The sequence below is a fragment of the Aotus nancymaae genome, unplaced genomic scaffold (assembly GCF_030222135.1).
Source record: "Aotus nancymaae isolate 86718 unplaced genomic scaffold, 86718_ANA_hifiasm-v0.15.2.pri h1tg000008l, whole genome shotgun sequence".
In the NCBI taxonomy this organism is placed as follows: Eukaryota; Metazoa; Chordata; class Mammalia; order Primates; family Aotidae; genus Aotus; species Aotus nancymaae.
The window spans coordinates 45,943,008-46,015,096 of record NW_026988419.1 but is presented as its reverse complement, the minus strand read 5'-3'; the positions used below and the strand labels follow the sequence as shown (position 1 = coordinate 46,015,096).

Genomic DNA, 72,089 nt, shown 5'->3' with positions numbered 1-72,089 from the left:
TCTCCTGCCTCAGCCTCCCGAGTAGCTGAAATTACAGGCGTGCACCAACACGCCCAGCTAATTTTTGCATTTTTAGTAGAGATGGGGTTTCAGTATGTTGGCCAGGCTGGTCTTGAACTCCTGACCTCAGGTGATCCACCTGCCTTGGCCTCCCAAAGTGCTGCAGTTACAGGCATGAGCCACAGTGCCTGACCAGGACTTTTATCTTTATCTTATCAAAGTAGAAATTTTAGTGTATAAAACCTTCAAGTGGAAGGACCACGTGTATCCACCTTTATGTCATTAGAGTCATGGGTGAATGTAAGGATGAGTTTTCCAGCTGGATTAATGACTCAGTACTGGGTCAGAGTTACTATTCTCAAAACAGATAAGGTAGGTCAGATGATGATGGGAAGATTTTTCTGTGTTAAATGGCTTGGTTTTATCTCGCTTTTCATGGAGTGCATTACTCTCCATGGAGAGATGGAGTGTATTACTCTCACTCCATCTGGTATGAAGTCAGGTACTAACAATGGAGGCTCTAATCTAAGACAAAGTACCTGCTTTTACAATCTACAAAGAATATTTAAATGTGCATCTCATGCACCTATGTTTTGGTATGTCTTTGGTATCTTCTAATATGTATGACTTCAGATATCATTATGTCAACTAAGGATTTATATCTTCTTTACACTCCAACTAGTTCCGGAAGACAGAGTTAATGGCATAAAATGGATGGGAAAGTCTTGTAAAGTTTCTTCCTTATTGACAGAAAAAGTGCAGGGAAAATAAAGTCTTATTTTGCAAATATGAAACAAAAAGCATATGGATTTTTAGTATCTTAAATCAATGTTGGCACGTAGTGTAAGAATGTTTCAGCCAGGCACAGTGGCTCACGCCTGTAATCTCAGCACTTTAGGAGGCCGAGGCAGGCAGATCACAAGGTCAGGAGTTTGAGACCAGCCTGGCCAACATAGTGAAACCCTGTCTCTACTAAAAGTACAAAAATTAGCCAGGCATGGTGTTGCATGCCTGTAGTCCCAGCTACTCTGGAGGCTGAGGCAGGAGAATCACTTGAACCTGGGAAGTGGAGGATGTGGTGAGCCAAGATGGCACCACTGTACTCCAGCCTGGAGAACAGAGTGAGACTCCGTCTCAAAAAAAAAAAAAGAATGTTTCAGATTTTTATATATCAATTAACTGCATATGAAAATTATATGTTAGATAATAGAAAATTTATGAGAAGTTGTATAGCCACTTCAAGATTATAGATTAGATTAAATCTTATTTAAAAGCATGATTCTCTTAAAGATACAAGAGTTCCAGGAAATTTGAAAATTAGACTATTAATAATCTCAAATACCTGAGAGAAAAGATTAAGGATTCGATCGAAAATAAATGTTTAATGCTGTCAAGCTTTCTATTGAATTTCTTGTTTTCTTTTCTGCTTACACTACTAGATTGAAGTTTTCTTGAAAGAAGGCCCCTCTCTTATTATCAATCTGTTCTCAGAATCAGCCCAATGCCTGCCTCATAATGGGTGCACAATAAATAGTTGTTAAATTAATAAAAGTGTAGAGGAGCTGGGCACGGTGATGTGTGCCTGTAGTCCCAGCTATTCAGGAGGCTGAGGCTGGAGGATTGTTTGATTCCAGGAGTTCTGGGCTGTAGTGTACTATGCCGATTGGGTGTTTGTACTAAGTTTGGCATCAATATGTTGACCTCCCGGGAGTGGGGGAGGACCAGGTTGCCTAAGGAGGGTGTGACCTCCATTGCCAGGTTGGAAATGGAGCAGGTCAAAACTCCTGTGCCGATCAGTAGTGGGATCATGCCTGTGAATAGCCACTGCACTCCAGCCTGGGCAACATAGCGAGACTCCATCTCTAAAAAAAGAAAAAAAAAGTGTAGAGGAATAAATGGAAGCTTTAAAAAACATTCAGATTGCTAAGAGCTTTCCATTGCAAAATGGGTGTAAATGCCATTCATGGGAAAGACATTTTCTCACCGAACAGCACACTGTCTTTGACAAGTTAAATTTATTTTTAATTGATTAAAATAAATTCTTTGAAAAACTAAAGCTATATTGATCAGTTTTTCCCTTTGTTTGAGGGTATGGATTTCCCTAAATTTTTTTTTCCTTGTATTTTCTTAATTTATTTTCAAATAGGTATTAATAACAATTCTTATTGTTATTTTAAAAACACAGTAAAAAGTTATATTTTAATAGGCTAGTTGTGTAACCAGTTATTTTATTAGCCACATTCAAATTCAATGAAAGATAAGTCTTTTTTCTTTTTTTGAGCCAGAGTCTTGCCCTGTTGCCCAGGCTGGAGTGCAGTGGCACAATCTCAGCTCACTGCAACCTCCACCTCCTGGGTTCAAGTGATTCTCCTGCCTCAGCCTTCCAAATAGCTGGGACTTCAGGCATGTGCCATCATGCCTGACTAATTTTGTATTTTTAGTAGAGATGGAGTTTCACCGTGTTGGCCAGGCTGGTCTTGAACTCCTGACCTCTGATCTGCCCACCCTGGCCTCCCAAAGTGCTGGGATTATGAGTGTGAGCCCCTGTGCCCAGCCAAAGATCAAGTCTTAAAAGTGATTTTAGATCAATGCTCTTGAAGTTTAATCCCACAATTCACTACAATCTATTTAATGTTGTTTCATAGTTCTCAAATCTTTGAGACGATAACTGAAAATAACAGCACCTTATTCTTACATTAAATATTTAGCTATAATATTTTAATCTTAAAAATTTTAAGATTTTAAAATTTATGTACAATATAAAATTTTAATCTTAAGTTTGGATGTTAGTTCATTATAATAATCACCACAATAAATATTTTTTATTCATCTAGAATGTAGACGTGCCTAGAAAAGAAAAATCTAAGAAACTTTTTCTGTAAATGATTGTCAAATAATAAAATGTCATTTAAACACTTGATCAAATCTATGAAAACACATTTCTGAGAATAATCATTTAATTTTTTCTTACATTTGTAGCAGGTAGTGAGTGAATATTTTATTACCAATATAGAAAGAGCTAAACATAGATTAACTCAATCTCCTTATAACACATCTGTTTGACTTGACAAGAAAAATTGAATGGATTGAGTATGACATGCAAGACCACCTATGACCTGTCTGTTTTCTTACTGTTCAAAGTAGACACTTCTAACATCATAAATAATCGGTGCAGTATGTTTCCACAAAAGCCTGAAGCACAGGTCTCTTTCTGGGGTTATAAGTATGTTTGAAGATGTCATCATTTAATTCCTTTCCTTTGTATAATAAAGTTGATAGCCTCAAATAATGTAACCAATTTTCTACTATTAACCTTACCTCATTTGCTTTCATGGAGTGGAAACTTGACATTCAAAATCTTTAGTCTAGTTATTTGCTCAGGCTCATTAAATCAGAGATGAAAGACACTGTGTCAATTCCAGAACGTGATTTATGAGACATGAAAACTTAAAACAAGAAAACGAGCAAGGCAGTCATTTTGGCATTTAGCTATTCATGCTTCCAGTCACTGGCTGCATTAGCAAAAGCATTTTTTTAGATGTGGGATGAAATTACATCAAACTATACACTCCTACACATACACACATATACAGATATAAATGCATGTAAGAATGGTGAAACTGAACAATGTCCTATAGTAGAGTTAACAATATTGTGCCACTGTTAATTTTCTGTTGCTATTGTTCTACAGTTATACACGATGCATCACTAGGTGAAGCTGGGTGAAGGGCATATGGTTCTCTGTGTACTGTTTTTATTTTTTTCACGTTCTAATGATTTTATAATTATTTCAAAATAAAAAGTTAAAAAAAAAAAAAAGGCTAAAGAAAGAGGGAGCATATATGATGAAAATGGTCCTAGGTGAAGAATCAGAAATCCATAAACGTTGGGCAAGTTGCTCAACCTCAGGTTTAGGTTTCACTCTCTGTAAAATTCTGTCAGATGAACTAAAGGATTGGTGGGGATACGTTTAGCTTATGATTAGAATTCTGGTTTGAAAGATAGAACTGGTGAATGTTTTCTGATCTAGAAAATATTTTTCAGCAGAAGTTTTTTTTTTTTTTTAAGACAGAGCCTTGCTCTGTCACCCAGGCTGGAGTGCAGTGGCTTGATTACAGCTTGCTGCAACCTCCGCCTCCCGGGCTTAAGCAATTCTCCTGCCTCAGCCTCCTGAGTAGCTAGGATTACAGGCATGCACCACCATACCCCGCTAATTTTTGTATTTTTGGTAGAGATGGGGTTTCACCATGTTGGTCAGGCTGGTCTCAAACTCCTGACCTCTTGATCCGCCTGCCTCAGCCTCCCAAAATACTGGGATTACAGGCGTGAGCCACTAAACCTGGCTGATAAAATAATTTTCTAAAGGTAATTTTCTAGAGGTAAGACATTTGAAATAAAATATTGTAAATATATAGCTATTCTGATATACATTTTATGAGCTTTTACCATATTTGCTATGTAGTTGAAAATGTGTATGAATGTGCTTATTGACTATGTTTGTCTTTGTAGTTTGATAACATAGGTAGCCTGTTAAGGTTGTGGCCACATATTATTAAAATGACATGTGATTAGAGAAAATTCACTAACCAGGTTTTAGTCTATATATAATGTAAGACTTGAAAGACATGTATGGCTTAAAAACAAACCCTACATACTTTTCAAAATTCAATGTTTAATTTTTAGAATAAAAATTTTCAATCATTTATTTTTAAAAGTTACTTTTAGAAATAATAATGCTCTTATGTTCTGTCAGTAACTTTATGTATATTGTGTCATTTAATCCTCATTACAAAATATGAAATACATTTTATTATTCCCTGAAGAAGTGGAAGCAAAAAAAAGTTTAAGTTCTGTTGGAAAAACCACCTTAAACTTCATATGGAACCATAGCCAAGACAGTCCTAAGCAAAAAAAGCAAAGCTGGAGACATCATGCTACCTAACTTCAAACTATACTACAAGGCTACAGTAATCAAAACAGCATGGTACTGGTAACAAAACAGAGATATAGACCAATGGAACAGAACAGAGGCCTCAGAAGTAATGCCACACATCTACAACCATCTGATTTTTGACAAACCTGACAAAAACAATCAATGGGGAAAGGATTCCCTATTTAATAAACGGTGTTGGGAAAACTGGCTAGCCATATGCAGAAAGTTGAAGCTGGACCCCTTCTGTACACCTTATACAAAAATTAATTCCAGATGGATTAAAGATTTAAACATAACACCTAACACCATAAAAACCCTACAAGAAAACCTAGGCAGTGCCATTCAGGACATAGGCATAGGCAAGGACTTCATGACTAAAACACCAAAAGCAATGGCAACAAAAGCCAAAATAGACAAATGAGATCTAATTAAACTTAAGAGCTTGTGCACAGCAAAAGAAACTATTATTAGAGTGAACCGACAACCAACAGAATGAGAAAAAATTTTTGCAATCTACCCATCTGACAAAGGGCTAATATCCAGAATCTATAAAGAACTTAAACAAATTTATAAGAAAAAAAAAAACCCTATCAAAATGTGGGCAAAGGATATGAACAGACACTTTTCAAAAGAAGACATTTATGCAGCCAACAAACATATTAAGCTCATCATCACTGGTCATTAGAGAAATGCAATGAAAACTACTTTGAGATACTACTTCACACCAGTTAGAATGGTGATCATTAAGAACTCAGGAAACAACAGATACTGGAGAGGATGTGGAGAAATAAGAACGCTCTTACACTGTTGGTGGGAGTATAAATTAGTTGAACCATTGTAGAAGACAGTGTGGCGATTCCTCAAGGATCTAGAAATAGAAATACCATTTGACCCAGTAATCCCATTACTGGGTATATACCAAAAGGATTATAAATTGTTCTATTATAAAGATATATGCACACCTTTGTTCACTGTGGCACTGTTTACAATAGCAAAGACTTGGAAATAGCCCAAATGCCCAACAATGATAGACACATGGTGGCACATATACACCATGGAATACTATACAGCCATAAAAAAGGATGAGTTCATGTCCTTTATAGGGACATAGATGAAGCTGGAAACCATCATTCTCAGCAAACTGACACAGATCAGAAAACCAAACACTGCATGTTCTCACTCATAAGTGGGTGTTGAACAATGGGAACACATGGACACAAGGAGGGGAGCATCACACACCAGGGCGTGTTGTGGGGGTGAGGAGCTAGGGGAGGGATAGCAGGGGGTGGTGGGACTGGGGTGGGATAACATTAGGAGAAATACCTAATGTTGGTGACAGGGGGATGGATGCAGCAAACCACCATGGCATGTGTATACCTATGTAATAATCCTGCATGATCTGCACATGTACCCCAGAACTTAAAGTATTTAAAAAAAAAAAAAGCTTAAGTTCTGTGACTAAAGATCTCACAGCTGGTAAATGGTAATGCTGAGAAGTCCTCTCTGACTTTGAAGGCAGTGCTTTTTCCACCGCACTACTTTGTCTCTGAGAGTTTGAAGACACAAACTTCAAACTTTGATTGATGTGAAAAAACTTCATTTGATGCGAAACTTCATTCAATATTCTAGACATTTATTGTCTATAGAAAATATGTGTCCCTAAACATTATAAGCTCTTAACCTACTGACAAGTTTTTAAGTTTGCATTGTGATTTTTCAGCTTTTGGTATCTCTTATGTGTCTGACCTGCCCGGACCCTCGTTGCTTGAACCCCAGAGAGCGACCGAATTACACCAGGCAAATAGACAGTTTAGGAGTTCAGGCTTTATTGGAGAGCCTCCGGGCGGACTGGACTCGTGCCGGGGGAAGAGTCAGCAGTCCCGCGCCGGCTCTCTTTGTTCTGTGGCTTTTATAGAGGTAGAGTGACTGGGGGAGTGGGAAAGCTGGCGTGTCGGGTGGCGATTGGGTAGGTGGGATGTCGTGCGGGAAGTTTGCTGGGCGGGAGTTAGTTGGGCGGGAAGCTGCTGGAGAGCTGACAGGCCAGGCCTGTTGCTGGGCAGAAAAGGAAGAGGGGCCTTTTAAGTGGAGAAGCCGAGTACTTTCTACATGGCTGGGACCTGGGTGAGGTGAGAGGGGGGCCCGAGGGTCTCCTGCTAGACATTATGTAGATAAAAGAGTGAAGCTAGGATTTATGTATAAGTTTTCAGATATTGTAGTTTAAATATTAGACTGATTTCCTTTAAGATACAATAAAGCATATCATTTAATGGTATAGGCTTTGTAGACATCAGACTTAGCATGAATTCCAGCCAGCAGTATCTAGTTGGGAGACTTGCTGGAAGTCTCAGTCTCAATTTCCTCATCTGTAATAGGAGAAATTGTATCTCCCTCATAGTATTGTTGTGAGGATTAAAACAGATTAGTTCATTTAAAGGACTTTATAGCTATCAAAGCTACTCACTGATAGCTGTGATTATATTTTTATAATATTTTAATTACAATTATAAATGAATAGTTAGAAAAGTACTGCAGTATATCTATTATGTAATTGTATCAACAGACATGAAATCTTTTACCAATATTTTCAGTTTTTAATTTTTCAATTTGTCCAAAACTCTAAGTATCTGATTATGAAGTTAATTATACACAGATATTAATGTATTTTTGATATAAAAAATGTGTAGTGTTAGGCTGAAATTCCACCTCTAGAAAATCCACAGCTTTCTCATTATTTAAGGGCCCCTTTCATGGATATAACTGCAAAATGAAGGACACATTTTCATTAACAGCTTGCATATTGTGGGCAGATGCCTTCTGTCCTTTAGTTTGCCTTAAGAAAGTCTTTATATGATTCAGTGAGTTCAGTGGCATAGGTTCCACCAGAGAAGCTCTGCATACGGATTCTGAGAGACACTGATGAAGACACATATGGCTCCAAAACGTGTTTCTGATAATCTGGTAGATTCAGTTCTATGATTTTATCTTCTAGAACAGTTATCTTTTTTAAACGCACATCACCATGCTATGGTTGTGTATCATGTAGATAATATTGGGAAATGATTTAATTTCCGAAGCAGTTCAGAGTCTTACATAGCAAGTAAAATTATCACAAAGTATCTTTCAGTAACAAGATGCACAGAAAGATCAATATTTCGGTGATATGTTTTAACCATGGAGTGCATTTCTATATGTGAACGTGCTACTCAACGGTAATTGAAGATAAAGGATTTACCCACCTGGCTTTACTCTACCGGTGTTAAACTCATGTCCTTACCAACCAGAATTGCCCAATTGATTTTTTTTTTTTTTTTAGACCAAGTTTTCCTCTTGTCGCCCAGGCTGGAGTGCCATGGCACAATCTCTGCTCACTGCAACCTCCGCCTCCCAGGTTCAAGTGATTCTCTTGCCTAAGCCTCCTGAGTAGCTGGGATTACAGACACCTGCCACCACGCGCGGCTAATTTTTGTATGTTTAGCAGAGACGGAGTTTCACCGGGTTGGCCAGTCTCATCTCAAATGCCTGATCTCAGGTGATGTGCCTGGCTCAGCCTCCCAAAGTGCTGGGATTATAGGGGTGAGCCACTGCGCCTAGCCCCCAATTGATTTTATCAAGCCAGACTTACCTAGTGGCATCACAATTCGTCTTTTTGTTGTTGTTGTTTTGAGGCAGAGTCCTGATTTGTTGCCAGGTTGGAGTGCAGTGGCGCCATCTCGGCTCACTGCAACCTCGGACTTCCGGGTTCAAGTGATTCTCCGGCTTCAGCCTCTCAAGTAGGTAGGATTACAGATCTGTGCCACCACGCCAGGCCAATTGTAATATTTGTACCTGGTTTCACCATGTTGGCCAGGCGGGGCTCGAGCATCTTGGGCTTACTCACCTACGGTATTCACTTGCCAGGCCTCAACCAGCATGATTTAATCTACTGGGCTCACAACCACCTGGTGTTGACCACCTTACTTCATTCAGCTGGCCTTCACCTCCCAGCCTTCCTCTCTCACTGTCGTCCCCATCCAATACTATTCTCCTGTTATTATTTAGCTGGCTTACTGACTTCACTTTAATGCTTTTGGCTGTTTCTTTAGTTCAGACCAAAAATAAATTGAGTGAAACCTTGCCTGCAAAGTGGGGGACCTCAGGGACACTGGGAGCTTGTTAGGAATGCAGAGTCTCCGCCGGGCACAGTGGCTCACTCCTATAATCTCAGCACTTTGGGAGGCCAAGATGGGCAGATCACTTGAGCTCAGGAGTTCGAGACCAGCCTGGCCAACATGGTGAAAGAACATCTCTCCTAAAAATACAAAAATTAGCTGGGCATGGCGCACCTGTAATCTAGCTACTCAGGAGGCTAAGGCAGGAGAATCGCTTGAACCCAGGAGGGGGAGGTTACACTGAGTCGAGATCATGCCACTACACTAGGACTGGGTGACAAGAGTGAGACTCTGTCTAAATAAAAAGGAGAACAAGAAAGAAATGCAGAGTCTCAAGTGGGTGCAGTGGCTCACACCTGTAATCTCAGCATTTGTGAGCCTGAGGTGGGTGGATCACTTGAGGCCAGGAGTTTGAGACCAGCCTAGCCAACATGGTGAAACCCTATCTCTACTGAAAATACCAAAAACATTAGCTGGGGTGTGGTGGTGAATGCCTGTAGTCTCTTTTTGACTGAGTGACTGGAAGGCCAGCAGGTATCACTTGCATAGGAGAGAAGGACAATGAGACAAAATGAGGCCAGTTTGGCACGGTGGCTTACAACTGTCATCCCAGCACTTTGGGAGGCCTGGGTGGGCAGATCACTTGAGGTCAGAAGTTTGAGACAATGAGACAAAGTTATTATTTTTTCATTCCCCTCTTCATTCCCCTCTTAAAAATATATTTGTTTATTGTTTTTCCCAACATGTTTAGTTAAACCCATGAAGGTATAAAATTATTTAGGTAATGTGTTCCTTTAGCTGAGAACCAAATAGGGGTAGTTCTTGGGGATCCCTGTCAGCAAAGCCCATGCTTGAATTTTTCTTTTTCTTTTCTTTCTTTTTTTTTTTTTTTTGAGATGGAGTTTTGTTCTTGTTGCCCAGGTGGGAGTGCAATGGCACGATCTTGGCTCCCTGCAACCTCCACCTCCCAGGTTCAAGTGATTCTCCTGCCTCATCAACCTCCTAAGTAGCTGGGATTACAAGCGTGCACCACTACACCAGGCTAATTTTGTATTTTTAGTAGAGACAGGTTTTGCCATGTTGGTTGGTCAGACTGATCTCGAACTTTTGACCTCCAGTGATCCCCCACCCCAACTCCATCTCAGCCTTCCAAAGTGCAGGGATTACAGGTGTGTGCCACCACGCCCAGCTGCATTGTCAAAATTTGATACGACAAAAGCGACTCTGTTTTCTCTCCATGTCTGTTTCATAGAGGTACAGTCAAGAAATTAACACTAAGAAGTTTTTTTTGGATGCTGATACTAGCTACTGGAAATCTTCAGTGGCATATTCAAGCAAATCTTTGTTTTCTCCCTGAAGGCCATTTGGGAGACTGAGGCGGGCAGATCATCTGAAGTCAGGAGTTTGAGACCAGACTGGCCAACATAGTGAAACCCCATCTCTACTAAAAATACAGAATTACCTGGGCATGGTGGTGCATGCCTGTAGTCCCAGCTACATGGGAGGCCAAGGCAGGAGAATCGCTTGAACCTGGGAGGTAGAGGTTGCAGTGAGCTGAGATCACACCACTGCACTTCAGCCTGGGCGGAAGAGCAAGACTGTGTCTCAAAAAAAAAAAAAGAAAGAAAGAAAGAAAGAAAAGAAAGGAAATGAAATGCAAAGCCTCATGCCCACTCAGAATCTGAGTCTACATTTCAACACACACCCCTATGATTTGTTTGATTACTGTTTGTGAAACAGTTATTAAAAAGCTACTGGGGACTGGGTGTGGTTGTCACACCTGTACACCTTAATTCTAGCACTGTAGAAGGCTCAGGCAGGAGGATCCCTTGAGCCCAGGAGTTCAAGACCAGCCTAGGCACCATCCCATCTACAAAAAATAAAATACAATAATTAGCCAGGTGTGTATGCCTGTGGTCCCAGCTACTTGGGAGGCTGAGGTAGGAGGATTGCTTAAGCCTGGGAGGTTGAGGCTGAGTCAGCCATGATCTTGTCACTGCATTCTAGCCTGGATGACAGAGTGAGTCCCTATCTCAAAAAAAAATAATGTGTTTGTAAACTATTGGATAGTTCACAGACTCTTCAGAGGCTAGAGAGCGAGATTTGGTAATGTTGTCATCAGGTACAACACCCACATCACATCACTCCGCAGGGGGATGATCACAGCGCCTGGGTCACCAGGCAAGAACAGACGCCTGCACTGCTAACAGTGGGCAGCCGATTTCACAGCAGAGCTGCCGTCTCCTTCTCACCTCACCTTGCAGCCCATGTGGGCCCAGCCCCTTCTTCATTCTCTAGCTTCTAACCCCAGGCAGATGCAGAAGGCTGCTGGGATGCGGCCCAGGCTACAGCCTGTCCCTCAACTTAGGGGAGACTCTGAGAGGGAGTGGCATTTTCACTTTAAGTAATGAGAGCACAGGTGTGACTCATAAAGGAAGAGAGGTTTGAAAACACAGGCAGAGGAGTTCAGCTGCTGTGTGGCCAAAAAGAATGACATGACACATGTCTGCTCCCTGCAATTTTTTTTTTTTTGGGAAGAATTGTGGAGTCCAGCTTTGCCACTACCTGCCTAGTCACCTTTACCAAAGTCAGAAACATCTCACACTCTGTTTCCTCATCTTTAGTATTACAGTATTTTCTTTTTTTCTTTTTTTTTTTGAGAAGGTGTGTTGTTCTGTTCCTCAGGCTGGAGTGGAGTGGTGCGTTCTCAGCTCACTACAATCTCCACCTCCCAGGTTCAAGCAATTCTCCTGCCTCAGCCTCCCAAGTAGCTGGGACTACAGGTGCCCATTACCACACCCAGCTGATTTTTGTATTTTTAATACAGATGGGGTTTTACCATATTGGATGGGCTGGTCTTGAACTCCTGACCTTATGATCCACCCGCCTCAGTCTCCCAAAGTGCTGAGATTAAAGGTGTGAGCCACCGCACCTGGCATAGTGTTACAGTATTTTCATATGATGCTTTCTATTGCTAAAAGGAAAACTTCAGCCAAATTAAATTTAAAGGAGTTTAATTAAGCAATGAATAATTTGTGAATCGGGCAGCCCCTAGAATCGCAGCAGATTCAGAGAGACTCCGAGGTGCCTTGTGGTCAGAACAAATTTATAGACCAAAAAAGTAAAGTGACGTACAGAAATCAGAAGTGAGGTACAGAAACATCTGGATTGGTTGCACCTGGGCGTTTGCCTTATTTGAACACAGTTGGAACACTCAGCAGTGTATGAGTGGTTGAAGCATGGTTTCTGGGATTGGCCAAGACTCAGTGATTGTTACAGGTTTACTCTAATAGTAACAGAGTTAAAATAGACACCTTATATGTGTATATAATTTTTTAAAGTTTTGAGGTATAATTTACATACCATAAAACCCATTCATATTAAGGGTATGATTCCATTATTTTGAATAAATTACCCAGTTGTGCAGCCATGACATTTTCTATTTTTTTTTTAGACGGAATCTTCCTCTGTCTCCCAGGCTGGAGTGTGGTGGTGCAATCTCAGCTCACTGCAACCTCTGCCTCCCGGGTTCAAGTGATTCTCCTGCCTCAGCCTCCGGAGTAGCTGGGATTATAGGCATGTGCCACCACGCCTGGCTAATTTTTGTATTTTTAGTAGAGACAGGGTTTCACCGTGTTAGCCAGGATGGTCTTGAACTCCTGACCTCGTGATCCACTCGTCTCAGCTCCCAAAGTGCTGGGATTACAGGCGTGAGCCACTGTGCCCGGCCACCATTACATTTTCATCCATCAGAACATTTCCATCATCCTAAAAAGTTCCCTCTTGCCCATTGATGGAATTCCCATTCCCACCCCTAGCCCTAGGCAAACACCAATCTACTTTCTGTCTCTATAGATTTGCCTTTTCTAGACACTTCTTACAAAGGGAATCATACAATGTGTGGTATTTCATGTCTGCCTTTTTTCTGTCACTTGGCATGATGTTTTCGAGGGTCATCCATGTTGTCACATGAATCAGTACTTTCTATTTGTCTGAAGAAGCAGGTTATGGTAGCGAAGGCTCAGCCTTCAGAGACTATCAGACTCGAGTTGCATTCAGCCACCTGGAAACCCAGAATATCAGTTCAGTTACTCCACACTCTCATACAAGAGAAACAGAATCCCTTAATCCCTTTGTCTGACCTGCCCAGACCCTCATAACTTGGACCCCAAGGCGTGACCGAATTAGACCAGATGAAAGAGGAGTTCAGGCTTTATTGGAGAGTCTTCGGGCGGACTGGACTCGTAACGGGTGAAGAGTTAGCAGTCTCGCACTGGCTTTCTTTGTTCAGCGGTTTTTATAGGGGTAGAAGGATTGGGGGAGTGGGAGAGCTGATTTGGCAGGTGGCAATAGGTCAGGTTGGCTGTCGGAGCGGGGGGGATGTCTGCCGGGCGGGGAGCTTGTCAGGCCGGAAGTTACTGGAGAGCTGATGGGGCCGATGGTGATTGGTTCAGTCGGTTGCCCGGCCGGAAGGCTGCTGGAATCGGGCCGAGCCAAGGCGGTAGACAGAGTGAGATAAGGGACTGGGGGGCGGGGGGATGTCTGCCGGGAATCGGGCCGAGCCAAGGCGGTAGACAGAGTGAGATAAGGGACCCTCCTTGCGAGGGAGGAGGGGCTTTCCTCATCTGGAAGCTAGGCACTTTCCATGTGGCCGGGGGGGGGGGTGCCCAAAGGTCCTCCACCAGACATTCCCAACTCCTTAAAGAGGAAAAAGGGGCGACGGCTTTCTTTCTGGCTACTTCCTGCTGATTTTGGGCAGTGAAAGGGAAAAAGGATAAGGAGTTAGGTTGGCTGGAGGAGGCTAGGGGTCTGGAATGAGTGGCTGCAGTAGCACTTGATTAACTGTGGCCTGAGTAAGTTCCTGGAAGCGCTGTTGTAGAAACTGTAGAAAACAAGGAGTAATGAGTGAAATTAGGCAGACAACTATTAGGGGCCTGAGTAACGGGGATAAAAGGGTGTATATTGAGGAAGACTACCATGCTGTGGCTTCAGTTGAAAACTTCTGATTTTGTAGGTTAGTTTTAATTTTTTGGAGGTTTTCAATTCGGGTTTCTACTAAGCCGGATTCATTAATGTAGTAGCAGCATTCTTCTTGTAAGAAGATACAAGTACTTCCTCGTTCAGCAGTGAGCAGGTCTAGAGCTCTTCGGTTCTGCAAAGCAACTTGGGCTACAGAGGTGATCTGTCGTTGGAGGGATGCCAGGGACTCAGCAGAGTTATTAATAGCTGCTTGGAATTGTGAGGTTAGGCGAGCTAAGGCTTGGTGAGAGTGGCTTGGTGCTCCACCCCCTAACCTAGCTGCCAGTGCTGAACTAGCAAGGGAGAGGCCTATGGCGAGGGGCAGAAAGGCAGCCCGGCGGGTGCGGTGATGTGGCATTTGTTGTATTTGAAATTTGGCCGGGGAGTAGATAGTTAGTTGGGGAACTAAGGTTACTGGGAGGCATAAGAGAGTTGGTGGCAGGCTATTATGGAGAGTTTTTGTTAGGGTTTTGTTATACCAGAAAAAGGTTCCCTGTGGGGCTGTTAAATTAGTAGTTACCGGTATGGTCCGGTTACAGTTAGAGTAGTTTTGGCCTACAGAGTAGCATATTGGCAACTGTGTGAAATCAGGTGGAGTATAGAGACTTACCTCTTTGATGGGAGGGAAGGGAGAAGTGGAGGCAGATGTCTTGAGAGGGAAGGGATAGGGAACAGCAACAAAAGGGGTTTGTTCCAGTGAGGCGCACATGAGGCATGAGGTTAGGTTGGTTAGCCCGGAAAGGTTGGCTAGTGTAATGCCTTCCTTAAGGAAGGTGAGCCAGGAAAACGGAGATGACTGTGGCTGTAGGTGGGTAGTTAAGGTTTGTTCCTGTTGTTTTATGGCAGTATGGACTTTATGTACTGTGCGCTCATATGCTCGCCATATGTATAGATGGGAAGACGGATAGGAGGTAGTGTCAGTTTTATATATTGATGCCTTTTGGGGAGATGTCCAGCGACTATCCCAAGGGTCAGTTATCATAAGGGAGAACTGGGTGGAACTAATTATGGTATTTCCTTCTCCATCTATATTTGGAACAATTTTTAGGCAAGAGGGGTGATTTTGCGCTCTTGTGGCTGGGTGGGTGGAACACGTGCCCCAAGTGCACCCCATGCAGGAACGCCAGGAGGTAGTTTTACATTCTCTTGTTTGATCGTGCTTAAAACAGAGTAGAGGGTATGGGTAATGGATGTTGTTAAACCTGGTAAAGTTTAGATAGATGGTGGTGCTGCACCCTGTTGAGGGGCAGTCCGAGGTTGCAAGGAGGTGATTATGACTGTAGGGGGGAGTGTTACAGATGAAGGTGGTCTTGGTATAGTTTTTAGTTAGGTAGAACCTCTATACATAAGGGGTGTGGCTGCTAGACCTTGGTAAGTTTGATAGATAGAGGGCCAGTAGGAACAGCTTTTTATAGTGAGGGAGATTTGTGGGGGGCTTTTTTTTTTTTTACCCGGGACAGGTGGATCCAAGATTGGACTTCAGCAATTTTTATGGCTGATGGGGTGGTAAGGATGACGGTGTATGGTCCCTCCCATCTGGGGCGAGGGGTTTTGGGGAGAGGGATTTGATAAAGACTGAGTTACCCGGAGATATTTTTTGGGTAGTTTCGGATGACTGGATGGGTTGGGGAAGAGAAGCGTTGGCGTGTTCTCTGAGGAGGTTTTGAAGGAGGGTGAAATAAGGGAGGTAACTGTTTAGGGGTGTGACGTTGGGTGATGGGGGAGTTGAAAGTAGGAAGGGGTGACTGTATAGCAGCTTAAACGGGCTTAGCTGTGATGGGCCTCGGGGGCTTGCTTGTAGCCTGGTGAGGGCTATAGGGAGTAAAGTGACCTAGGACTGGCGGAGCTCAAGCACAAGTTTGGTTAAATGTTCCTTGATGAGGCCATTGGCCCGCTTTACCTTACCAGAGGATTGAGGATGGTAAGCAGTGTGTAGCTTCTATTGGATTCCTAGAGAGGTAGAAACAGCATTAATAACTTTAGAGATGAATGCTGGGCTGTTGTCAGATTGTATGGTAGCCGGGAGTCCGAAGCGTGGTATGATGTCCTGGATAAGGTGAGTGGCTACTGTTTCTGCAGATTTAGAGGCTGCGGGGTAGGCTTCGATTCAGCGTAGTTGATGAAGCTGACGCCGAGGATGACAGGAACCCTGGGAGTTGGTTTTTTGCATAAACAGTGCAAGAGGATTGGACTTCCTGTATTGTATTAAGGAGGTGGTGGGGGTGAAAGAGCGGGCTGAGGAACTGGTATAAAGCTTTAGGTCCGATGTGGAGTGAGTTGTGTATGTCTTGGATTATTTGGTACCTTTGTTTTTCAGGGAGAATAAGGAGGTTATGTTTGAAGGCCCATTTGTTTTGGAATTGAACTTCGGGTGAGGACTGAAGGTTGGCTAGTTTAGTGGGGGAGTATTGAGGGTTGTAGCTTTGGAAAGGAAGCAGAGGGTGGCTGGAGGGGCCTTTTCCCTTGCTGTGGCTCTGGCAACTGAGTCAGCAAAGGCATTGCCTTTAGCTACAGGAGTAAGTGTGGATTGGTGTCCTTTGCAGTGGATGATTGCTACCTTGCTGGGGAGCTGGATTGCCTGAATAAGCTGAGAAATGAGCTTTCTATTGAGAACAGGGGTACCTTTAGTGGTGAGAAAACCTCGTTCTTTTTATATCATGCAATGTGTGTGTGCAATCAGGAAGGCATATTTGGAGTCTGTGTAGATGTTTACTGCTTTTCCGGTTGCCCAGACTAGCGCCCGAGTGAGAGCGACTAATTTAGCTTGCTGCGAGGTAGTTCCCAGGGGTAAGAGCTGAGTTTCAATGATGTTAGTGTCTGTGACGATGGCATAGGCAGCCTTTTGGGGTCCTGGGGTGTTAAGGGTTGAATTACTGTTGACGTAGAGGGTGACTGAGGCTGTTGGTATTGGCTGGTTAGATAAATCTGGGCGCGGGGACTGGCTGAATTTAAGAATTTTTTGAGCACGAGTGTTGTGCTGGAGGTTTTGAGGGGAGAGGGACAAGAGTGGCAGGGTTTAGTGGAGAGCAATGTGAAAGAGTGATAGCAGGGTTTGGGACTACTGAGTGTACAGGTATGACGGCTGCATTGATGAGGCGGAGATTTTGGACTAGTTTATACTGGCTAGAGGGTTTTCGTACTGGCAAAATGGGAGTATTACATGGAGAGTTAACTGGGATTAGCAGACCTTATTTCTTTAATTTTTTTTTTTATGATAGGGCGGAGGCCTAGTTGGTGAGTTTTGGAGATTGGAAATTGGGGACAGGCGGGAAAGGAGGTCGGATTTTTTTAGGTGGATGCGTACTGGCTGGTGATGGGAAGCTACAGTTGGAGTACTGGTGTCCCAGACTTGGGGACAGACATCAGGGAGAAGTTGAGTAGGTTGGCAGGAGGTTGGTGGGTCTGCAGCAAGGGAGAGGAGGAAGGCATTGGCGTGAGGAAAGACGATAGTAGCTTGCAGTTTGGCCAAGATATCTTGTTTCAGGAGAGGCACTGGACATGAGGGAATGACTAGAAAGGAGTGTGTGAATATAGAGGAGTTAAAAGAACACGTAAGTGGAGGGGTTTGGCTGGGAGTGGAGGGGGTTCCGTTAATTCCCATGACAGAGACCTGGGAAGGGAAAGGTTTTCCAGAATAAATGGGAAGTACAGAGTAGGCAGCCCCCTGTGTTAAGCAAGAAGGAGACACTTTTACTCGCTACTTTGAGCACGACCCTGGGCTTAGCAAGGGTAACCAGGTCGGAGAGCCAGGGCCCTGCTAGTTGTCCACTAGCCCTAACAGTTCTGGGAATGGAGAGTTTTGGATGCCTGGCTCCTGGACAGCACGAACAGGTTCCAGGCCTCCAGTGACTGTCCCCTGTTGTTCAGTATGCCGATCTGGAGAGACCGGGACCCTGGATGAACTGGGGCAGTCAGACTTCCAGTGTCCCATAAGCTGGCAGATGGGACAGGGCTTGGTGGGTGGACGAGGCTGGGGACAGGCCTTAGACCAGTGTTTTTTGTTTTGTTTTTTTTTTTTTTTTTACATTTAAAACATGCACCTGGGGGAGTGCGGGAATTGCTTTTAGGTTTTTTGGTTTCTTGCCGGCTTCAGGGCTGCCACTAGAACTTGAGTCTGTAAAGTGACCTTCTGCTTTATTCGGGCTTGGCGGGCTGCCTCAGCTGTGTCTTCCCTAGCATTAAAAACTTTAAAGGCCATTTTCACTAGGTCTTGTATGGGGGTTTCCGGACCTTCCTCTACTTTTTTGGTTTTTTCTGGATGTCAGGGGCCGATTGAGAGATAAAATGGGAGGCTATGACAGTGGCCCCATTCTGGGAGGCAGGGTTTAGTTGGGTGTAACGGACTAACGCTTCCTGCAAGCGGGTGAGGAAAAGGGCAGGGTTTTCATCGGGGAGTTGAGTGACTTCCTTTAATTTGTCATAATTTACGACTTTGTTAGACACAACATTCATGCCCCTGAGGAGGTACCGGATCATGCGGTCCTTCTGGGGTATATTAGACCCATGACCAGCCTGATAGTTCTACTGAGGGTTTTCATTTGGGACTACTTTAGGGCTTAAAGGGACCTGGTTATTTATAGCGTGGTCCTTATCTGCTTGGTGTCTGGCCACAGCAAGGATACGCTCATGCTCCTTTACTGTGAGTGTGGAGGTACAGATAACGTGGATGTCATGCCAAGTGAGGCTGTGTGCCTGAGTGAGATATTGGAATTCCTTGATATAATTGGAGGGGTCTGCTGGGAACGAGCCAAGTTGCCGCTTAATCTGTGACAGATCTTGGAGTGAGAAAGGGACATGGACCTGAACTAAGCCTTCTGTGCCTGCTACTTCTCGAAGAGGGGCTAGGATTGTGGGTTGATGAGAGCGGGTATGGGCGGCTACCGGGGAGGCAAGAGGAGGTGGGGCCTCCGAAGCAGAAGGCGCGGAGAGGGTGGGGGTATAGGCTGTTGCCGGAGAGGTCAGGGGAGGCGTGGCCTCTGGAGCGAAAGGCGCGGAGACGGTGGGGGCATGGGCTGCCGTCAGAGAGGTCAGGGGAGGCGTGGCCTCTGGAGCGAAAGGCGCGGAGAGGGTGGGGGTATAGGCTGTGGCCGGAGAGGTCAGGGGAGGCGTGGCCTCCGGAGCGAAAGGCGTGGAGAGGGTGGGGGTATAGGCTGTCGCCGGAGAGGTCAGGGGAGGCGTGGCCTCCGGAGCGAAAGGCGTGGAGAGGGTGGGGGTATAGGCTGTCGCCGGAGAGGTCAGGGGAGGCGTGGCTTCTGGAGCGGAAGGCGCGGAGGGGGTGGGGGAGGAGCGAGCGGCTGAAGGTGGCTCTTCTCTCTCCTCTTCTTTTTTTTTCTCTTTCTCTCTCTCTCTTCTTTCCCTTCTCTTTCCTTTCTTTCCTCTCTCTTTTCTTTCCCTTCTCTTTCCTTTCTTCTCCTCTCTCTTTTCTTTCCCTTCTCTTTCCTTTCTTCTCCTCTCTCTTTTCTTTCCCTTCTCTTTCCTTTCTTTCCTCTCTCTTTTCTTTCCCTTCTCTTTCCTTTCTTCTCCACTCTCTTTTCTTTCCCTTCTCTTTCCTTTCTTTCCTCTCTCTTTTCTTTCCCTTCTCTTTCCTTTCTTTCCTCTCTCTTTTCTTTCCCTTCTCTTTCCTTTCTTTTCCTCTCTCTTTTCTTTCCCTTCTCTTTCCTTTCTTTCCTCTCTCTTTTCTTTCCCTTCTCTTTCCTTTCTTCTCCTCTCTCTTTTCTTTCCCTTCTCTTTCCTTTCTTTCCTCTCTCTTTTCTTTTTCTTTTCTTTTTTTCTAGCTTTCTTTTCTCTCTTGTCTTTTTCCGTTTATTTGTGTATTGGCAGATTTTCTGACGAGGGATAAGGAGGGGGAGAGGCAGTGAAGGAGGGTTTATGAGGGGTGCGAGCTAGAAGAATTTGATGGGTGGAGCAGGAGGAGCAAAGATCAGGATGGGTACGGAGATCCTAGAAAGCCTGAACATAGGGAATTTCATTGTCTTTGCCAGTGCGGCGGCAGAAATTATTGAGATCCTGAAGTATGTTGAAATTGAAAGTGCCAGTCGGGGGCCAATGTGACTGGTTATTAAGTTTGTATTAGGGCCAAGCAACCTGGGACAAGAATATGAGCATTTTCTTGTGCAGGGTTTGTGAATATCCCAGTCTAGAAAAATTTTGGAGTAAACACCCTAAAGGGGTGTTTGGGTCCCCTTTAGACTCCATGTTCCCCATGACCGGGTGACGAACCTACCGGTGCCGGATAGGGAGAAAGCAAGGAGAAGGCGTCCCTTCTCATTGCAGACCCTATGGACTGGTGAAGTTAACAGTCAGAAAGGCGTCCCCGTCTGTCTGTTACTTTCGTAAGGAGGCTCCAGGAGCCGGAGGACTGCCTCGGCTCAGCCGAGTCTAGGGCGAGGAGTCCAGAAGGTTTGGCACCGGGAGGCTAATCACCATGGCCACTAAAGAGGAGGAGGGATAATAAGGTAGGTAAAAGCCTTACCTTATCCAGAGTTCTGCGGCGGTGAGGCAGGCAGACCGAGGTTGGGGGGGGGGCCGCAGCCGGGCCACGAGGGCCAGGCAACGGACCGGCCAACCCCTCCCGGGTTTCGGCACCACTTGTCTGACCTGCCCGGACCCTCATAACTTGGACCCCAAGGCGCGACCGAATTAGACCAGATGAAAGAGGAGTTCAGGCTTTATTGGAGAGTCTCCGGGCGGACTGGACTCGTAACGGGGGAAGAGTCAGCAGTCTCGCACCGGCTTTCTTTGTTTGGCAGTTTTTATAGGGGTAGAAGGATTGGGGGGGTGGGAGAGCTGATTTGGCAGGTGGCAATAGGTCAGGTTGGCTGTCGGGGCGGGGGGATGTCTGCCGGGTGGAGAGCTTGTTGGGCCGGAAGTTACTGGAGAGCTGATGGGGCGGATGGTGATTGGTTCAGTCGGTTGCCCGGCCGGAAGGCTGCTGGAATCGGGCCGAGCCAAGGCGGTAGACAGAGTGAGATAAGGGACTGGGCGGGGGGGATGTTTGCCGGGAATCGGGCTGAGCCAAGGCGGCAGACAGAGTGAGATAAGGGACCCTCCTTGCGAGGGAGGAGGGGCTTTCCTCATCCGGAAGTTAGGCACTTTCCATGTGGCCGGGGCGGGGGGTGCCCAAAGGTCCTCCACCAGACAGTTCTGGCCATACCTGACTGGCCATAGATTTCCACCATTTTCTTCGTGTTCTTACTCAGCTGTTTGTAATTTGCCATACTCAATCTCCCATCAAGACTTAGCTGATTTTACCGGATAAGATTTACCCACCTGTTTTATGAAGCTCCTGACATTTCTCCCGTGCCCTTGTTCCCTGGCCATCTCCACTTCATTGGCCAGACCCCAATAGGCTTTCCCAACTGACAAGCCTATGGGCCTTAACAAAGTGGCCTTAACAACCAGGATTAGCCAGCTGGATTTCCCAACTAGTCTGACTATTCATACATCACCAATATCCCCCGCTTCGATTTTCAAAACTGTCCTATGTTTATTTATTATTATTAACATAACAGGGCTTAACTACCTTGATTTATCTCCCTAGGTTATCTCCCCCAGTTTTGTCATACCCCTGCCCTTTTCCCTCACTCTACATGTGTCTCCATGCCCCAGGCCAAGTCCGAGCCCCAGCTCAGCTCCAGTCCCAGCTTCACCCAAATCCCAGCCCCCTCCCAGTCCCAGCATAGCCCTCGCCCCAGTCCAAGCCACAGCCCACGCCCAGCTTAGCCCCAGGCCAGTCCCAACTTAGTGCAAGCCCTGGACCATCCCGAGTCCCAGCCCCAGGTCCATAGACATCTTGCATTACAGAGCTGGTTTTTTCAACCTGGATGACCTAATAGTTTACCATCCTCGGCTTCGTACCTTTCCTCAGTCTTTTATTCTGACTCATGTAGCCTTACCCTCCTGAACTAGTCTGTTTAATATTTACTTCTTGGCATTACCCAGGTGAAGTTAGCCACCTAGCTCTCTTCAGGATGGCCTTTACTTACTGGCCTAAGCCACCCAGGTGTTTTAATCACTTTGTTTTTTTGCCTGGTGCTGACCTAAAGGTTTTGCCAACTTAGATTTACTCACTTGCCCTGGCCTTTGTCATCCAGTATGAATCTCTGGGCCTCATGCACCTAGCACACCCACCAGACCCTACCCGTGTAAAGTTAACGACTGTCCTTACCAATCCAAATCGTCCAGCTGATTGTACTTCACCAGCTTACCCAGGTGGTCTTCACAATTAGTTTCAAGCTTCTAGTCTTCCTCAAGTCTCATAGCCTACTGGCCTTAAGCTGTTGTCATTCTGCTGTGTCCAAGCCATTGGCGTTCATTTCCTGATGTTCACCTGGTGGTCCCCAGGTGGGTGTATTTACCTGACCTGTCCCAGCAGGCCTTCCTCAACTGAACTCATTAAACTCTGGGCAAACTCACCTGCCTTCTTCACATGTTTGGCCATAGCCAGCAAGACGAATCTGCTGGCCTCATACATATCTGCTGTTTATCACCTAGTTTTATCCAGTTGGTCTTCACTTCCTTGCCTTCCTTTCACTGTCTTTGCCACCTAGTGTTTACCTCTGGTCTTAATTTGACTGGCTTGGCGACTTGCACTGAAACCTCCTGGATGTTTTCCCTATTGATTTCACAGCCTGGGGTTACTGAAACAGTTTTTCATTGAGCTGGCTATAGGCACTAGGTTTTAACAACCTGGCCGAACTCAGCTGATCTTCGTAATCTGATTGCCTTCCTTACCTTACTGTATCCTCATGGCATGACAAAGTTGAAATTATCCATCTGGCCTTATTCACCTCCTGGCTCTTTTTGTCAAGTCTTCATGACTTTGCCTGAAAGTCCTAGCCACACCCAATTGTCCATAAGTTCCCACCTTTGTCCAGGTGTTCTTACTCACCTTTTTGTAATTTGCTGGCCTCAATCTCCCAGGAAGACCCAGTTGATTTATCTGGTTAGATTCACTTATCTGCCAAATGAAGCTCCTGGCTTGCTCCCTGGCCTTTTCCATCTCATGTTACAGCCCTGGCCAGACCCCATTAACATTTCCCACCAGACCTACCCATATGGACCTTAACCTCATGGACTTAACAAGTTGGATTAGCCAGCTAGATTTTGCTACTAGTCTTACCAATCGTATGTGACCTACTTGCCCCCCACCCTCGGTTTCTGAAAGTGTCCTAGGTTTTATTTTTTATTATCATTATTCTTTTTAATCTAACAGCCCTTTAAGACCTGGCTTTACCGTCTCAGGTTTTCTCCCCTGGTTTTAACATTCCTCTGCCCTTTTTTCCACTCACTACCCCCAACCCCACGCCCTAGCCCAAGACCCAGTCCTAGCCCCAGCCCCAGTCCCAGCCTAAGCCAAGCTGAAGCACCAGCCCAAGCCTCAGCTGCAGCCCCAGCCAAGGCCCAGGTTAGCTGAAACCGGAGCTCCTGCCTGAGCCCCTGCCCACCCCAAGCCCCAGCCTAAGCTCCAGGTTTTTCCCCAGCCAAGGCCCAGCTTAGACCAAGTCCCAGCCCTAGCCCTAGCACCAGCCCAAGTCCCAGCTTAGCCCAAGTGCAGGCCTGGCCCTGACTGGGCCCCAGTGCCATAATTAGACATCTTGCATTACCTAGCTGGCCTAAATCTTATGACCTTTTTAACCTGGATGACCAACATAGCTTATCAACCGGGTCTTCCCAACTATACACACACTTTCATTTTAATTGACATGGCCTTACCCTTCTGATGTAATATGTTTAGTTTTGATGTCTTGGCATTACCCAGGTGGAGTTAGCCAAGTAGATCTTCTCAGGAAGGCCTTGACTTACTGGCCTTAGCCACCCAAAGGTATCAGTCACTTGGCTTTTTGACCTAGGCTTAACCTTATGGTTTTGCCAACTTAGATTTACTTACCTGCCCTGGCCTTAGTCATCCAGTATGAATCTCCTGGCCTCATGCACCTAGCATACCCACCTGACCTTACCCATGTGCCATTAATGACCTAGCCTTACTAACCCAAATCGCCCAGCTGTTCGTACCTCTTCAGGTTACCCAGTTGTCCTTCACAGTTAGTCTCAAGCTTCTAGTCTTACTCAAGTATCACTGCCCTACTGGCTTCAACCTGGTGTCATTCTGCTCTGTCGTGGTCTTTCGCATTCGTTTCTTGGTCTTCACTTTGTGGCCCTCAAAGTGGCTGTATTTGCCTGACCTTACCCAGTAGGCCTTTTTCACCTGAACTCATTAAACTTAGGGCCATACTTACCTGTGTGGTCTCAGACAGCGTGACTTAATCTACTGGCCTGATACACATCTGGTGTGAACCACCCAGTTTACTTAGCTTGCCTTAACCTCCTGGCCTTCCCTTCACTATCTTACCCAGCTAGTATTAGCCTCATGTCACTATTTGGCTCACTTGTTGACTTTGCTTTAATTCTCTTGAGTGTTTTATCCTTTGATTTACCAGCCTGCTGTTACCCAAATAGTCTTTTATACACTTGGTTTTAACAACCTGTCCATACTCAGCCAAACTTAGTAACCTTTTCCCTTCATCACCTTATCTTGTCCACATGGTATTAGGAGCCTGACATTATTCATCTGACCCTATTAACCTCCTGGACTTCCTTAATCAGAATTAATTGTATGGTCTAAAACTCCTGGTCTTACACAAGTAGTCATAAGTTCCTGCCCTTTATTATTCATCTGTTCTTACCTGCCTGGCTTTAATTTGCTGTACCCAATCTCTGGTCATGACCCACCTGACTTTGCCCAGGAGGCCTTAGTTTCCTACCTTTACTCTCTCCATTTCCAACATCATTTTAACACCGTGGCCAGACCCCATTAGTCTTCCTCACCTGACCTACCCCTATGACCTTTAACCTGATAGCTTCAACAGCCTGGATTAGCCACAGTGCTTTTCCACATTGTCTTACTTTTCATTTACACAACTGCCCTCAAGCTTCTGGTTTTGTCTACCAGGACTTAACTCTTAGATTTATCTCTCTAGGTTTACTCCCCTAGAGTAATCCCCATGCCCTGATTTCCTGTATTTACCTTCCATCCCTGGACAAGAACCCTTACATTAGCCACTAGGCCTTACCTACATGGCCTTAATCTCATGGCTTTACCAACCTGGATGACCAACAAAACTTAACCACGTGGCCTTCCCACCTGGCCTTTACCTTTCATTTTATGTAAGTATGTGTGTATTATTTATTTTATTATTATTATTATCATTATTATTATTATTTGGAGTCGGAGTTTCGCTCTTGTTACCCAGGCTGGAGTGCAATGGCGTGATCTCGGCTCATCGCAACCTCCGTCTCCTGGGTTCAGGCAATTCTCCTGCCTCAGCCTCCTGAGTAACTGGGATTACAGGCATGCGCCACTGTGCCCAGCTAATGTTTTGTATTTTTAGTAGAGATGGGGTTTCACCATGTTGACCAGGATGGTCTCGATCTCTTGACCTCGTGATCCACCCACCTTGGCCTCCCAAAGTGCTGGGATTACAGGCGTGAACCACCGCGCCTGGCTTATTTTATTATTATACTTTAAATTCTGGGGTACATTTGTGGAACATGCAAGTTTCTTACATATGCATACACGTGCCATGGTGGTTTGTTGCACTCATCAACCCGTCATCTACATTACCCCTGACAGGCCCCAGTGTGTGATGTTACCCTCCCTATTTTGATGTGTTTCCATTGATGAACTCCCACTTACGAGTGAGAACATGTGGTGTTTGATTTTTTTCTTGTGTTAGTTTGCTGAGAGTCATGGTGTTCAGTTTTATCCTTGTCCCTGCAAAAGACATGCACTCATTCTTTTTTGTGGCTGCATAGTATTCCATGGTGTATATGTGCCACATTTTCTTTATCTAGTCTATCACTGATGGGCATTTGGGTTGGGTCCAAATGTTTGAGATTGTAAACAGTGCTGCAAGAAACATTAATGTGCATGTGCCTTTGTAGTAGAATAATGTATAATCCTTTGGGTATATATCCAGTAATAGGATTGCTGAGTCAAATGGTATTTCTAATTTTGGATCCTTCCAGAATCACCACACTGTTTTCCACAATGGTTGAACTGCTTTACACTCCCACCAACCGTGTAAAAGCCTTCCTGTTTCTTCACATTCTCTCCAGCATCTGTTGTTTCCTGTCTTTTTAATAATTGCCATTCTAAGAGGCATGAGATGGTATCTCATTGTGGTTTTGATTTGCGTTTTCTAATGACCAGTGATGATGAGTTTGTTTCACGTTTGTTGGCTGCATAAATGTCTTTTTTTGAGAAGTATGTGCTCATATCCTTCGCATAATTTTTGATGGAGTTGTTGGTTTTATTCTTTTAAAGTTGTTTAAGTTCTTTGCAGATTTTGGATATTAGCCCTTTGTTAGATGTTAGACTGCAAAAAGTTTCTCTTATTTTGTGGGTTGCCTCATCACACTGATGATAGTTTCTTTTGCTGTGCAGAAGCACTTTGGTTTAATTAGATCCCATTTGTCAATTTTGGCTTTTGTTGTCATTGCTTTTGGTGTTTTAGTCATGAAGTCTTTGCCCATGCCTATGTCCTGTAGGATATTGCATAGATTTTCTTCTGGAGTTTTAATGGTTTTAGGTCTTACCTTTAAATCTTTAATGTATCTTGAGTTAATTTTTGTAGAAGATGTAAAGAAGGGATCCAGTTTTAGCTTTGAGTAGCTAGTTTTCCCAACATTATTGATTCAATAGAGAATCCTTTCCCCATTGCTTGTTTTTGTCAGATTTGTCAAAGGTCAGATGGTTGCAGGTGCATGGTGGTATTTTGAGGCTTCTGTTCCATTTCATTGGTGTATATATTTGTTTTGGTATCAGTACTATTTTTGTTTGTTTGTTTGTTTTTTGTTACTGTAGCCTTGTAGTATAGTTTGAAGTCAGGTAGTGTGATGACTACAGCTTTGTACTTTTTGCTTAGGATTGTCTTGGGTATGTGGGTTCATTTTTGATTCTGTATGAAATGTAGTTTGTTTTTGTCTAATTATGTAAAGAAAGTTAGTGGTAACTTGATGGAGATAGCATTCAATGTATAAATTACTTCTGGTAGAGTGGACATTTTCATGAAACTGATTATTCCAATGCATAAACATGGGATGATTTTCTATTTGTTTGTGTTTTCTCTTATTTCCTTGAGCAGAGATTTGTAGTTCTTGAAGAGGTCCTTCATATCCCTTGGTAGTTGTATTTCTAGGTATTATATTCTCTTTGTAGCAATTGTGAATGGGAGTTCACTCATGATTTGGCTTTGTGTTTGTCTGTTATTGGTGTATAGAAATGATTGTGAGTTTCTCACATTGATTTTGTATCCTGAGAGTTTGCTTAAGGAGATTTTGGGCTGACACAATGGCGTTTTCTAAATGTGCAGTCATGTCATCTGTAAACAGAGACAATTTGACTTCCTTTTTTCCTTATTGAATACCTTTTATTTATTTCTCTTGCCTGATTGCCCTGGCCAGAACTTCCAATATTATGTTAAATAGGAGTGATGAGAGAGGGCATCTTTGTTTTATGTTTGTTTTCAAAGTGAATGCTTCCAGGTTTTGCCCATTCATTGTGATATTGGCTGTGGGTTTGTCAAAAATTGCTCTTATTATTTTGAGATACGTTCCATCCATACCTAGTCTATTGTGAGTTTTTTGTATGAAGGGCTATTCAATTTTGTCAAAGGCCTTCTCTGCATCTATTCAGATAATCATGCTGTTTTTGTTACTGGTTCAGTTTATGTGATGGATTATGTTTATTGATTTGCATATGTTGAATTCGACTTGCATCACAGGGATGAAGCTGAATTGATTGTTATGGATAAGCTTTTTAATGTGCTGCTTGGTTACGTTTGCCAGTATTTTATTAAGGATTTTCTGATCAATGTTCATCAGGGATATTGGCCTGAAATTTCCTTTTATTGTTATGTCTTCACCAGGTTTTGGTATCAGGATGATCTGGCCTCATTAATTAGTTAGTGAGGATGCCCTCTTTTTTTTATTGTTTGGGGTAGTTTCAGAAGAAATGGTCCCAGCTCCTATTTGTATCTCTAATAGAATTCAAGTGTTAATCAGTCAGATTCTGGACTTTTATTGGTTGGTAAGCTATTAATTACTGTCTCAATTTCAGAACTTGTTTTTGTTCTATTCAGGGATTCCAATTCTTCCTGGTTTAGTATTCAGAGGGTGTATGTTTTTATGAATATATCCATTTTTTTCTAGATTTTGTAGTTTATTTGTGTAGAGGCATTTATGGTACTCTCACGGTAGTTTTTATTTCCGTAGGATTGGTGGTGATATCCCCTTTTTATTGCATCTATTTGATTCTTTCTTTTTTCTTGTTTATTAGTCTAGCTAGTGGTCTGTGTATGTTGTGATCTTCTCAAAAAACAAAGCTCCTTGATTCATTAATTTTTCGAAGGGTATTTCATGTCCCTATCTCCTTCAGCTCTGCTCTGATCTTAGTTAATTCTTGTGTTCGGCTAGCTGTTGAATGCATTTGCTCTTGCTTTTCTAGTTCTTGTAATTATGATGTAAAGGTGTCAATTTTAGATCTTTCCTGCTTTCTTTTGTGGGCATTTAGTGGTATAAATTTCCCTCTACATACTGCTTAAATGTGTCCTTTACATTCTGGTATGTTGTGTCTTTGTTCCCATTGGTTTCAAAACACTTTGAAAAGTATACCCAAGTATCAATGGCTGAATTGATGAAGTGGAAGAAAGGATATCAGATTTACCAACTTAATGAAATAAAGTTAAGAAGACAAGTTTGGAGAAAGAAGAGTGAAAGAAAAAGGAACAAAGACTCTAAGAAATATTGGAGTATGTGAAAAGACAAATCTATGTTTGATTGGTGTACCTGAAAGTGAGGAGAATGGAACAAATTTGGAAAACAGTCTTCATGATATTATCGAGGAAAACTTCCAGAGCCTAGCAGCACATGCAAACACTCAAATGCAGGAAATACAGAGAACACCACAAAGATACTCCTCAAGAAGAACAACTGAAAGACACATTAGTGGGAGATTCACACATGTTGAAATAATAATAAAAAAATGTTAAGGGCAGCCAGAGAGAAAGATCTGGTTACCCAGAAAGGGAAACCCATCATACTAACAATGAATTTCTCTGCATAAAATCTGTAAGCCAGAAGAGAGTGGGGACCAATATTCTTAAAGAAAATATTCTTAAAAAATTTTTTTCAAACTTGAATGTAATATCCAGCCCAACGAACCTTAAGTAAGTGAAGGAGAAATAAAATTCTTAACAGGCAAGGAAATGCTGAGAAATTTTTTGTCACCAGCAGGCTCCCCTTAGAATAGCTCCTGAAGGATGCGCTCAACATGGAATGAACAACTGATACCAGGCATTATAAAAACATACCAAATTGTAAAGAACATAGATAATATAAAGAATATCAACAATCCAGTAAAGTAACTAGGTAGCATCATAATAAAAGGAACAAATTCAGGCATAACAATATGAACCTGAAGTGTAAATGGCTTACACACCCCAAGTAAATGACAAAGACTGGCAAATTGGATAGAGTCAAGACCCATAGTTGTGTTGTATTCTAGACACCTAGCTAATGTGGAAAGACACACATAGTCTCAAAATAAAGTGCTGGAGGATTGTTTACCAAGTAAATGGAATGCAAGAAAAAGCAGGGGTTGCAGTCGTAGCCTCTTATAAAACAGATTTTAAACCAACAAAGAAAAAGAAGCAAAGAAGGGCGGTATATAATTGCAAAGGTATAAATGCATGAAGACAAGGTAACTACCCTAAATATATATACACCAAATATAGGAGCTTCCAGATTCATAAAGCAAGTTCTTGGAGACCTATAAAGAGTCCCAAATTCCCACCCGATAATAGTGGGAGACTTTATAACCCTTCTTTCAATATTATACATATCAATGAGATGGAAAATTAACACAGATATCCAGGATTTGAAGTCAGCTCTGTACCAAGCATACCTAATAGATACCTATTGAATACTTCACTGCAAATCAATAGTATATACATTCTTCTCAGCGTCAAATCACACTTATTGTAAAATTGACCACACAATTGGAATGAAAACAGTCCTTAGCAAATTCAAAAGAATGGAAATTATAACAAACAACATTTTAGATCACAGTGTAATCAAAATTGCACCACTACATGGAAAGTGCACAACATGCTCCTGAATGACTACTGGGAAAATAATGAAATTAAGTCAGAAATGAAGTTGTTCTTTAAAATCAATGAGAAAAAAGACAGAACGTAAGAGAATCTCTGTGATACGGTTAAAGCAGTGTGTAGAAGGAAATTTATAGAAGTAAATGCCCACAAGAAAAAGCAGGAAAGATTTAAAATCAATACCCCAACATCACAATTAAAAAAACTAGAGAAGGAAGAACAAAGAAATTCAAAAGCTAATTATTTTTCTTCACTGATTACCATGTTACAAAATGTTTGTCCTGTTTACTTATTCTCTCTACAGATCTCTTTGATCTTGATTTTGCTCTAAACTGTATCCTGTTAAGTGGTAAATGTCTTAAACAGTGAGTTTCTGGAGTTCCCATTTTTGACTCCTGGCTCTTTGTCTGTTTATGATTTGAAATTCAACTAATATATTTTTTAATTTCTGGAGACATTGTTGTAATAATGATTTAACATTTATATGGCTTTCTTTGAATATGGAATGTTTAATTCCTTAAAAATTTTATTTTAACCATCACATCTGCTCTTCTATTATTTCAAACACTAGATGTCTCTCTAGTGCTAGTCTGATTCTGGTTCCTGCTCCGAATGGCTAGTTCAGTCTTCAGTTGGACTGGATTTAGAGCAAGGAGATGTCGAGTTGCAAGTGCTAGCACTGAGAAGATCCTCGCATTTTCGATAATGTGTTTTGTCTGAGATTCTACGTGGCAAAATTTCAGTGATGATCTTTTTATTCTTATGGACACAATGATAACACTACTTTATCTCTGTATAGTAGTAGCAAGTGTTTAGAGCCATCTACTTGTGTAACTTTATTCTGTCCTCTTCCAAGCCAGATACAATTATTTGAGTTTTTACAGTTGAAGAAACTGAGGCCTAGAAATGTTACAGGATATTAATAAGTTGACATAGCAACTAGTGACTGAAACTCACGTATACTCGTGGATTCGATGATTCTAAATATATGGCTCTTTTGTCTACATAAAACCAATTCTGTCCAGATAGGCAGTGTAATAAGTTTCCTGATTTACATATATTTTGATGTACAAAAGTGTATCTCTTCATATTATACAATTGTAAACACAAAATATAATCTGAGGCATCTTTAGGACAGATGTTAGTTCTCCTTCAGTAATATGAAAGTGTTATATTTGTACTTTAGTGTGATTATTGTTACAAAATCCTAAAGAACCATTGTTTTCTAGCTGATTCTTATAGATTGGGTTACATGCTCAAATAATATGTATCACTGAGACTGCTCCTCTCTTCAGTCTGAACCTTGGGTAACCCCAGTTTGTGATTAGCTTTGAAGAGGTATACGTGTGAGCTGACATTCCTCTGTGTACTTTACTGGCTGCCAGGAGAAACATTTAATTTCCTGGTGGGAGAAAATTATCTCTAAAGGAAGAGTCCCATTCTTTCTATTGTTACTCTAAGTTTCCCTGGATGGTTTCTATCTAAATAAGGCACAAATAAGAACTCCCTTAGATTACGGTTACATAAATATATATAGGAAGTGTTCTTCCTTGCTAGTTTGTGTATTTTACATGATAATGTCAGTTTTTTCTTGGTATGTAAAGCCCATGGACATTTTAATTATGTCCATGTAAATTTGTTTGAATTTTGCTTTTTTTAAGAAAGCATTTCAAAATGTAACACTAGGTCAAATGAACTGAAACATTTTGTCAGCAGTTCCATATACTTTACAATTATGTTTACAACGCATAACTAATTTTGAAATTGTGTTCAGGAAATGAAGAGGAGCATGTTATTTATTGGCATTTAAAGTCTGAACACTTAGTAAGCCCTACAATTTTTCTGTTTTAATATAAGAGTAAAGGCTGCTTTTAAGTTGTGAGAGAGTAAATGTGAACATTTTATTATACAGAAAGGACATTTAAAATAAAAGTTTTACATTTTCATAAAGAATTCCAACTGTTAGTCAAGTTTTAGTCTTATGCACAATTTATGTGTGTCGCTGGCCATGAGTTTAATGATACATAATTTCTGTAACATTCTTGGGCATTTTCCCTTATATTTTAGTTTTTTTTCATTATTCGTCACAATCTAGATTCACTTAGTTTTTGTTTCTTTTTCATGTTATGTAAGAAGTATAGTACTCTATGTTCTAACTGATAGCTGGCTTCCCTGTCAATCATGAAATAATAGTGTCTTTGGTGATAGACACATTTGTGTTTCAATTCCATTTCTTGCTATGTGATCATAGAGAAATTTCCTAACTGTGGTTCTGTTTCGTCATCTAATATATTTTGATAAAAATGTGAATAATTGCAAGTTTCTTTGAATGATGAAATTCAATAACTTGTGTAATGTGTTCAGCTAAAGGCTAGGAATAACATGACTTACCAATACAGGGCTCCATTGTTATCAAAGGCACTTCTGTAGAAAAGCATGACTATTTCCTTACCTGGTTGCTATCTTTTTAGTACATTTCAGGGCTGTTGCTTATTCATTAATAAAAAACATTTAAAATAGTTCTTCAGGGAGTATAAGAAATACGTTCGTATTATTGTATTATTAATATGCACTTGTCATCTTTTAGGGGAATCCATATTGATTTTTAATAAAAAATATTTTATTAATTCTTGGGAAACTTTAATTTAGAAATCTACAAAATTTAATTTTTATTTTTTCAAAACACATTATACACGTACATTACAAAGAGAAGAAAAATAATGAAGTGTATGCACAGCTGAATTGACGCTTTCAATCGGTGGTCAGACATTTAGTGGAAGCGATATTGTATTAAAAAAGAGGAGGAATCAGTTGGAAAAAATGATCGTTAGTGTAACACCATAATTTGTTGGCCATTAAACTAGCCCTCAAAATAAGAATTGAATAGGAAAGCTATAGAAGGTACATGTAAATACATATAAAGATATAAATAAGGAAGGGAAATACTCATTAAAGAATTCAAGGGACCACAGGGTGAAACAGGAGAAAAAGAAATATGAGGAAAAGAGTTTAATAATGAGAAGGAACAAAAAGGGTTGATTGTTATATTTATGTTTTAGTGGAAGAAAATACAATAACAAAATTCATCTATCCTGCTTGAAGGCAGGGGACGTGTACAGCAGCAAACATAGAGAAGAACATCCCTATTCCTCTGTGGATTGTCTTTTATGTCCAAAAATAACACAGATGAAGTAATGAGGTGATATTCAATGATATTTGAGTATGAGATATATATGCTCCATAGTACCAATTAAGCTTATTTTTGAAAATATGTGATGTTAATAGGTACATTATATCAATGATTAATTATTTCTCTTTTTATTATAATTTTTAAATAATATAGATATAATTGGAACAATAAGTTTTTAAATAACTGAGTTTTCTGAAAATAATATAAAATAAAAACAAATTTTTTCCAAGGAAAGAAGGATCAATCAGTTTGAATGTTTAACACTTTAGTGTTAGACTTTTGGTGGTATGTAATATTTCACATTCAGAAATGGAATACATAAAAAAGAATTTTAATAAAAAATATTATTTTTTATTTTAGAAATAGGATTCTAATATTTGATTTAAGAGGCAAAAGAACATTGAAGCTTATATGGATTATATTTTTCACATGAAAGTAATTATTTTCAGCTATTTCAAAGATTTTTCTTTCAAAATAATCGTTTTTGTTTGCTTTCTCTACCTTATCTTCTCTGTAACTCAGTTTAAAAGAAAATGAAAAAATGAACAATTGAAGTACTTTATAACTTTCTCCCCTCAAAATGTGGGTTTAAATTTACTGTAAGTTACAAGTAGAGTGAGCTAGATGACCTGAGATTTTCTGTGACTTTCTGTGTTGATTTCAGAGGAGTTCAGTGATAAAATAATCAGAGTTGAAATCTACTTTTTCAGAACATAACTTTAGCGGCTATTGACATTTCGTATTTGCATCAATGTGGGTTTTTATCACACTTAGGTTAAAGCTAAAATGTGTGGTTATTGGATTGTATGCTAAGTGTATGTTTGACATTATAAGGCATTGTTTTCTTTTCTTTTTTTTTTTATTGCATTTTAGATTTTGGGGTACATGTGAATAACATGCAAGGTTGTTGCACAGGTGCACACGTGGCAGTATGATTTGCTGCCTCCCTCCCCTTCACCTATATCTGGCATTTCTCCCCATGCTATCCCTCCCCAACTCCCCACCCCCCCACTATCCCCCCTCCCCCCCAACAGACCCCCGTGTATAGTGCTCCCCTCCCTGTGTCCATGTGTTCTCCTTGTTCAACACCCGCCTATGAGTGAGAACATGTGGTGTTTGATTTTGTGTTCTTGTGTCAGTTTGCTGAGAATGATGTTTTCCAGGTTCATCCATGTCCCTATGAAGGATGTGAACTCCTCCTTTTTAATGGCTGCATAATATTCCATGGTGTATATGTGCCACATTTTTCCTGTCCAGTCTATCATCGATGGGCATTTGGGCTGGTTCCAGGTCTTTGCTATTGTGAACTGTGCTGCAATGAACATTCGTGTGCATGTGTCCTTATAGTAGAACGATTTATAATCCTTTGGATATATGCCCAGTAATGGGATTGCTGGGTCAAATGGAATTTCTATTTCTAGGTCCTTGAGGAATTGCCACACTGTTTTCCACAGTGGTTGAACTAATTTACACTCCCACCAACAGTGTAAAAGTGTTCCTATTTCTCCACATCCTCTCCAGCATCTGTTTTCTCCAGATTTTTTAATGATCGCCATTCTAACTGGCATGAGATGGTATCTCAATGTAGTTTTGATTTGCATTTCTCTAATGACCAGTGATGATGAGCATTTTTTCATATGTTTGTTGTCCTCATGTATGTCTTCTTTTATAAAGCATCTGTTCATATCCTTCACCCATTTTTGAATGGGCTTGTTTGTTTTTTTCTTGTAAATCTTTTTTAGTTCATTGTAAATTCTGGCTATCAGCCCTTTGTCAGACGGGTAGGCTGCAAAAATTTTTTCCCATTCTGTTGGTTGCCGATTCACTCTATTGACTGTTTCTTTTGCCGTGCAAAAGCTGTGGAGTTTGATTAGGTCCCATTTGTCTATTTTGGCTTTTGTTGCCAATGCTTTTGGTGTTTTGGTCATAAAGTCCTTGCCTACGCCTATGTCCTGAATGGTTTTGCCTAGGTTTCCTTCTAGTGTTTTTATGGTGTTATGTCTTATGTTTAAGTCTTTAATCCATCTGGAGTCAATTTTAGTGTAAGGTGTCAGGAAGGGGTCCAGTTTCTGCTTTCTGCATATGGCTAGCCAGTTTTCCCAACACCACTTATTGAACATGGAATCCTTTCCCCATTGATTGTTTTTTTCAGGTTTGTCAAAGATCAGGTGGTTGTAGATATGTTGTGTCGCCTCCGACGCCTCTGTTCTGTTCCATTGGTCTATATCTCTGTTTTGGTACCAGTACCATGCTGTTTTGATTACTGTAGCCTTGTAGTAGAGTTTGATGTCCGGTAGTGTGATGCCTCCCGCTTTGTTCTTTTTGCTTAGAATTGACTTGGCTATGCGGGCTCTCTTTTGGTTCCATATGAAGTTTAAGGTGGTTTTTTCCAGTTCTGTGAGGAAGGTCATTGGTAGCTTGATGGGGATAGCGTTGAATCTGTAAATTACTTTGGGCAGTATGGCCATTTTCACGATATTAATTCTTCCTAACCATGAACATGGAATGTTTCTCCATCTGGTTGTGTCCTCTCTTATTTCGTTGAGCAGTGATTTGTAGTTCTCCTTGAAGAGGTCCTTTACGTTCCTTGTTAGTTGTATTCCTAGGTATTTTATTATCTTTGTAGCAATTGTGAATGGCAGTTCGTTCTTGATTTGGCTCTCTTTAAGTCTGTTATTGGTGTATAGGAATGCTTGTGATTTTTGCACATTGATTTTGTATCCTGAGACTTTGCTGAAGTTGCTTATCAGTTTCAGGAGATTTTGGGCTGAGGTGATAGGGTCTTCTAGATATACGATCATGTCGTCTGCAAATAGAGACAATTTGACTTCCTCCTTTCCTAATCGAATACCCTTTATTTCTTTTTCTTGCCTGATTGCTCTGGCTAGAACTTCCAGTACTATATTGAATAGGAGTGGTGAGAGAGGGCATCCTTGTCTAGTGCCAGATTTCAAAGGGAATGCTTCCAGTTTTTGCCCATTCAGTATGATATTGGCTGTCGGTTTGTCATAAATAGCTTTTATTATTTTGAGATACGTTCCGTCGATACCTAGTTTATTGAGAGTTTTTAGCATAAAGGGCTGTTGAATTTTGTCGAAGGCCTTCTCTGCATCAATTGAGATAACCATGTGGTTTTTGTTTTTGGTTCTGTTTATGTGGTGAATTACATTTATAGACTTGCGTATATTGAACCAGCCTTGCATCCCCGGGATGAATCCTACTTGATCATGGTGGATAAGCTTTTTGATGTGCTGTTGCAATCGGCTTGCCAGTATTTTATTGAAGATTTTTGCATCTATGTTCATCATGGATATTGGCCTGTAGTTTTCTTTTCTTGTTGAGTCTCTGCCAGGTTTTGGTATTAGGATGATGTTGGTCTCATAAAATGATTTGGGAAGGATTCCCTCTTTTTGGATTATTTGGAATAGTTTCAGTAGGAATGGTACCAGTTCCTCTTTGTATGTCTGGTAGAATTCGGCTGTGAACCCATCTGGACCTGGGCTTTTTTGGGTGGTAGGCTCTTAATTGCTGCCTCGACTTCAGACCTTGTTATTGGTCTATTCAGGGTTTCGACTTCTTCTTGGTTTAGGCATGGGAGGAGACTACTGTCCAGGAATTTATCCATTTCTTCCAGGTTTTCTAATTTATGTGCATAGAGTTGTTTGTAATAATCTCTGATGATGGTTGTGGGCTAACCAAAATCTCACTGTTTTGCTTTTCCCCCCATAGCGTGACTACACTTTTTCAGAGTCCAAGAGGTACAAACCCAGAAATGTCTTCAACAAGATCATGGAGTGGCATTTTTTATAACTTTTCGAGGCTTCCACAGAAGTAATCCAAGAAGGTAGCAGAACAAAGTATGAAGTCATCTTCTGTTTAGCTTTTGAAGCTGGGCCAGTGAATCTTCTTTGCTGATATTCTGCATCTGCTACCCCAGACTACATGTTGCCTGAGGGAACAGAAAGCTAGCAGACAGGTCTTTAAGAAGTTGATCTGCCCTACCTGTCTTTAAGCTGTTTCTTTACCAAATCAATAGTAACGGGAGTCATCTCATTACTGGGAGTTTTGAAAGGGACTGTATTATCTGTTTTTTGAGATTTGGCATCTGATGATCCATAGGCCGTATAACTATAAGGAATGCCATAGGATGAGCCGTAAGGCATTGTCTGGTAAGTGTTCTGGTAATACATATTCACTTCTGCGGGCTGACTGGCTTGAACCTGAGGGATATTAATTCCTTTCCTTATCTGCTCCTGTTCCCATCGGCTGAGTTCTTCATCCTGTTCTCCAGTTACTAAAGCATCATCATCACTCCCCTCAATTCCTATTTCCTCAGCAATTTTTTGTCTTTGTGACTTTTCTTTCACAGAAAAAACTATCCGGCGTTTCTCATCATCATCTTCGTCATCACTGGCATCATTCTCATCTTCCCTAACAAGGCGGCCTTTACCAGGCTCATTATCATGAGGAGTGAAATCTCCCAATTCTCGGGCCATTTGGCGCTTTTTCCTTGCAGCATGTATAAAAGCTGCATCTGGAATTTCTCCTGGACGGAGAACATTCAATGAAGATAAAGCATTTGAAAAAGCTCCACCAGTCTTTGGCTTTTCTTCTTCTTTTTCACTTTCCATATCCATTTCATCTTCACCATGTTTACTGATGATGACTCCATCTTCTTGATTTGTATCCTTAACATGTCCTGTTTTGTCCAAAGGTTGTTCACTTTCTGCTGATGAGTTGAGTTCTGTCTTAATCTTCGATTTTTCAAGATCTTCTTTATATTCTTTCTTGAGCAATTTCACTATCTTTTTGCTATAACTTGATTTCTTCACTTTGAAAACTTCTTCATTTTCTTCCTCCTCATCCTGGAAGCTGAGCAGGCTGGCCCGGGGCACCTCTTTGTTCTCGCGAGGCCTCTTGCGCGGCTTCAGCCCGTTGCCGGGCTCCGCGCCGCCGGGAAAGCCGCCCCCGGCCTCAGCCCCGAGGCCTGGGGTCAGCGCGGAAAGTGGTGGCGGCCCAGGGCCCAGCATCGACTCCCCCCCGGGGGCCCTGTCGCTGCCGCCGGGGCCCGATAAGGCATTGTTTTCTAGAGTGGTGTGTAATTTTGCATCGTCTTCAGCTACCTGCGAGAGTTCCTGTTGGTTTGCCTCTCAGCTAGCACTTGGCATTGTCAATTCTGTGTGTGGTTGTTTTCTTTTAGAGGAATTCTAATAGATACATCATTGTGCATCTAATTTTATTAAATAAAATATAATTTTATATTATATTTTAAATGTATTACTGGATTTTAATTGTTGAGGATCATTTTTGTTTATATTCATGAGAGGTAGTATATTGTATTTTTCCTTTATTGTAATATTTGTGGTTGATTTTGGTATCAAGGTAATCCTGACTTCATAAAGTGAGGTGGGAAATATCTTCCTGTCAGTCCCATCTCGGTTTCTACAAGAAAATATGTGGAATTAGTATCATTTCTTTGTTAAACATTTAGTAATATTTATCATTGGGTAATAGAAGTTTTTAAATAAAGTATTTAATTTTCTAGATGTAGATATAAACACTTGGCTCTTTAGTGAGTTTTGGTAATTTACATTTTTCAAGGTTGTAGTCTATCGTATTTAAGTTGTTTAAATCATGGGTAGAGAAGTGTTGGTACTATTGGTCTTTTAATATCTGTGGATTCTGTGGGAGTACCTCCCTTTTATTTCTTAGATGTTTAATTTGTGTTTTCATTTATTTCAGTATATTTTCCATGTTCCCACAATACTACGTGTTTGATCTATGGTTTAGTTAATTTTTAAATATTTAGGTGTTTGCAGATATATTTTGTTACTCATGTTTGGAAAATATAATGTATAATATATACCAAATGTAATTTTTTTTATTTTGAATTTGTTGTGGTCCTTTATGGTGTATATTGGTGAAAGTTCCATGTGCACTCTAAGAGAATGTGCATTCTGCTCTTGGTGGGTAGACTGTTGTATAAATGTCAATTTGGTCAAGTTGGTTGGTAGTGTTGTTCATTCCTACTGTGTTCTTACTGCTTTTCTCTCTACTTGCTTTGTCATGTTCATGATATTTACATGCATTGGTATCTTTCGAGAAGTGTTAAAAATTTGGTTTCAAAGCTCATGTATATTTTAATGAACTAAGAGCAGAAAAATATTAAAGTACATTTATTCAGATGCCCAACTGTTTCTTTTCCTTATTGCTAAAGTTACAAGTTTCCATCTGGTATAATTTCCCTTAAGTGTTGTTTGGTTTAAACTATTTTTCTGAACTTCTTGAAATTTTTTGAAGGAAATTAATGTTTTTCCCTAAACTTTTAGGATTTTTTTTGTACATTATATCTCCAAATATTTGTCTGCACCAATCGTTTTTGCTGTTTACTTCATAGACGCCAATGACAGAAATACTAGGTTTTTGGATTTTGTTATATTATGTACAAGCCCTAGAGGCTCTGGTCATTTTCACTTGAATCTGGTTTCTCTCTGTTATTTAGACTAAATAATTTTCATTGATCAATTTTTAAGTTTACTGACTTTTTCCTCTGTCATCTCTATCCTTTTATTGAGCCTGTCTAGGTAATTTTAACATTTCAGGTGTTGTGTTTTTTACTTTTAAATGTCCATTTTTTTTTTCTTTTTCCAGTAGTTTCTGTTGCTCTGTTAAGAATGTCCTTATTGCCATTAATTTCAAGAGTAACTACCTTTGCATCATGGAGCATGGTTGCAATAGCTATTATAAAGTATTTATTCCAACATCTGGATCATCTTGGATTTAACATTTGTTGATTGCTGCTCCTCTGGACAATAGGTCCAATTTTGTTTTTTGGTTATTTGTATGTGGCACAATTTTGCTTTGCATCTTCAAAATTTTGAATAATGTGTTGTGAGACTCTGCATGTTGTTAAAATCTTTTGAAGAGTTTTTGGTTACTAATCAATCCACTTGGATTCAGACAATGAGTTTTATCTTGCCTTCCACTGGTGTTAGTTCAAATGTCAGTTCAGGTTTTTAAAGTCTTTACCATGTTATCTGAAACAGTCAAGGATTAGTGTAAGACTTTGGAGCTGATTCACAGTTCAATTATTAAAGCTTTTGCCATGCTTCTTTGGATGTGTTGCATTCAGGTAGAGTTTCTGGTAAATGGAGAATTCTCTTCTTCACTTCTGTTTCTTGTTTGTTTGTTTTTGATTAGTTTTCTTTCACACAGTCTTCCAGGATCCCCTTTTACCAGTCCCTCTTGCCAAGGTCTTCTGTCTAAGTCTTCTACACAGTTGCTTAGTTCTGTTACTGGATATACCCTGGGGTAGAACAATGAATGAAAATACAGAAAATAAAAAGAAATTCCTTGCACAGACTTGACACACAGAGGATTATAGTGTCACATTTTTCTGGTTTCTCTGTTCAGAAAGTTGGATTTCTAGGGCTTATGTTTCTGCTGCTGTCTCTACAAGTACTGATGCTGGTCAATGAAGCTTTCCTTGGGGGAGAGAGAGAAAAACACATTGAGATTTTTCCTTGAAACTCGACTTTTCACATCTCAGGTTCCCAGTTTCTTAGTCCTGTGATGGTAAACCAGGCTTTTCTCAAAGTTTTTGCTGTGTGTTCCCATCACATTCTTCCCTGATTTGGCCCATTCTTATATCAAGTCCAGATGATCTTCAAGGAAATTATCCCATGAAACTCACTATTTGAATATTGTTTTTTCACGTTACATGTTATACATACATAATCTACTAATGGAGCATGGTTATAATACCTTACATAAAGTCTTTATTACAATATCTTTATCATCCTGGATTTGACATTTGTTGATTATCATTTTTTGAGTTTTGATGTCTCTCCTCAACCTCTTCACTATTAGTTAGGTTTAAGAATTATCCTCATGTAATGTGTTTCAGTATTTTGTGTTGTATTTTTAATTGTAATGAGTGAAAGAGAAAGATTCGAGAAGGCTTACTTCATTTTCAATTCAATTCTAGAAGGCTTACTGGCTGGTAGGTGACGTCCATCCATAGGATGTCTTTTAAAATTGTTCATGTACTTGAGCACAAAGGAAGTCTCTAAGAGTTGGTAACATAGAAAGCATGTTCTCTGAAAACAATATAATAAAATTAGTAAATGTACTTTAAAAAAAAAAGCCAAAATGTACTTTTCCAAATATTTGATAACTTAAAGTAGAAATTGTATTGCAAATTATAAACTATTTAGATCTGAAAAACAAGAGAAGCACAACTGATAAACTACAGTAAAAAATATACTCACAGGAAAAATGTTAACCTTAAATGTGTATACTAACACAAAATAAGTGTAAAATCATTAGCTAAATATATTTAACTGAATAACATTTAAGTAAAAATGTTAGAAAAATAATAAATCATAAGAAGGTAGAAAAAAGTAATAATAACAGAAATAAAGAAATTTAGAAAAGCAATCTACAATAAGGAGTTTCAACCTAGAATGAAGTTCATTTTTAGAAAACATTAAAAACTTACGCAAACCTCTAACGACATTAATCAGGAATAACCAAAGACAATATATATTTTCATATTAAATTATTGAATAGTTGATTATGTATGTATAACATGTAATGTGAAAATACAGATTTAATGGAATATTTTCTAGAGGAGTATAACTTATTAAAATGGATCTGGGAAGATATTTTAAAACTGAATATACTGAAATCCATTAGGGAAATGCAATGTTGGGAATAAAAGCAGGAATCTTAGTTATTGGCAAATTTTTATCCAACTATCAGGAAATACATAACAATTCACTGTTAAATTTCTCTACAGAACAGAAAATGTGTTCCTGTTTACATACTTACTAACTATATTCCTAGGGAAATGCTTAGCGGTTCCACTTTCCTAATCAGGATTATGACCAGGGTACCTACCTCATAGAACTGTGGTGATTAAATGGCAAAATAAAAGAGACAATCTAAGAGCAGTGACACACATAGTAAGTGATACAAAAACCAGAAAAGGTTAGTGCCTCTAAGAAATACTTTTGTTCAATAATACTTAACATACATGTAAAGATACTAAGTTACACATTAGGTAGTGATATTGAGAAATACATTGAAAATGCATTATTGTCAAATAATGTGTACTGTGGGATATCATGGATCACTTAATATTAAAATATTTTTTATCTTAATATATCACCATGTTAACATATTAATAGAGAAAAGATTTATGATTGATTCAATAGATGCAGAAAACTCATGCAATAAGTTCAGCACTCATTTGTTATGAAAAGTTTTCATAATCTCAAAATAGAAAATGACTTGCCCAACAATGAAAGTCTATCTAAACTTGTGGAAAATACTGTTAATGGTGAAACCTTAGAAAATGCCCATTAAAGTAAGGAGCTATGTAAGAATTTTATAAGAGTTTGTAATCAATGCAATAAGACAAGGATAACAGGTAAAAAGTATGAGAATTGGTATTGGAATGAGTAAATTCCATTATTTGCCTATGATGTAAATATATATATGTATATAATTTTATATTAATGTATATTAATTTAATTGATTTTAAATATTTATATATATATATATATAAAATCTAAGATGGCATATAAACAAATTATTGGCACTAATAAGAGGTTAGCATGTTTCTCGATATAGAATGAATACATAAAACTCATTGACATTCCTATTGTTTTATTTTTTATTTTACTTTAACTTTTGGGGTACATGTGCAGATCTTGCAGGATTGTTACATATGTATACACGTGCCATTGTGGTTTTTTGCCTCCATCCTCCTGTCACCTACATTAGTTATTTCTCCTAATGTTATCTCTCCTGAACCTCCCCACCCCCCATTATCTCTTGCCTTGGCCCCCACCCCCAACAGACCCCAGTTTGTGATGTTCCCATCCCTGTTTCCATGTGTTTCCATTGTTTAACACCCACTTATGAGTGAGAGCATGTGGTGTTTGGTTTTCTGTGTGTGTTTTCTGAGAATGATGCTTTCTAGATTCATCCATGTCCCTGTAAAGGACTTGAACTCAACCTTTTTTTATGGCTGCATAGTATTCCAAAGTGTATGTGTGCTACATTTTCTTTATCCAGTCTATCATTGATGGGCATTCGGGTTGTTTCTATCTTTACTATTGTGAACAGTGCCACAATAAACATACATGTGCATTTGTCTTTACAATTGAATGATTTCTAATCCTTTGGGTATATTCCCAGTAATGGGATCACTGGGTCAAATGGTATTTCTACTTCTAGATACTTGAGGAATTGCCACACACAGTGTCTTCCACAATGGTTGAATTAATTTATACTCCCACAAATAGTTTAACAGCATTCCTATTTCTCCACATCCTCTCCAGCATCTGTTGTGTATAGATTTTTTAATGATCTCCATTCTAACTGACATGAGATGGTATCTTAATGTGATTTGGTTTGTATTTCTCTAATGACCAGTGATGATGAGCATTTTTTATTATGTTTATTGTCCACATGAATGTCTTCTTTGGAAGAATGTCTCTTTTGGTAACTTTTTGATGGGGTTGTTTGTTTTTTTCCTGTATATTTGTTTTAGTACTTTGTAGATTCTGGATATTGGCCCTGTGTTAGATGGGTAGATTGAAAAAATTATTTCCCATTCTGTTGGTTGCCGATTCACTCTAATGATAGTTTCTATTGCAGTTTAGAAGCTCTTAAATTTAATTAGGTCCCATATGTGTGTTTTTGCTTTTGTCACCATTGCTTTTGGTGTTTTCGTCATGAAATCCATGCCTATGCCTATGTTTTGAATGGTATTCCCTAGGTTTTCTTCTAGTGATTTTATGGTGTTAGGTCTTAGGTTTACATCTTTAATCCATCAGGAGTTAATTTTTGTATATGGTGTAAGGAAGGCATCTAGTTTCAGCTTTCTGCACGTGGCTAGCCAGTTTTCCCAACACTATTTATTAAACAGGGAACCCTTTCCCCATTGCTTGTTTTTGTCCAGTTTATTAAAGATCAGATGGTTGCAGATGTGTGGCATTACTTCTGAGGCCTCTGTTCTGTTCTATTGTTCTATATGTGTGTTTTGGTACCAGCAACATGCTGTTTCATTACTGTAGCCTTGTAGTATAGTTTGAAGCAGATAGCGTGACGCCTCCAGGTTTGTTCTTCTTTTGCTTAGGATTTTCCTATGTGGGCTCTTTTTTGGTTCCATATGAAGTTTAAGGAGGTTGTTTCCAGTTCTGAGAAGAAGGTCAGTGGTGGTTTGATGGGGATAGCATTGAATGTATAAATTACTTTGAGTTGTATGGCCATTTTCATTATATTGATTCTTCCTAATCATGAGCATGGAATGTTTTTCCATCTATTTGTGTCCTGTCATATATCTTTGAACTGTGGTTTGTAGTTCTCCTTGAAAAGGTCCTTCACGTCCTTTGTTAGTTGTATTCCTAGGTATTTTATTCTCTTTGTAGCAATTGCGAATGGGAGCTTCCTTATGATTTGGCTCTCTCTGTGTTATCGGTGTATAGAAACACTTGCGATTTTTGCACATTAATTTTGTATCCTAAGAGTTTGGTAAGTTGCTTATCAGCTTGAGATTTTTGGCTGAGATGATGGAGTCTTCTAAATATACAATTATGTCATCTGCAAATAGAGAAAGTTTGACTTCCTCTTTTCTGAATTGAATACTCATCATTTCTTTTCCTTGCCTGATTGCTCTGGATAGAATTTCCCAGCACTATGTTTAATACAAATGGTGAGAGAGGGCACCCTTGTGTAGTGGCAGTTTTTAAAGGGAATGCTTCTAGTTTTTCCCCATTCAGTATGATTTTGGCTGTGGGTTTGTCATAAGTAGCTTTTATTATTTTGAGATACATTCCATCAATAACTAGTTTATTTAGAGTTTTTAGCATAAACGGCTGTTGAATTTTGTCAAAGGTCTTTTCTGAATCCACTGAGATAATCATGTGGCTTTTGCCTTTGATTCTGTTTATGTCATGGATTGCATTTATAGATTTGCTTATGTTGAACCAGCCTTGCATCCCCAGGATGAAGCCTACTTGATTGTGATGGATAAGCTTGTTGATGTGGTCTTGCATTCGGTTTGCCAGTATTTTTTTGAAGATTTTTACATTGATGTTCATATGGATATTGGCTTGAAATTTTCATTTTTAGTTTTACCTGTGCCAGGTTTTGGTATCAGGATGATGTTGGTCTCATAAATCGAGTTAGAGAGGATTCCCTCTTTTTGTATTGTTTGGAATAATTTCAGAAGGAATGGTACCAGTTCCTCTTTGTACATCTGGTAGAATTCAGTTGTGATCCCATGTGGACCAGGAGTCTTTTTTGGTTGGTAGGCTATTAATTGCTGCCTCAACTTCAGATCTTGTTATTGGTCTATTCAGGGATTCAACTTCTTCCTGGTTTAGTCTTGGGAGCCTGTAAGTGTTCAGGAATTTTTCCATTTCTTGTAGATTTACTTTTTTATGTGCATAGAGTTGTTTGAAGTAATCTCTTATAGTAGTTTGTATTTCTGTGGAATCGGTGGTGGTATCTCCTTTATCATTTTTTATTCTGTCTATTTGATTCTTCTCTCTTTTCTTTTTTGTTAGTCTGGCTTGCAGTCTGTCTATTTTGTTGCTGTTTTTAAAAAACCAGCTCCTGGATTCATTGATATTTTTGGAAGCATTTTTTGTGACTCTATCTCCTTTAGTTCTGCTCTGATTTAGTTATTTCTTGTCTTCTGCTATCTTTTGAATTTGTTTGATCTTGCTTCTGTAATTCTTTTAATCATGACATTAGTGTTTCAATTTTAGATCTTTCCCTGCTTCTCATATGGGCATTTATTGCTATAAATTTCTTTCTAGACACTGCTTTAAATGTGTCCCAGAGATTCTGGTACATTGTGTCTTTGTTCTCATTGATTTAGAAGAAAATCTTTATTTCTGCCTTCATTTCATTGTTTATACAGTAGTTATTGAGGAGAAGGTTGTCCATGTTCCATGTAGTTGTGCGATTTTGAGTGATGTTCTTTATCCTTAGTTCTAATTTGATTGCACTGTGGTCTGAGAGACTGGTTGTTATGATATCTGCTCTTTTGCATTTACTGAGGAGTGATTTATTTACAATTATGTAGTCAATTTTAAAGTAAGTGTGATGTGGTGCTGAGAAGAACATATATTCTGTGGATTTGTTGTAGAGAGTTCTGTAGATGTGTACTAGAAACACATCTTGGTCCTGATCTGAGTTCAAGTCCTAGGTGTCCTTGTTAATTTTTTGTCTCCTTGATCTGTGTAATGTTGACAGTGAAGTGTTAACTTCTCCCACTATTATTATGTGGGAGTCTAAGTCTCTTTGTAGGTTATTAAGAACTTGCTTTATGTATCTGGGTGATCCTATATTGGTTTTATAGATATTCAGGATATTTAACTCTTCTTGTTTGATCTATCCTTTTACTATTATGTAATGCCCTCTTTGTCTCTTTTGATGTTTGTGTGGTTTAAAGTCTGTTTTATCAGATAGTAGGATTGCATCCCCTGCTTTGTTTTGCTCTCCATTTGCTTGGTAAATCTTCCTCCATCCCTTTATTGACTTTTCTATTTATTTCCCTTATGCTTAAACTATTATAGATACTAAGATGAAATTCATAAGTGATACAAAAAGTAAAAGGACTTGCATATTTATTGAAGGGTGTAAGAGAATGCCAAAAAATTGGGTATTAATTGATGGGAAAGGTCAATACTGTTAGGAAATAAATTCTCCCTCAATTTATTTACAAATCCTGTAAAGTATTAGTTAAACAAACTCTAAAATTTGTTTGAAATCTGAATGGATTAGGAATATCTAAGCCTTTTTTTTTTTAAGTAAGAAAGGAGATGAAATTCTTTGCAGATATAAGGGCAAATTGTAAAGGTAAAAGTTTTTAGCTATCTATTTGTACAGGCAGACAAATCCACCAATGGAAAGGGACAAATAACCCAGATAATGACATGTATACGCAAGATCTCAGTTCAGGTGTTATAAATTGGTTGTAGAATAACAAAGTTTTTAATAAATGGTTCAAGGTAAAATTAATTATCCTTATTTTAAAAATTTGTAATTTATAACATATTAAAATATGAGTTAGATTTTTGAATATTAAAATATTCAAATATTTAAAATATCAGATAGATATTTTAATATCTACATTAAAATATCAGATAGATTCCTTCAAAGGATTTTTGAAGGAAATATAGGAGATTCCCATATTTTAAAGTAGATGATAATAAGCACAAAAGTTTAAAGGAAATTATTGATAACCTTGACATTTTAAAATGCAAAGCGGTGTAATATAGGATATATTGAAGAAAGTTAAGGAAAAATAATAGTTGGAAGAAAACAATTTGTCACTCATGAAAGAAGAAAATATTCTAATCTTATTATAGCAAAAAAGTTGTCTAAAATGAATAAGCATAAGAAAAATTACCTAAGTGAAAATTGGGTAAATCAAAGAATGTGAAGATTTTATTAAATAGAAGTTGGAAAGAGAGAAAGCTAAAATGTTCTTTAATTTCCATAGCTGAGGGAGGATGCTCATGGGTTTGAAAATGGATTACCATTTCACAGTCACCACTGGCAGACCTCTGACAATGAAAACTTCGACAATACCCAGCTTGCGGAGGTGTTGAGGAACAATCTCTCATACACTCTCACTGGATATGTGAATTAGCCAACCAGTTTGGAAAAACACTTAGATAATATCAAGGAAATTTGACTGTGAGTATAGTGCATATTCTAGAAATTCCACTTTAAGGTAGTACTCTACTGTTTCATCGTACATGAGAAAACATGTACAAGATTATTCCTTATAGCCGTGTTGTTAAAAGAAAAAAATGGATACTATATAAATACGTATCAATAAAGAAATTAGTTATTAATTTATGATATATTTAGTATACTACCATCTGGCAATTGAATCAAATGAGTTAGGTCTACACGAATCATCTTTGGTACATTTTGAAACTATTGATTGAATCAAAAAATTAATTGCCAGGCGTGGTTACTTATGCATAGAATCTATTCACTTTGTGAAGCCAAGGAAGGTGAATCCCTTGAACTCAAGAGTTGAAGACTAGCCTGAGTAACATGGAGAATCCCCGTTTGTACAACAATTAACTGGGTGGGGTGTTGTGCAGTTGTAGTCCCAGGAAGTTGGAATGCTGTGTTGGGAGGATCACTTGAGTCTTAGAGGGGGAGGTTGCACTGAGTTGAGATAGGGCCACTGCACGTCGCCTTGGTAAGAAGAGTAAGAGAATGTCTGAAATAAAAAATAAATTAATATTTGGGTTAAGCGTGGTGGCTTATGGCTGTAATCCCAGTACTTTTCTAGCCCAAGGCTGGTGGATCATGAGGTCAAGAGTTCGACACCAGCCTGGCCAACAGGGTGAAAACCTCGTGGAACTAAAGATACAAAAATTAGCCTTGCGTGGTGGTGTGCGCCTATAGTCCAGCCACTCCGGAGGCTGTGGCAGATGAATCGCTGGATCCTGGGAGTAACAGGTTGAAGTGAGCCGAGATTGTGCCACTGCACTCCATCTTGGGTATCACAGTGAGACTCTGTCTCAAAAATAAAATAAATAAATAAATAAATAAATAAATAAATAAATAAATAAATAACTTGCAAACATATATTCATACAAAATGATACGAAGTGGCCTATATTTGTATAATTCATTTACTCTTAATTGTATAATTCATACAAAATGGTACAAAGTAGTCATCAAACAAAGTGATACCTATAATTTTGATGGCAAAATTTCATGTGGTTAACTAAGAGGAATAAAAATCAATATAGGAAGGATGTATATTCTATCAAGATATTAGTAATGTGTGTCAAAGAAGGTTGTCAGGTAGAATAGGATGAGTAATTCAGGTAAAAGGACTTGAGAAGGAAGTGAGTGGGGCTTTCTCTGTATCTGTCATTTTTCATTTTTAAAATGAAATTTAAAAATTTTATTTTTTGAATAGGATGACATTTCTTAAATCTGAGTGTTAGTTATAAACTTATTTTTGAGTGTTTGAATGATTTCATAATAAAGAGGAAAAAATGTAAAAATTAATTAACAATAAAAAAAGTTATAGCCAGTTTGTTTTCTGAGTTGAGTGATTCCCAGTTGTATAAGCTATAGTGTTCAGAAGCAGAGCTTCACATTTTCGCTGACCTTAGCTGTGAACTTGAGCAGAGCCTCTCAGATTAAATGTGTAAGCTAGCGAAGTCAAAGTCAAGAGTGAGGGAGTATACTGCTGTTGCTAATTAATTTTTTTTTTTTAAGAAATCACATGATTCTGCACACAAACTCATGTAACTATTAGCTTGTTATAGAAATTGACATATTTTGCTATTATTTTTTATACTTACTTTTTTCCTCTGGAAAAGGGGAAGAGTGTTTGCAAAATATATTTCAGTGAAATTGCTATTGTTTCTTTGAAAGCCATTTGCTGGCCGGGCGCGGTGGCTCAAGCCTGTAATCCCAGCACTTTGGGAGGCCGAGGCGGGTGGATCACGAGGTCAAGAGATCGAGACCATCCTGGTCAACATGGTGAAACCCCGTCTCTACTAATACAAAAAATTAGCTGGGCACGGTGGCGCGTGCCTGTAATCCCAGCTACTCAGGAGGCTGAGGCAGGAGAATTGCCTGAACCCAGGAGGCGGAGGTTGCGGTGAGCCGAGATCGCGCCATTGCACTCCAGCCTGGGTATCAAGAGCGAAACTCCGCCTCAAAAAAAAAAAAAAAGAAAGAAAGCCATTTGCTAATATATAGTCATAGGGAATAGTGTTATTTTCTCTTTCAGATTTAGTTTATCTTGTATAATTTAAAGTATGTAACTTGGGAATATATTGGTGCTGGATTTCAATTTTTGGATTGTTCTAGTTTCTCTATATATGATGGAGTTTGAGAGTTTACAGAATAATTTTTTAGTTGTTGCCAGATAATCTCTTCTTTCCATGCTGATAGCACACATACATAAGCACAGACAGTTTTTCTCCCATCAATTTTTCTTTCAGTTCAAATAAAGTTGAGGGAGTATTTATTAAAATTAGTCCCATATTATCAATTGAAACCAATTTAAAAAGTCAAAATGGTTTTTTATGTCAACCTGAAGCAATGATTTTAAAAAGTAATACAATTTAATTATATGAAAATTTTAAATAATTACTCTGGTTATTAAAATCTAAGTTAGGGTTAGCTGGCGTAGTGATTATTCTTATGTGTCAACTTGGCTAGGGTATAATGTCCAGTTGTTTGGTCAAACACCAATCTAGACAATTTCGTGAAGGTAGTGTTTAGATGTGACTGATAGCTAAGTAGTAGACTTTGGATACAATAGATTACGCTTCACAGTGTGGATGGTTTTCATCCCATTAGTCGAGGCCTTAAGAACAACAACAGTGATTTCCCAAGGAAGGAATTATTCTGTACTGTATAATCCAGAAATTCTGCCTGAGTTTCCAACCTGTGGTCCTGTGGAAGTTGGACTGAAAAGTGCAATACCAAGTTTCATTCGACTATACATGCTGGCCAGGCCTGTGTAGTTTATACTTTCCCGCTCCCACAATTGCATGACATAATTCCTTAAATTCAACCAATTTCTCTGTTGCTTTCTCTGCCTCTGTATCTATATTGATAAATATGAATATACATAAAGATACCTTGATAGTGATCTATTCCATCTATCTTATCTATGTATCTGTATTTATCTATGTATGTATCTATCCATCTGTCTATCATCTATTGTTCTGTCACCTATCTGTATCTATCTAGGTCTAGATACAGACACCTCTCTAAATCCCATCCCACATCTTCATTTTATTAGGTCTGTTTTTCTTGGCAATCCTAATACTGTTGGCTATTAGGCAGTTGAAATTAGTCCTCACTATTATTAGAATTATCCAATTATTGTAATACATTCTAAATATAGAAACTTTTGCAATGCCTAGTACAGTTTTTCTTTCCAAAGTGTAAATGAGCTCATTTGAAAAGATGTAGGGGGTTGCAATTCTCAGCTTATGATGCATTCTAGGCCTACCCATGGGGTAGAAGCTTCTTTGTCTTCATGTAAAGATGACTATGTAAGCAGCCTTGAAAAAGGTGCGTAGGTTACTGAACCTCATTATAGGAGTTGGTGTTTGTTCATTGGTAGAAACAGCTTTGCTCGGTAAGTATTCTTGTGCAGATGCTGTATGTGGAACACAGGTCTTGAGGAAGTCATGTGATAAGTTTTGTAACAGTTATTTGTGCATTACAGCTCCTCTGTCTGCTTCTTGCCTCTATTTTGTTAGGGTTTTGACATGAGTCACTCCATTTTGATACTGGCAATTTTCACAGGCTCATCTCGCAATACAACAAGGGGATTGATAGCCAAGGAGCACAGTAAAGGGGTCAGTGGATGAAAAAGTTACTAAGAGGAGATATTAAAGTTAGGGGGGATCTTGCTGAATTGTGTTAACAGGAGTTTTGGCAAAGGTAGGCCAGGATGATAACATGGCATGGATAGGGAATAAGGAATTTAACCAGATACAGAAGGTGATCAGGGTGGAAGCATGTCAGCAGAATTTCTTGGTAATACTAGGCTGGGAAGGCTTAGTTGAAAAGAGGACTGAGAGATGCCTGACTAAAGTTTGGTCAAGAAGAGTCTCTGTCATCTTTAATAGGCCTGAGATTCCAAATGCCTGTCTTAATGTAACCAGTTACCCAGGTAGCAATATTTAAGTGGACACTTCTTATTTTGATAAAGATTAAGTACTTACGAGGTTTTTGTTAGGCCTGCTCTATATCTTTAGCACTGGCTTCTTTTTTATAAATATAAAGAGGGAGATTGGATATCAACACAGCCCTTCGGCTGCCCTGGCCTTATTTCAAAAGTTTACAGGTATTCTGGAGGCTGACAACGGTAGAACACTTGAGCCCAATAATTCGAGGCTTCAGTGAGTTATGGTTATGCCACTGCACTCCAGCTGGAGTGAGAGAGTGAGACCCTGTCTTGCACAAATTGTTTAAATTGCTGTAAGAATGGTGAAGAGACTAACTCCATATATGCTTGGGAACCAAGTTTATTCAGCCCCACTCAGCACTTCTGAGCAAAGCTACCATTTCCACTTTTATCTCAGCCTGCCAGGCTGCATAACATCACCCTCCTATCTCTGCATGCACTGTCCCAGGCAGGTACAGTGCAACCCAGTGCATCTGGGCATGCATCTGAACCATGTCTAGGACAGTTTTTTTTTATGTCAAAAATAGTTGAATTCCATTTATTACACTGACTGAAAAACAGTTGCCCACATTTAGGATTTGAAGCACACAAGCAACTGCTAGAGTCTGACTGAATCCCTCTGTGTCACTCTCTCCTTGTAGCTTTCCACCCTTCCATGACAAAGAGCCAAGAGGAGGCCCTGTGTCCAGAAGGATGTCCTGAGAAAACAGAGTTGTAAGAAACACTAACATACAGAGGTGGAAGGGACAAGAAAACAGAAAAATGAAGAGGGAAGTTCGTCTTCAGAATGGTGGCTATTAATCATCAACATAGTAAGAGAAAAACAATTTTTTAATTTCTGTAGGAGCTGGATATAAAATAGTGTGGGTTCTACACATGGTTAATTCCATCTGTGTGTACTGAAGTAGGAGTGAAAAAAAAAGCTTTGAACTCACTATAGGAAGAAGGAGGATGTTAGCAACTCCACCCTTTCCTCTGCCTTGTGCTTAAATCTTTCTTTTGTTTAATTGTGTGATCTGGACACTTGGGAGATGATTTTTCTGGAACAAGGAGTTAGGCAACTGTAATGTTTGCAGAGGGGAGTTGAGAAGGGAGTTAAATAATAATTAAAAATTTTAAATGGCAGGCACATGATTTACTTGGGTTTCCTACGTACCCTGCTCTGCCAATAAATAGTTGAGATCAGTTTTCTCATCTGTGAGTAAAGGAATTGGATGTCTTCACTAGATGATCTCTGCAGTCTCTTGCAGTTTAAAAATGCCATGAAAAAGAGCAATGTAGAGGAAATATAGCTAAGATCTCTTATTCTCTTCTCAACCACAGAACAAACAGATTTACAATTCGGTTTGTTATTTCCATATGAAGAGTGGTTGTTACACAAAGAAAGAACAGAAAGAGAATTTCTTTTATAATCTAAATATACAAAGCACTACTCAAAATAGACTATGGAGACATCCAGAAGTTTAATAACAGTATTTACCTGTAGTTTTAGGTTTTCAGAAATGCAGGAAAGCTTATATTAGTTAAGAGATCTTGGCAAAATATTTAATCTTAACAGTGCGAATATAAAAAGTTGTTTCCAGTTGTATTTTCTGCCTGTTAAATTTTCAAAAAGTATTTTTTATGAGCCTTATATTTTCATTTTTTAATTTGGAATAACAATGTCCCAATTAGGTGCTTATAAACATTAAATGACATTATATGTGAAAGTCTCTCTAGTAGATCCAATGCTGATTCTTGTTTCAAACATTCTCTTCCTCCCTTCTTTGGTATTTCTCATCTTGGTGATGTATTCATTAATACTTTTCTGTTGCCATACTAGAAAGTGAGAGTGATGAGTGACTCTAAATCAATACTTTTCAAACTGTGGTGATATAATCAATTTATGCAGACAATAGTTGAAAATAGAAACAATAGAATATAAAAAAATTAGAGACCATTTTAAATACAATAGTGCAAATTGCAATAATTCATAGTAAAAGTATACATTATTTTGTAAAACTTTGATCCTTAAACAGTGTGTGTATGGGGAGGTTCGGGTAAAGAAGATCTTTTAATATGACATGTATTTCTTTTTACAGTAAAAATGTGTGAGAAATATTGTCTTAAGATATACTGTGTCTCTCCTATGAGTAACTGTTGTCCAGCTTATCTGTTTTATTTCCTGAAGAAGCTTTGGATCCGTACCCCTTTCTATTTTCTGCCATTACCTTATTGTAAGCCTTAATAATTTTAGTTTCCTTGTAATCAAAATTTTTCAAGCTCCAAACTGCTATTCGATATCTTCCTAAAATTTGTATCTAAACAGGTGAATCCTACAGACAGAGGCTATTTATAGAGTGAGGGTTTAGTGTGTTGTAACCAATACTCATATTGGGGGCATTTTAAATATATGGTTGTAAACTAAACTAATACCTTAGACAATTTTGGAGTTTCTCTTGTGTCTTTCTTAGTTTCAGATTCTTTTCCAGCCTCAGCCTGGAGAACAGTTAAATCCTTGGAAAATTCTGTAACTCTTTGCAGTGACAATTAACCATCTCTAGTATGCATTCTTTGCTCACTGCGTAGTTGACTTAGTGCAGTGCAGTAGAGCAGAATCATCTTTTAAAACTGTAAGTGAGACCCCTTCCTTCCTCAGTCTAAGCCCTTTAGTGGCTTCACTTGGTGGCTCCACTCCAAGACCACCTCCTCACCGTGGACTGCCGGTCCCCATAAGATTGACTCCTCATGTCCTTGTCTCTTATTTATCAGCTCATGGTTCTCTCTGCCTTCATCACCATTTCCTTGCTGTAGATATTGTCTCTGTACTTTTATTATTATGTTTCTCGAATGTGAATTGAAAACTAACCCATGTCTGACTCAGGATGAGAATATTTCGGAAGGGAGGAGCTGCGTCTTGCTTACTTGTGTGATTTTTCACAGTCAATGGATGGGGTCAGGCCCAGTCACTGGGTGAGGATTTAATCAATGGACTGGGCTCGTGTTCAGCTGCATGGGAGTGAGATAGGCGGTGTCAAGGTATCTTCATAGGAACCCTCCCAAACCCATGTGATAATAAGCTGATTTCTGCAAACCATATACCTTATCAGATAGAAATCAGTTGTTAATAAAGCTACTGTGGAATAATGGCTGAAGGCTGAGGAATAGAATAACAGCTAAGGGTAAAATAGAGGTTCAGAACTCAATAAGCAGTTAAATGTTTATTTGCAACTTTTGGTTGGGGGTACATAATCTGATGAATTCATATAATTAAATGGTATGAAAAAATATAATAATAATAAGCCATTGCGGGTAACAAACATACTCCTCGCTGTGGTTACAATGTTTGTGTCTCCTCCAAAATTCATGGTGAAACTTAATCCCCAATGCAGCAGTATGAAGAGATGTGGCCTTTAGGAGATTATTAGGTAATGAGGGCTCTGCCCTCATCAATGGGTTAGTGCGTTTATAAAAGTCTGAATCTCTTTTTTACCCTTTTATCCCTTCTGCCATGTGAGGAAACCATTTTCATGGCTCCATCTTGGAAGCAGAGACTGAGCCTTCAATAGACAATGAACCGGCTGGTGCCTTCTTACCAACTTTCCCAGCCTCAAGAACTGTGAGAAGTGAATTTCCATTATTTATAACATACCTATGCTTAGGTATTTTCTTGTATCAGATGAAATTAAGATATTCCTTTTGGTCAGGTAAGCATAAATACTTATATTTAGGGTGGGAAGAAAAGTAAATATGTGATGAAATAGAATAATCTCACAAAGTTTTTTTTTTTTTTTTTTTTTTTTTTTTGAGACGAAGTCTCATTTTGTTGCCAGGCTGGAGTGCTGTGGTCTGATTTCAGCTCTGTGCAACTTTTGACTCTCTGGTTCAAACAATTCTCATGTCTCAGCCTCCTGTGTAGCTGGAATTAGAGACACATGCTACCATGCCCAGCTAATTTTTGTAATTTTTGTAATTTTTATAGAGTTGGGGTTTCACCAAGTTGGTTAGTATGGTCTTGACCTCCCCACCCTGTGATCCGATTGCCTGGCCTCTCAAACTGCTGTGATTACAGGTGTAAGCCACTGCAGTGAGTGACTGAGTATTGTAGTTTTTAAACATTTAAAATCATGATAATCAGAATCTATACTGATTAAAATATGTAAACCATTTGACAGAGTATAAAACATCAGAAAAGAGATATATTTTCTCTGTCAAAATTTTAATTTGAAATGTGTAGGGGAATTTTATTTGTATATTTAAGAAAAACTCATTTACATTTATAATTGGTCCATTTGATTTACAAAAGTTGGTTAAACATCTAGTAGTACTTTGCTAGTTAGGCATTTGTAGTAGTTTTCTAGAGTTGTAGTAATAAAGGAGCACTGATGGAAGGCTTAAACAACAGAAATGTATTGTTCCACAGTTCTGGTGTCTAGAATGCTGTATTCAAAGTGTTGGCCAAGTTGGTTGCTTCTGAGGGTTGTCATGGAGACTCTGTCCTAGGCCTGTCTCCCAGCTTCTGATGGTTTTCTTGCAATCTTTGGTCTTGTTCCTTGACTTTAAAGAAGCATTACCTTAATCTCTGCCTCCTGGGATTTTGATGTGGTTATGTCTCTGTGTGTTCCCATGTTCAAATTTTCCTTTTTTATAAATACATCAGTCAAATTGCATTAGAAACACACCCTGTTCTTATATGATCTCATTTCACCCAAGTATATCTGCAATTACTCTACCTCCAAATAAGCTTACTTTCTGATCTTCTGGGAGTTTCTTCAATATATGAACTTCTGAGTGACACAAATAAATCTGTAATGGCATTTGTTTGACTTATCATTAGTTTGAATTTATGAAAAAAATCAGCCATATTAAACATTTTAAATGATAGAGTAAATTTTGTCATTTTCATTTTTAATAGACTTAAGATTTAATAAATTTACATTGATATAAAAATTAGTTTAAAGACTTTAAATTTTAATTAATGAGGTAAAACACAGACTGTTTTGTGCTTTTTTTGGTTTTTGTTTTTGGACAGAATTTATATTATCCAAACACTAACTGCAAAATCTTTCAGTGGTGGACTGGAGGCCTGACAATTCAGTGGAATCCATTCCCCCAGTTGTACTGATTGGTTCAGAGATACATATGTGTTCTAAGTCAGTTCAACCAGAGCTTATCTCAGGACTTTTTTGAGGAACTCAAAATAGGTGTTCTAGGAGTTCTCTGATCTCCTGGGGTTTCTGGTAATAAGAATAGTGTCAACCTGGAGCTGTCAAGAGTCATTATTCAGAATCTGAAAATGAGGTGAATAAAATGAAAGTAGACCAAAGAAATGAAGTGACTCATCACCTAAGTGATATAAAGTGAGCTCCCAGACACTGCTAACACAGGCAACTTTAAATTTTCCTTTCTACAGTTAAATCTTTCTAGGTATTAAATACTCATCCAACACTCTTTACCCATCCATGGCCAGCCAAACATAATACTGTGTGCCATAGCCTTGGTCAGCAATAGTCCTTAATTAGCATTTAACTTGTACCGAAAAAGAAAAAACATACTGAGTTTTTTAGTTAGCTTTATAAAAATCTGAATCAATGTGGGTTTATTCCTATTTATGAGTAGACCTAATTGAAATAAAAAACTAAACTAGGTTAAAGTGGCTTATTTTCACATTGGAGACTAGAATCTAGAAATTAGACTTTTGCCATTATTATGATATTTTAGCTATCCTGAGAAAACTACTTTCAAGTATATAGAGTTGACAAAGTTAATTTTGGCACAGTTTATATTATAGTACTGATATAACTATTCTGATTTCCCTGTGTACCAAATACATAAAGATTAATGTTTTGCAATAAGTTATACATATTCAGTATAAAAACTTGTAGTAACATTTTATAAGCAGATGTTCTAAAGTAAACAGAGTAATCTGATTGAAAACCACATACCTCAGTTCATGGTATTCTATTAATACTTTCAAATGTTCGTTGTGTCTATTCAATAGAAAACACATTTAGGATTTTAGAATACTGATATGGTTAGGGTCTATGTCCCCACCCAATTCTCATCTTGTAACTCCCATAATTCCGAAGTGTGAATTGTTGGAGGGACTTGGTGGGAGATAACTGAATCATGGGTGTTTCCTGTGCCATTTTCCTGATAAGTCTCATGAGACCTGATGATTTAAAAAATGGGAATTTCCCTTAACAAGCTTACTCTGTTTTCTGCTGCCATGTGAGATGTGCCTTTTACCTTCTGCCATTATTTTGAGGCCTCTACAGCTACTTGGAACTCTAAGTACATTTAACCTCTTTCTTTTGTAAATTGCTGAGTCTTGGATATGTATTTATCAGCCATGTGAAAGTGGACTAATACAAACACTAAAACTTGTTTCCTAGTCTCTTCATTTATTACTTTCTTTTACCAGTGAAATAATATATAAATTAAGCAGTGAATTAGTGCAATATTCTCACACTGATAAAAAACCCATAAACCCTTCATCTTTAATGTTATTTGCAAGAGGAAAAGAAAATTAACTACCAACACCAGTGAAGCTGAAGAAATTTTGATATCAAATAAAGCTTTTCAAACTTTAAAGTACATTCTTGTATATACTATTTGAAATATTAGTATTAAATAAGCATTTTATTTTATTTTTTATCGTATTTTAAGTTCTGGGATACTTGTGTAGATAGCGTAGGTTTGTTACATAGGTATACACGTGCCATGGTGGTTCACTGCATCCATCCTCCCGTCACGTAAATTAGGTACTTCTCCTAATGTTATCCCTTCCCAATCCCCCAACCCCCTGGTATCACTCCCCTAGCCCCCCACTCCTTGACAGGCCCCGATGTGCGATGTTCCTCTTCCTGTGTCCATGTGTTCTCATTGTTAAACACCACTTATGTGTGAAAACATGCAGTGTTAGTTTTTCCGTTCTTGTGTTAGTTTGCTGAGTATTATGGTTTCTAGCTTCATTCATGTCCCTGCAAAAGACAGGAACTCATTCTTTTTTATGACTGCATCATATTCTGTGGTGTGTATTTGCCACATTTTCATTATGCAGTATATCATTGATGAGTATTTTGGTTGGTTTCAAGTATTTGCTATCATAAAGAGTTCTATGTTAACATACATGTGCATTTGTTTTTATTATTGAATGTTTTATAATCCATTGGGTATATATCCAGTAATGGGATTGCTGGGTCAAATTTTATTTCTAGTTCTGGATCCTTCAGGAATCATGACACAGTCTTCCACAATGGTTGAACTAATTTACACTCCCACCAACTGTGTAAAAGCGTTTCTATTTCTCCACATCATCTCCAACATGTGTTGTCTCCTAATTTTTAATGATCGCCATTGTAACTGGTGTGAAATGGTAACTCAATGTGGTTTTGATTTGCATTTCACTAATGATGAGTGATGATTAGCTTTTTTTCATATGTTTTTTCACTGCATAAATGTTTCCTTTTCACAAGTGTATTTATATCCTTCACCCACTTTTTGATGGGGTTGTTAGATTTGTTTTCTTGTAAATTTGGTAAAATTATTTGTAGATTCTGGTTGGTATTGCTTTCTCAGATGGGTAGAGTGCAAAACTTTTTTCCCATTTTGTTGGTTGCTGGTTCACTCTAATGATAGTTTCTTTTGCTGTGTCGAAACTGTTAAGTTTAATTAGTTCCCATTTGTTAATTTTGGTGTTTCTTGCCATTGATTTTTGCGTATTAGTCTTGCGCTCCTTTCCTATGCATATTTCCTGAATGGTATTGCCTAGGTTTTTCTTGTAGGGTTTTTATGGTATTAGGTCTTATGTTTAAATCTTTAATCTAGCTGGAGTTAATTTTTGTATAAGGTATAAGGAAGGGATCCAGTTTCAGCTTTCTGAATATGGCTTGACAGTTTTCCCAAATTAAATAGAGAATAATTTCCCCATTGCTTGTTTTTCTCAGGTTTGTGAAAGATCAGATCGTTGTAGATGTGTGACGTTACTTATGAGGCCTCTGCTCTGTTCCACTGAACCATATCTGTTTTGGTACCAGTACCATGCTGTTTTGATTACTGCAACTTTGCAGTATAGTTTGAAGTCAGGTAGTGTGTTGCCTCCAGTTTTGGTTTTTTTGCTTAGGAACATCTTGGATATGCAGGCCCTTTTTTGGTTCTACATGAAGTTTAAGGTAGTTTTTTCCAATTTTGTGAATAAAGTCCAAGGTAGCTTGATCAGGATAGCATTGAATATATAAATTATGTTGGGTTGTATAGCTATTTTCACACTATTCATTCTTCCTAACCATGAGCATAAAATGTTTTTCCATCTGTTTGTGTCCTGTTTCCTTGAGCAGTGGTTTATAGTGCTCCTTGAAGAGGTCCTTCACATCTCTTGTTAGTTGTATTTCTAGTTATTTTATTCTCTTTGTAGCAATTGTGAATGGGAATTCACTCATGATTTGGCTTTCTGTTTGTCTGTTATTGGTGTATAGGAATGCTTGTGATTTTTGCACATTGATTTTGTATCCTGAGAGTTCGCTAAAGTTGCTTATGAGCTTAAGGAGATTTTGGGCTGATATGATTTGATCTTCTAAATATACAATCATGTCATCTGCAAATAGAGAAAATTTGACTTCCTCTTTTCCTAATTGAATATGCTTTATTTCTTTCTCTTGCCTGATTGCCTTGGCCAGAACTTCCAATACTATGTTGAATAGGAGTGGTGATAGAGGGCATCCTTGTCTTGTGCCAGTTTTTAAAGGGAATGCTTCCAGTTTTTGTCCATTCAGTTTGATATTGTCTATGGGTGTTTTGTAAATAGCTCTTATTATTTCGAGATACCTTCTGTCAATACCTAGTTTATTGAGAGTTTTAGCATAAAACGCTATGGAATTTTGTCAATGGATTTCTCTGAATCTGTTCAGATAATCACATGTTTTTGTCTTTGGTTCTGTTTATGTGATGGATTTCATTTGTAGATTTGCATGTGTTAAAACAGCCTTCCATCCCAGGGACGAAGTTGTCTTGAGTGTAGTGGATAACCTTTTTTAAGTGCTGTTGCATTCAGTTTGCTAGTGTTTTAGTGAGAATTTTTGTATTAAGGTTCATCATGGATATTGGCCTGAAATTTTCTTTTTCAGTTGTTTCTCTGCCAGGTTTTGGTATCAGGATGACATTGGTCTCATAAAATGAGTCAGGGAGGATTCCCTCTTTTTGTATTGTTTGGAATTGTTTCAAAAAGAATGGTACCAGCTCCTCTTTGTAGCTCTGTTAGAATTCGGCTGTGAACCCCTCTGGTCATAGACTTTTTTTTTTGGTTGCTAGACTGTTAATTGCTCCCTTATCTTCAGAACTTGTTATTGGTCTATTGAGAGATTCGACTTCTTCCTGGTTTAGTATTGGGATGGTGTAAGTGTCCGGGAATTTATCCGTTTCTTCTAGGTTTCCTGGTTTATGTGCATAGAGGTATTTGTAGTAATCTGTGATGGTAGTTTATATTTTTTGAAATTGGTGGTGATATCTCCTTTATCATTTTTTATTGCATCTATTTGATTCTTCTCTCTCTTCTTTTCTATTAGTCGGGTAAGCAGTCTATCTATTTTGTTGATCTTTTGACAAATCAGCTTCTGGATTTACTGATTTAAGTTTTTTTTGTGTGTCTCTACCTCCTTCACTTCTGCTCTGATCTTAGTTATTTTTTGTCTTCTGTGAGCTTTTGAGCTTGTTTAATCTTGCTCATCTAATTCTTTTAATTGTGGCGTTACTGTTTTGATTTTCAATCTTTACTTGCTTCTCATGTCGGCATTTAGTGACAGAAATTTCCCTCTATACACTGCTTTAAACGTGTCCCAGATATTCTGGTATGCTGTGTCTTCATTATCATTGGTTTCGAAGAATATCTTTATTTGTGTCTTGATTTTATTATTTATCTGGTAGTAGTCCTTCAAGAGCAGATTGTTTAGTTAACATGTATTTGTGCGGTTTTGAGTGAGTTTGTTAATCCTGAGTTCTAATTTGATTGCACTGTATTCTGAGATACTGTTTGTTATGATTTCCATATTTTTGCATTTGCTGAGAAGTGATTTACTCCCAATTACGTGGCCATTTTTAGAGTAAGTGTGATGTAGTGCACAGAAGAATGTATATTCTGTGGTCTTGGGGTGGAGCGTTCTGTCAGTGTCTTTTAGGTCCGTGTGCTCCAGATCTCAGTTTAAGTCCTTGATTTCCTTATTAATTTTCTGTTTCATTTATCTGTCTAATATTGACAATGGAGTGTTAAAGTCTTCTACTATTATTGTATGGGAGTCTTAAGTCTCTTTGTAGGTCATTAAAAACTTTATTTATTTATCTGGGTGCCCCTGTATTCATTGGGTGCATATATATGTATTTAGGATAGTTAGCTCTTTTTGTTGTATTGATCCCATTACCATTATATAATGCTGGTATGTAGTTTTTAAACCTTCTGACATACTCCCCCTTCTTATATATGTTTGTGTGGAGGGAGGTAGCAAAGCTGTTTTCTAACTTTATCTGTCTTCTCAGTGTGAGAATCTATGAATTTGTTTAAATTGTTGGCTAGAATATTATGGCATAGGAGTTTATTTTTATTTTTTAAAAATTATGTGATTGGAATGTTAAGCCGTCTATCTCCTTATTCGGAAATATAAAAATAGGGTTCAGGGGAAAATCTGTTAGTTTGAGTGGTTGATCTGAGTAACTATAAAGGTTTGTGTACATCTGAATCAATATTACTGTAGTTATGGAAACAGAGAGATCACAGGGAGCTAAGGCCTTAGGGAGCTCTGTAAATGAGAAGGAAGAATGGAGAATCTGAAGGATAACCTGTTCTTAATTTATGCATGTAATTGTAAGAATTTGTTGAGAGTGGACTACAATAATGGTTTTTACATGTCAATATAAAGCTGAGATTCCATGGGAAGAGAATTTTGTCAGATTTTGTAAAATGTATTTTTTTAACCACATTTTCTTAACCTTTTATTGCATTTAATGTCCTGCCCAGTAAAATTTGCTGTAGAAGTGTCCCTGAAATTCAGTTTGTGTTCACTCAGCAAATTAGATTCTTGCAATGTAACCTGGAGAAGTTATTCAAGAAAGTTGAATACTTTCATAACTTTTAAAGGTTTATTTTAAATCTCTATTGCCTGGCAAAGCAAGACAGACTCTCCTCTCCTTTGTGGAATACTGTAAATCATTTGAAGAATAAAATGAAGTCTTTCTAGGTTCTTCCCCATCTCAATTCATCTTTTAGGTATTGTTTCAGTTTATATTTTAGGCCTCTTCTCGCTAGAATTTTGTATCTGAGGACTCCATTCTAAGATGTTCGAAAGTTATAAATTGCAATATTGTTTAATTGATGGTTAGGATGCAAGTTTCTGTGTCAGTTCAGTAAATATCTAAATATGTGTTCAGTGATATCTACAGATGGTAATGAAAATATTGATCTATTATCTTCAGAGTAATTTCAATTTTTTTATGACTGAATGTTTAAAAAATTATAAACATTTAACCATAAAAATAGAAACATAAGTATTCAGAAATAAAAATTTCATTTCAAACTCTGTACTGTGTCAGGCAGAATTTTTTTTGAGTCTCCTTATCACAGCAATTTTATTGAGTAGAATTATCTCAATTTAACATAATTAGAGGTCTGAAATCTAGAAAAGTGATAGAATCTGACAAAAAAGTAGTTCATTGAAGAGAAAACTGAGAGTTTGAATTTACATCTCATTTCAAAGTCCAAATGTTTTTAATATACCATGCTGTTCCCCTGAGGTAATATTTAAAATGAGAATGCATCATTCTTTATTCCCTTGATACAATGAATGAGTGACCGTTTGTTTATAAAGAGAATGTATCCAAAGCAAAGGAAAGAAAGATTTCTTTCCTTTTTTGTATTTTGTCAGCTGATGTAAAGTTTAGTGTTAAAACTACAAATGAAGTTTTCATTAAATAGAAAACTTGTCAGCAAAGAACCAAGTGTTTTTCAAGGAAATGTATTTATTTTTCACTACTATGGTACACTTATTAAAAATGTGATCTTCATTTTTTAATATGTTTTCTGCCAAACATTGATGGGGTGAAGTTAAGAAAACAAAATAGAATAAATAAAAACAAACCAACCAAAACAAGCAAAATAAAACAAAACCGTAAAGAACTGATTTTTATAAACTGTAAGCAATGGAGGGCAAAAAGTTAAATTTAACTTTCAGGTGAATGTTATCTTTGGATAGGTTTCATGAGCACATTCAGTTAAAGAAATGTACAGAACAAAAAAAAGAAATGTACAGGAATTGCATAACTATTACTTGTGGAAAAATCTTGAAGTAACTCAGATACATATATATTTTACCTTTAAAAGCCCAGAGTTCTGATGACATTTGCTGATTGCATATTTTAGGTGTTTCTTTAGGAAAAAATAGATATTTTTATGGTTTTAATTTTTGTATGTGTGTAAAGATGAGAGTGTTATTTTTCAGTTTGAGTTATAGTCTAGAAAGAGTCTGAGTTCGAATAGTAAAGTTCTTCATAGAATTTTTATGAGAATTATGCAATTCACAAAAAGTTTTATTGTTGCACTACTCTGCTTATATAAATTTCGTAGAGAAAACATTTACATTGCATAGCTAAAGCTATTTCTTGACTAATATATCTAAGATTGACAGCCCCTCTACTGGTTAACACATTAAATAAGACATAAACAGAAAAGTGAATATGAGGTCAACTCTAGACTGTGGAATTTCCCAGAACAGCTGGTGACAATCCAAACCTCCATTTGTAGCTGAGATTTTATGTCAACATCTTCCCAAGGAGATTTCATAGTCTAGGTGGATCATTTAGTACTTAGTAACTGTTAGAGGTGTCTTTACTGTAAGGGTAAAACAAATAGCTTGTTCCAGAGATAAATCCTTAAATTTGGACTTCAGATACTTCACTGCTGGCTAGCTGAATATCTTTTAATAAAGCACAACATTTCTAAATAAGCCCAGACTTAAGTGTACTCTAGTCACTTCAAATGCTTATTAACTGATGCAACCTGTGGCTCACCAGTAAATAAGAGCTAAGAGAGAAATCTCTGGGAAGGTTAAACACTTGTGGCATCATGCTTTAAAAGAAAGTATAAAAATGGATTTGGACTGGACTTGGGACTTCTTAATGTGCATGGGACTTCTTAATGTGCATAGGACTACTGATACCCTTGTTGATACTATTATATAAAACCAAATTATCTGGAATAAACTTATAGGTGATTGTGCTCAGATGTAAATTTTCTCTGAGTAAGATGGCAATGGCACACCCAAATTCTTGGTTTTTCCAAAGGCAGAATGTGACATGTTTAAATATCCGGTGAAGTTCTTCACTTCTAGTTTGGAAAATAATGAGAAGCGAGAATTTAAAGTATATGTTTTTGTTTTTGTTTTCCTCTAAGAGTTAAGCTACTGTGTCTAGAACTTGTATTATGGGCACATTTATACTGTGTTTAATCTCCTCATCATCAGTTTGAGCTTCGTATGTGAAGATAGGGAGTGTATTTTTTAATTTACTATTTATTAAGTATAGTGAGTTCCATATTATCTGACACGCGTGCTTCCTCCTCCCCAAAAATCTTTTATTGTGGTATTGTTTAAATATCAATAAAATATGTAGATTTTTAAGTATATAATTTAATGGATTTTGACAAATTTATACATCTGTGTAACTATCACCACAGTCAAGATACAGAATATTTTCATCACTCCGGAACATATTTCCCTGCCTCTTTCCAGTCAACATCTTCTTTTGCCCACCAGGCAACCATGCTTCTAATTTATTTTACTTTTTCGTAGTTTTGGTATAATAATAATAATGATACATCGTATACTCCGGCAGTGGTCTTCTTCTATTCAGGATGATATTTTTTATATTGATTTACATTTTTGTTACATCATTTGGTGTTCTTTTTTTGTTGCTGAGTTTGCTAGAATCTGTAAATCTGTAAAATCTTGAAATCAGGATTTTGCTAGAATCTGTAAACCCATCACAATGTTTTTATCTATTCTCTTGTGAGGATCCTTTAGGATGTTTTCAGTTTGAGGTTACAAATTGTATTGTTTCTATGAGTGTTGCTATGGCATGATTGTGTTTTTAAATGTGATGTCATGAGATTTAGAAGGGAAGGAGTTAGGGATGACATTATTTGGCTCTGTCCCCACTCAAATCTCACCTTGAATTTCGGTTCCCATATTCCTTACATGTCATGGATGGAACCCTGTGGTAAGTAGTTGAATTATGGGAGTGGTTACCCCCATGCTGCTGTTCTAGGGGCTTTCCCCTTTGCTTTGTACTTCTTATCTTTCCTGCCTCCTTGTGAAGAGGTGTCTTCTGTTATAATTATAAGGTTTCTGAGTCCTTACCTGCCATGTACAACTGTGAGTAAATTAAACTTGTTTTCTTTATAAATTTCCCATTCATGGATGTTTCTTCATAGCAGTGTGAGAAGTGATTAATACAATGATAAAAGTTGTCAACAGAATATACACAGAAGCAACATATCACAATGTAATAAAGGACATACATGACAAACCCATATCATGAATCATCCTGAATATAGAGAAGCTGAGAGCATTTGCTGTTAGAATTGGAACAGGACAAGAATGGTCACTGGTAGCACTCCTGTCAAGCAGAGTTCAGGAATCCCTAGCCAGAGCAATCAGGCAAAATAAAGAAACAAAAATGTATGCAAATTAGAAAATAAGGTGTAATTATTGTTCTTCTCAGATTAAATGATCATATATTTAGAAAAACCTAAATACCACACCAAAATGCTCATATATAAGATAAAGAAATTCATGAATTTTTAAGGCTACAAAACCAACGGAAGATATCAGAAGCATTTTTTAAAATTTAATTTTATTTATTTTTTAAGACAAAGTCTTACTCTGTCTCCAAGGTTGTAATGCAGTGGCTTGATATCAGCTCACTCATAACTACTCAATCTCCTGATTTCAAGCAATTCTCCTGCCCCAGGATCTTTTTTTTTCATATATATATATATATATAAAATTGTACTTTAGGTTTTGGGGTCCATGTAGGATTGCTGCATAGGTACATACATGCAAAGATGGTTTGCTGCCTTCATCCCCCCATCACCTATATCTGCTACTTCTCCCCACCCTCTGCTGTCCCTCCCCTAGCGCCTGCCAACTGATCACAGTGTGTCATGCTCTCCTCTCCATGTCCACATGTTCTAATTGTTCAAACCTGCCTATGAGTGAGAACATGCAGTGTTGGTTTTCTGTTCTTGTGTCAGTTTGCTGAGAATGATGGTTTCCAGATTCATCCATGTCCTTATGAAAGACACAAACTCATCATGGGATTACAAGAGTAATCTACCACAACGTGGCGAAACCCTGTCTCTACCAAAAATACAAAAATTAGCCACGACAGATGGCTAATTTTTGTATTTTTGGTAGAGATAGGTTTTCACCACATTGGCCAGTCTGGTCTCAACCTCCTGACTTAAGGTTATACACCTGATTCGGTCTTCCAAAGTGCTGAGATTACAGGTTTTAGCCATCATGCTGGCCCAATCAGAAACATTGTTATAAATGTATAATAAACTAGGTTAAAAAAGTCAAGGATGCCCTCCCATTTACAATAGCTATAAAAATTAAAGTATCTAGGAATAAACTTAACCAAATAAACGAATGACCTCTAAGAAAAACAGCATAATATACTAATGAAAGATGTTTAAAAGGACACAAACAAGGGGGAAGACATTCCATACTTACTGATTGAAAGAATTAATTTTATTAGAATTACTTAACTACTCAAAGCAATCTACAGATTGTATGACATCCCTATCAAAATGCCAGGAAAATTTTTAACAGAAATAGAAAGAAAACATTCCTAAAATTGACTTAAGAAAACCCAAAATAGCCAAAGCCATGCTGAGTAAAATGAATAAATATATAGGCATCACACTACCCAACATCATAATATAGTACGAAGGTATAGTAAGGAAAACTACATTATATAGGTGTAAGCAGGCACATAGATCAATGAAACAGAATAAAGAACCCAGAAATAAATCCAAGCATTTATAGGCAATTGATTTTTCACAAGGTGTCAAGAACATACATTAGTGAAAAGACATGCTCTTCAATAAGTGATACTGAGAAAACAGGATATCTGAATGCAGAAAGCCAACACTAGACCCTTGTTTCTCACTCATATAAAAACAAACTCAACATGGATTAAGGATTTAAAAGTGAAACACAAACATATAGAAGAAATGCATATGTTCCTTCTCCTGGAAGAAAGCATAGGGGAAACATTCTAGTACATTGGCTTAGACAAAAAAATTATGATTGTGAATTTAGAAGCATAGAGAAAAAAATTAAAAGAGGCAAATTGGAATTTATTGAACTAAAAAGCTTTTTGTAACACAAGAAACAAACAACAGAGTGAGGAGACCATCAGTGAAATGGGCAAAATATCTCCAAACTATTTATCCAATAATGGACTAATAACCAGAATATAAAAAGCAATCAAGAGGTATATGAAAATGCCTAACATCACAAATAATAGGGGAAATGCAAATCAAAATCCCAATGAGATGTTATCTTATACCAGGAAGAATGGCTAATATAAAGAAGATAAAAAATACCTGATGTGGCTTGGATGAGGAGAAAAGGAATCTCTTACATTTTTATTGGTGGGAATGTAAATTAGTATAAACATTATGGAAATGAGCATACAATTTTTTTAAGAAACTAAAAATAAAACTACCTTACAATGGGGGGGTTCTATTTCAGATGTAACAATCTTACTATTGGGTATTTATCTGAAGAAAAGCAAATCATTCATCAGAAGGATAGTTGCATCCCCATTTTCAATGTAGAAATATTTGTAATATAAAAAATTTTCAGTAAACTGAAGTTTCCATTAAAGGATGAATAGATAAGGAAAATACTGTATGTATACACTATGGAGTAGTATTAAGCCATAAAAAAGAATGAAATCACGTCATTTGCAGAAACATAAAAGAAATTAGCAGAGCATGGTGACAGGCACCTATAATCCCAGCTACTTGCCCCAAGTGGGTATTTCTCCTAATCCTATCCCTGGCCTAGTCCAACACACCCTTGCTATCCCTCCCCTAACCCCTTACCCGCTACCCCCTGACAGTCCTTGGTGTGTGATGTTCCCCTCCATGTGTCCATGTGTTCTCATTGCTTGTTTTTGTCAGGTTTGTCAATGATCAGATGGTTTTAGATGTGTCACATTATTTCTGAGGCCTCTGTTCTGTTCCAGTGGTCTATATTTTTGTTTTGGTAGTAATATGCTGTTTTGATTACTGTAGTGTTGTAGTATAGTTTGATGTAAAGTACTGTGATGACTTGAGCTTTTTTTTTTTTTTTTTTTTTTTTTGCTTAGGATTGTCTTTGCTATATGGGCTCTTTTTTGGTTCCATATGAAATTTAATGTGGGAGACCTCATTTTCAAAAGCGTACTTTTTATTTATTTTTTATTTTTTTTTGAGATGGAGTTTCGCTCTTGTTACCCAGGCTGGAGTGCAATGGTGCGATCTCAGCTCACTGCAATCTCCGCCTCCTGGGTTCAGGCAATTCTCCTGCCTCAGCCTCCTGAGTAGCTGGGATTACAGGCACTCGCCACCCTGCCCAGGTAATTTTTTGTATTTTTAGTAGAGACGGGGTTTCACCATGTTCACCAGGATGGTCTCGATCTCTTGACCTCGTGATCCACCCGCCTTGGCCTCCCAAAGTGCTGGGATTACAGGCATGAGCCACCGTGCCTGGCTCAAAAGTGTACTTTTAAAGTGCAGTGTTGTTCTTTTGGTATGTACCCTTACAATTTTTAAATACCTTTAGTATGATTTTGACTTTTCCATAAGTGTTTGCTCTCTGGGGCCTAATATTTATGTATGTAAATGTTGGCATAGCATACAAGTATATGCAATCCATAACTTGGGTTCCTAAGAATTTACAAATCCCATTTTTTCCTTGAACCTTGCCTTTTGCTCGATCTCCTTACTTAACTTAGTTAACAACTTTTAACTTAGTCAATAACTTAAACATGCAAGAAAGAGAAACATAGGGTATAGAGAATAAAAATCCCTGTAAATTTCCAAAAGTGAAAGCTTTCCTCCTTTGCAATATTACCATTTTATACTTTTTCTGAGTTACCTTGTCAGACATCTGAGCTCTCTAACTGCATCCAAGCCATTTAATTGTTTGATCTAATTTGATCCTGACCTAATGCACTTTTTGTCATGACTTCTCAACTCAGTTTATGTTGAAAATTTGCTCAAACTCAGAAAACTCAAAACACAAATCTATCGACCTTTGGGATCTAAGAGAGAGCTTACCAATGATCCCCAGTTCTTATGAGAAAGGAATGGCCATCATAGGCCCAGTGGGTACCTTGATTGGTAACTTAGTGTTCCTGGGAGTCACTATAAATTGTTCCTTAGATCTCACTTCTGATACCATCAGATAAAAGAAAGTAAATTAGACAAGTTTTTTGCTCAATGAAATTCTTGAGCTCAAGTTTAATTGAGAAAATAACAGTCTTCATATTGGGCAGCCTCCTGAGACAGAATACGCTTATAGCGAATCCCTTAATAGGTGTTTTATAAATTTATTATTTATTTTTATTGTAGTAAAACATATGTAACATTTGATTTACTATTTTAACCATCTTTAAGTGTACAATTCCATTTCATTATATATGCTCACATAGTTAGGGAATTGTTACTGTCATCCAAGTGTCTTCCATGTGCAGAACTTTTTAAAAAAATCTTCACAAATTGAAATTTTTTATTCATTAAACAATAGCTACTCAATAATTTGTCCCCATATTCTTCGGTAATTTAATTCTCCTTTCCGTGTCCATGGATGACTATTTGAGCTTCCTGATATAAGTGAAATCATATAATAGTTCTCCTTTAGTTTGTGGCTCAATTTACTTTGTGTAATGTTTTCAATATTATTCTGTATTGTAGCATGTGTCAGCCTTGTTGATAGATCTTTTGTATATTAGGATTTCTGAAAATGAAACTATTGCTAACGATACACTTTTCCTGCCTCAGAGGTTAATAAAATAAACATTAGGGTTTCTAGTTTCGAGTAGATAGATTTACTAGGCTTCTTGACTATATTTTAGTAGAGTATGTAATACTAGTACATTTTTGGAAATGTACATAGTGAATGACTTAGCTATGTAGTAAATAATTTAGTTGGGTAACGTGTGGAGGAGGTAGTTTCAGGATGCTTATCTGTATATACATAACCATAGGTCTTTGTTTGAAATTAGGACATTTTTCAAAATAACTGTTATTGTGATCTATAGGCTGTAACCTTTAACTTCCTACTTTTCATCAAGTATAATATCAGATTCTTGGCACAATATAATAGCATTCCAAGAGCTAGTGAAAACAGATCGTTTCTTTTATTAAAATAAAGGGAATAAAACTGAAATGTTTTCAGTTTTCACTTAACTTTTTAACTTTTGAAGCATCTCTTAGTATATTTGATTTTGTGGTGAAAATTCAGCAGTATGTCAGGTAAAAACCATAATTTAGGTAGTTCCTATCTGAATACAACATGCAAAGACAATTTTTGAAACTATACATTTGCTTTGCTATTATTTTTGTATTTTCCTGACATAACATGTGTAAGTTATTATATAAATATATTTTAGTTTGTCACTGAGTTGAATATTTATGGTGTCATATTACATTTTATACAATTTTTAACAAACATTCTATTTTGTAGATACATTCAACTAACTTTACTGAAAGCTGCAGTATGTCACTGTATCATTCTAGAAAATTAAAATGCAATTGTAAAGAAGTCATTATTGACTATATTTATAGAGCTTTTATTAACTATTGGGGAATATAGTCAAATAGATTATTGTAATAC

The 72,089-nt window shown here is 38.3% G+C and overlaps 1 protein-coding gene across 1 annotated transcript; it reads right to left on the bottom strand.

The window, feature by feature from the left end:
• Nucleotides 1-37,229: 37,229 nt before the first annotated feature.
• On the bottom strand, nt 37,230-41,977 carry LOC110568526 (PAX3- and PAX7-binding protein 1-like). Its single transcript, XM_064372764.1, has 2 exons — nt 41,960-41,977; nt 37,230-38,582 (listed from the first exon to the last, which is right to left on the bottom strand). Exons 1-2 carry the CDS (start codon nt 41,975-41,977, stop codon nt 37,458-37,460), a joined length of 1,143 nt encoding a protein of 380 aa, XP_064228834.1. The 3' UTR covers nt 37,230-37,457.
• Nucleotides 41,978-72,089: the final 30,112 nt, after the last annotated feature.